Source organism: Durio zibethinus, chromosome 16 (assembly GCF_047325235.1).
Source record: "Durio zibethinus cultivar Kanyao isolate XHJ-2024 chromosome 16, ASM4732523v1, whole genome shotgun sequence".
Taxonomy (NCBI): Eukaryota; Viridiplantae; Streptophyta; class Magnoliopsida; order Malvales; family Malvaceae; genus Durio; species Durio zibethinus.
This window is the reverse complement of record NC_143177.1, coordinates 18,177,497-18,248,085: the sequence shown is the minus strand read 5'-3', so window position 1 is coordinate 18,248,085 and position 70,589 is coordinate 18,177,497. Positions and strand designations below refer to the sequence as shown.

The 70,589-nt window shown below is 22.4% G+C and overlaps 1 pseudogene across 1 annotated transcript; it reads left to right on the top strand.

Moving 5' to 3' along the window:
• Positions 1-28,375: 28,375 nt before the first annotated feature.
• LOC111295797 (N-terminal acetyltransferase A complex auxiliary subunit NAA15-like) lies at positions 28,376-47,710 on the top strand (annotated as a pseudogene). The gene is made up of 30 exons (XR_016328445.1): positions 28,376-28,614; positions 29,655-29,733; positions 30,396-30,478; positions 30,569-30,718; positions 31,616-31,676; positions 32,201-32,294; positions 33,025-33,130; positions 34,099-34,170; positions 34,272-34,387; positions 35,209-35,341; positions 35,991-36,068; positions 36,171-36,228; positions 36,361-36,430; positions 36,793-36,847; positions 36,961-37,056; positions 37,544-37,672; positions 37,776-37,858; positions 37,945-38,175; positions 41,249-41,373; positions 41,451-41,558; positions 41,680-41,809; positions 42,168-42,226; positions 42,347-42,444; positions 42,564-42,622; positions 42,711-42,822; positions 42,927-43,027; positions 46,055-46,086; positions 46,219-46,289; positions 46,821-46,916; positions 47,403-47,710. The product of XR_016328445.1 is annotated as an N-terminal acetyltransferase A complex auxiliary subunit NAA15-like (transcript).
• Positions 47,711-70,589: the final 22,879 nt, after the last annotated feature.

Here is a 70,589-nt window from a genome sequence, read left to right as displayed (position 1 = left end):
TGTGTAGGTATGTGTTTAGGGAGATTTTTATTTTGTTGGTTTCACTCTATTTGTTACAGGGCAGATTGATTTGCTAGGTTCAATTTTTGTAATTTAATTTTGACATGCATTGTGTTTGAATGCTTAAAAGGAAGATTATTTCCTTTTGCTGGATTCTTTGAAACTCTAAATATATGTTGTCATAGGCTCTCAGTTGGTGTCTTTCTCATTGAAATTGTCTTGATTCTTCTTGTTTCATTTTTAAATTTTTACATAAATTAAGGCTTTGTAACTTTATTTTGAAAAATTTCCTTGGGTTGTTCTTCCTTTAGTGTGGTTTGTGATTCGTTGGTCTCTATGAAACTTGTGCGTTATGTGCTTCAAGAACGACTTGCAGTGTAGGGAGAATTAAGGATTTTAAAGTTGTATGTGTGTAGGATTTAAGGATTAAAAATTTGTGTGGCTATGTATGGGAGTTTCCTTGTTTTTCTCTTTGTGTGCTCTAAGCTAATGGTTTGCATTATTAGCTGATTTCAATTTCTGTGCCTGATGTGTGTGTAGGTGTATTTTGGGAGTTTTTTGTTTTGTTGATTTCACTCTGTTTGTTATAAAACAGGTTGGCTTGTTGGGTTCAATTTTTGAAACTTAATTTTGACATGCATTGTGGTAAAATGTTTAAAAGGTAGATTATTTTCTTTTGCTGGATTCTTTGAAATTCTAAATATGTGTATGGGAGTTTCCTTGTTGTTTTGTAGTGTAAGGGGAATTAAGGATTCTAAATTTCTATGGTTGTGTAGCATTTAAGGATTAATAATTTGTGTCTGTGTGTATGCGAGTTTCCCGGTTGTTTTTCTCCTTGTGTGCTTTAAACAGCGAATTCAATTTCTGTGCCTCTTGTTTGTGTAAGTATGTGTTTAGGGAGGTATTTATTTTGTTGGTTTCACTCTATTTGTTACAGGGTAGATTGGTTTGCTAGGTTCAATTTCTGTAATTTAATTTTGGCATGCATTGTGGTTGAATGCTTAAAAGGAAGATTATTTCCTTTTGCTGGATTCTTTGAAACTCTAAATATATGTTGTCATAAGCTCTCAGTTGGTGTCTTTCTCATTGAAATTGTGTCTTGATTCTTCTTGTTTCATTTTTAAATTTTTACATAAATTAGGGCTTTGTAACTTTACTTTGAAAAATTCCCTTGGGTTGTTCTTCCTTTAGTGTGATTTGTGATTCGTTGGTCTCTATGAAACTTATGCGCTATGTGCTCCAAGAATGACTTGCAGTGTAGGGGAGTTAAGGATTCTAAAGTTGTATGTGTGTAGGATTTAAGGATTAAAAATTTGTGACTGTGTATGGGAGTTTCCTTGTTGTTTTTCTCTTTGTGTACTCTAAGCTAATGGCTTGCATGATTAGCTGAATTCAATTTATGTGCCTGATGTGTGTGTAGGTGTATTTTGGGAGTTTTTTGTTTTGTTGATTTAACTCTGTTTGTTACAGAACAGGTTTGCTTGTTGGGTTCAATTTTTGAAACTTAATTTTGACATGCATTGTGGTAAAATGTTTAAAAGAAGATTATTTTTTTTTGCTGGATTTTTTGAAACTCTAAATATGTGTATGAGAGTTTCCTGTTGTTTTGTAGTGTAGGGGGAATTAAGGATTCTAAATTTTTATGGTTGTGTAGCATTTAAGGATTAATAATTTGTGTCTGTGTGTATGCGAGTTTCCCGGTTGTTTTTCTCCTTGTGTGCTTCAAACAGCGAATTCAATTTTTGTGCCTCTTGTTTGTGTAAGTATGTGTTTAGGGAGGTATTTATTTTGTTGGTTTCACTCTATTTGTTACAGGGTAGATTGGTTTGCTAGGTTCAATTTCTGTAATTTAATTTTGACATGCATTGTGGTTGAATGCTTAAAAGGAAGATTATTTCCTTTTGCTGGATTTTTTGAAACTCCAAATATATGTTGTCATAAGCTCTCAGTTGGTGTCTTTCTCATTGAAATTGTGTCTTGATTCTTCTTGTTTCATTTTTAAATTTTTACATAAATTAGGGCTTTGTAACTTTACTTTGAAAAATTTCCTTGGGTTGTTCTTCTTTTAGTGTGATTTGTGATTCGTTGGTCTCTATGAAACTTATGCGCTATGTGCTCCAAGAACGACTTGCAGTGTAGGGGAGTTAAGGATTCTAAAGTTGTATGTGTGTAGGATTTAAGGATTAAAAATTTGTGCCTGTGTATGGGAGTTTCCTTGTTTTTCTCTTTGTGTGCTCTAAGCTAATGGCTTGCATGATTAGTTGAATTCAATTTATGTGCCTGATGTATGTGTAGGTGTATTTTGAGAGTTTTTTGTTTTGTTGATTTCACTCTGTTTGTTACAGAACAGGTTTGCTTGTTGGGTTCAATTTCTGAAACTTAATTTTGACATGCATTGTGGTAAAATGTTTAAAAGGAAGATTATTTTTTTTTGCTGGATTTTTTGAAACTCTAAATATGTGTATGGGAGTTTCCTGTTGTTTTGTAGTGTAGGGGAATTAAGGATTCTAAATTTTTATGGTTGTGTAGCATTTAAGGATTAATAATTTGTGTCTGTGTATGCGAGTTTTTCGGTTGTTTTTCTTCTTGTGTGCTTCAAACAGCGAATTCAATTTCTGTGCCTCTTGTTTGTGTAAGTATGTGTTTAGGGAGGTATTTATTTTGTTGGTTTCACTCTATTTGTTACAGGGTAGATTGGTTTGCTAGGTTCAATTTCTGTAATTTAATTTTGGCATGCATTGTGGTTGAATGCTTAAAAGGAAGATTATTTCCTTTTGTTGGATTCTTTGAAACTCTAAATATATGTTGTCATAGGCTCTCAGTTGGTGTCTTTCTCATTGAAATTGTGTCTTGATTCTTCTTGTTTCATTTTTAAATTTTTACATAAATCAGGGCTTTGTAACTTTACTTTGAAAAATTCCCTTGGGTTGTTCTTCCTTTAGTGTGATTTGTGATTCGTTGGTCTCTATGAAACTTATGCGTTATGTGCTCCAAGAACGACTTGCAGTGTAGGGGAGTTAAGGATTCTAAAGTTGTATGTGTGTAGGATTTAAGGATTAAAAATTTGTGCCTGTGTATGGGAGTTTCCTTGTTGTTTTTCTCTTTGTGTGCTCTAAGCTAATGGCTTGCATGATTAGCTGAATTCAATTTATGTGCCTGATGTGTGTGTAGGTGTATTTTGAGAGTTTTTTGTTTTGTTGATTTCACTCTGTTTGTTACAGAACAGGTTTGCTTGTTGGGTTCAATTTCTGAAACTTAATTTTGACATGCATTGTGGTAAAATGTTTAAAAAGAAGATTATTTTCTTTTGCTGGATTTTTTGAAACTCTAAATATGTGTATGGGAGTTTTCTGTTGTTTTGTAGTGTAGGGGGAATTAAGGATTCTAAATTTTTATAGTTGTGTAGCATTTAAGGATTAATAATTTGTGTCTGTGTGTATGCGAGTTTCCCGGTTATTTTTTTTCTTGTGTGCTTCAAACAGCGAATTCAATTTCTGTGCCTCTTGTTTGTGTAAGTATGTGTTTAGGGAGGTATTTATTTTGTTGGTTTCACTCTATTTGTTACATGGTAGATTGGTTTGCTAGGTTCAATTTCTGTAATTTAATTTTGACATGCATTGTGGTTGAATGCTTAAAAGGAAGATTATTTCCTTTTGCTGGATTCTTTGAAACTCTAAATATATGTTGTCATAGGCTCTCAGTTGGTGTCTTTCTCATTGAAATTGTATCTTGATTCTTCTTGTTTAATTTTTAAATTTTTACATAAATTAGGGCTTTGTAACTTTACTTTGAAAAATTCCCTTGGGTTCTTCTTTTAGTGTGGTTTGTGATTCGTTGGTCTCTATGAAACTTATGCGCTATGTGCTCCAAGAATGACTTGCAGTGTAGGGGAAATTAAGGATTCTAAAATTGTATGTGTGTAAGATTTAAGGATTAAAAATTTGTGTGGCTGTGTATGGGAGTTTCCTTGTTTTTCTCTTTGTGTGCTCTAAACTAATGGCTTGCATGATTAGCTGAATTCAATTTATGTGCCTGATGTGTGTGTAGGTGTATTTTGGGAGTTTTTTGTTTTGTTGATTTCACTCTGTTACAGAATAGGTTTGCTTGTTGGGTTCAATTTTTGAAACTTAATTTTGACATGCATTGTGGTAAAATGTTTGAAAGGAAGATTATTTCCTTTTGCTGGATTCTTTGAAACTCTAAATATATGTATGAGAGTTTCCTTGTTGTTTTGTAGTGTATGAGAAATTAAAGATTCTAAATTTTTATGTTTGTGTAGCATTTAAGGATTAATAATTTGTGGCCGTGTGTATGGGAGTTTCTTTGTTGTTTTTCTCCTTGTGTGCTTCAAGCAATGAATTCAATTTCTGTGCCTCTTGTGTGTGTAGGTATATGTTTAGGGAAGTTTTTATTTTGTTAGTTTCACTCTATTTGTTACAGGCAGATTGGTTTGCTAAGTTTAATTTTTGTAATTTAATTTTGACATGCATTGTGATTGAATGCTTAAAAGGAAGATTATTTCCTTTTGCTGGATTCTTTAAAACTCTAAATATATGTTGTCATAGGTCTCAGTTGGTGTCTTTCTAATTGAGATTGTCTCTGGATTTTTCTTGTGTCATTTTTAAATTTTTACATAAATTAGGGCTTTGTAACTTTACTTTGGAAAATTTCTTTGGGTTCTTCTTTTAGTGTGGTTGTGATTTGATGGTCTGTATGAAACTTAATGCGCTGTGGTCCAAGAATGACTTGCAGGGGAATTATGGATTCTAAATTTGTATGGGTGTGTGTAGGATTTAAGGATTAAAAATTTGTGTGGCTCTGTGTGTATGGGAGTTTTCTTGTTTTTCTCTCTGTGGCATGACAGATGAGGTTCTTAGGTTTCACTGGCTTAGCTTTTTTAGTTGTTGATGATGTTGTCAAACTTTTCATTTTGGTTGCATTTAATTTGATGAAGTTGTTTGAGAATGCATTAGGAGAATGTTACTGCAAAAGAACTTTCTGGGTTGTGGTTTCTTCATTCATGAGTGTGCCTAGTTGTCATCTGTTTGTCTCTTTGAAGCTTAATGGGCTATGTGCTCGAAGCATACCTTGCAGGATAGAAGGAATTAAAGTTTCAAAATTTTTATGTCTGTGTGTTTGTTGGTTTTATTCTGCAAGTTGGCTTCTAGATTTCATTCCCATAGCTTCTGGTTAATGTCTAATTTTTTGTTGTAGTGCTTTTGACTTGCTGGAGTTTGATCTAAACTTCAATTAATATTTGATCTCTTATGCTTTAACATTCCATTTAAATTTTAGTTTTATCTTTTGTGTACAGAGTGTAGTTTTGTAAACTTTTCTTAGTTGTGGTTGCATTTAGTAGTCTATACGAAAATTTGTATGGTTGAGTTTTCTATTTTTTATTTTGCTAGTTCAACTCTGTTGCATGACAAATTGTAATCTTAGGTTTAATTTTGAAAACTTAATTTAGCCTCGCACTGAGGATGAATGCTTACAATGAAAAGTACCTCTTTCTTCTTGTGTTGTGTTTGATTCTTCTTGTTTTGTTGATTTCACTTTACTTTGTTGCATGATGGATTACTTTCTTAAGATTAATTTCATAAACTTAAATCTAGTTAAGCATTGAGATGGAAGATTGCCTCTTTCTTATTGGATTCTTTGAAAATCTATGATGTTGCATAGAATTTTTGTTGTATTGTATGGTAACTTTCAATGATAACTGTACTTGTTTTAGTACATTTCAGATCATGAAGAGTTTGATTAAAGTTGCTAAAATTTTTATTTCTGATTATAATATAGATTTTGTTTTCTTAAGTAACACTATTATTATTGGAAGCACCCTGACTTAAGATGTGGTCGGTGGTTGTTGTTTTTTAACTTTGGTATATAATTGTTGTATATTTATGTTGAGATGCAAAACTACCTCTTATCTTTGGCCTTTCATTATAGTCTTTTTTTGTTAAGGTTTTGTTGCTTTAGTTTTAATTTCTCTTTAGGTTCTTAAAGGTCTTCTACTTTCGTATATTTGGGTTTTCGAGTTAAAACATTTATAATGTCTTATTTGTGAGCAATGGATGTGATTAGGTTTATTTTGCAAGCAGTCTTTGCCTTGAATCTTTTTGCTTTAGGATTAGTTCATTATGGTTTTAAATCATGAAGTTCAAGTTTGATTGTCTTTATTTCTAAAATAGCATTGTTCTTTATATATGTGGCATGTTGCTTGTGTTTAACTTAAATGCATATCACTCTATTATTAAACATTGTTGAATGAAACTTTGATTTCATTAAAAATTGAAGGTGTTATGTGCATGTATATTAATTAGATATCTAATTAAGATCATCTTGTATTTTATCTTCAAAATTTATTTTTATTTATTATGTAATTTATCTAATTAACAAAATTATATTGTATAATATTTATCTTTTATTTAATATAATTTGGATTATTTTATTTATTACTTATTATTTTATTTATTATTTTGGATTGTATAATATTTATCTTTTATTAAGAGATAATAATTATCTTTGTTATTTTCTTTTGAAATTTTATTTGCTTATATATAATAATACTAGTTTGAAATTGTTATATCAATCACTATTTACTTTATGTATCTATATTTTTACATTTTTAACAATTTAAAAATTTTAAATTTTAAATTTAAATCAATAAATTCAAATCAAAATATTTTGCATCTAAATTTTCAAATTCAAATTAAGTTTTAAAATATAAATTAAAGATTGAACTTTGTAGAATTTTTTTATTTCTTTATTTACTTTTTTTTCTTTTCTTTTTTTTTAGTTTTTAGTTTTTTTTTATACTTTTTATGCATTTTTTTAATTTTTGATTTATTATTTTTTTGTTATTTATTATATTTTTCTTTTTTTTTTTATTTTCATTCCTTTTTTTTAAACAAAATACTTATTTTTTTGTTTTCATTCCATTACTCTTTTACTACATATTTTCTTTGTTACTTTGATTTTTTTCCTTACTTTAATCTAATTGGTCATTTACATTATTTTCTATTAATTTTTTTTGTACTCCTTACTTTTTATCTTAATTTTGCTCAATTTTTTTTTTCTTAAGGTTTTTCTTCTTTATTATTCTTTTTTGGCATTTCTTTCTAATTTGTGTTTTTTTTTTCAATTTTTGCTCTTTTTTAGTATTTATTTTATCTTTTTCCTTTTGCTTTAATACTTTCTCTTATTTTATTTTTCTTTTTATTTTTATTGTTAATTATTGTTATTTTTTAGAAAAATTTTATAAAGTTATGGATATTTACTTTATATCTTAATCTTTTTTTCTATTGGTTTGTCTCATTTTTGTTGTCATTTTTTATTTTTTTGGTATTTTTTTTCTATTTTTATAATTCTTCAGTAATTTTTTTTTCTTTTTCTTTTAACTTATTTGTTCATTTGCTTTTATTTTTTTGTCTTAATTTTTTTTATATATTTTGTATTTTCATTTTTTTATTTTTTTCTTGCTTTTCTTATTTTTTTTTTGTTCACATTTTTTTATTTTTTTTTTACAATTTCAAAATCTCAAGACTTCTTTTTTTGTGTACTTTTTTTGTTTTTGTTTATATTTTGTATTAATTTTTTATTTTATCTTTTATCTTTGATTTTGTGTCTTTTTTTTATATTTGTTATATATTTTTTATTTTTCTTTGCATATTCTAAACTAAAAATTTTTTCTATTTTACATTTGAATTTTTTCTTCATTTTGTCTTTTATATTTTTTATTAGCTAATTTTTATTTTTTCCCTTTTTAATTTTTTGTTTTTCTTTTTTTTTCTTTTACTATTTTATTTTATTTTTTCATTATTTTTATTTTTATTTTATAAAGTTAAAAATTTTTTATTTTTTGAATCTTTTTTATTTTGTCTTTTTTATTTTGCTATTTTTTGTTCTATTTTATAATTTTTCAAAAAAATTTTTACTTCAAAATTTTCTTTCTTTTTGCTTTTTTCTTTTCACATGCTTTCATTTTTATTTGTTTTCATTATTTCATTGTTTTAATATTTTTTACTTTCTTGTTTTCTTTTTTATTTCAAATATTTTGTCTTTTCATTTTTATTCTATTCTTGCTTCTTCTTTTTTTGCATTTGTAAATTCTCATACTTTTTTTTTCAATTTCTCCCTTTGTTTTCATTTTTATTTTCCAATAACTTTTTTTTTTAATTTTTTATCTTTGACTTTTTATATTGTTTTCTTATTATTTCTTATATGTTTTTCAATTTTTTGTATTTTTAAAATTAATTTTTTTATTGTCATTCTTTTTCATTTTTTAAATCTTTATTCAATTTTTGTATTTTTGATTAATTATTTTTTATTTTTTTAATTTTTTAATTTTTATTGTATTTTGGTTTATTTTTATTTTTTCTTTCTTATTGGTATTGATTTTTTTTTCTTTTTTTTTTTACTTTGTTTATCTTTTTTGTTTTACTTTAATATTCTTTTCTTATTTTATTTTATTCTTTTTATTTTGGTTTATTTTTTATTTCTTTCTTTATTTAAATTTTCACAAATTTTAAGAATGTTTTGGATTTTTTATTTTTCATAAATCTTTTGTCTTTTCATTTTTATTCTTTTTTTAATTTTTTCACGAATTTTTTTTTATTTCTTATTTTCATTTTTAAATTCTTATAGGTTTTTTTGTCGCATTTTCTTTGGTTTTCATTTTTATTTTGCATTAACTCTTTTTTTTAATTTTTTGTCTTTGATTTTTTATATTGTTTTCTTATTATTTCTTATATGTTCTTTTGTTTTTTGTATTTTTTAAAATATTTTTTCTATTTTGTCATTTCCTTTCATTTTTGAAATTTTTATTCAATTTTTGTCTTTTTTTATTTTTTATTTTTTATTCATTATTTTTTATTTTCTTACTTTTTGTATTTTTGTTTATTTTATATTATATATTTTTTTGTATTTTATTTATCTTTTGTGTTTTGCTTTAATTTTTTTCTTATTTTATTTATATTTATATTTTTCATTTGGTTTATTTTTTATTTCTTTCTTTATTTATATTTTCATAAATTTTTATAATGTTTTAGATTTTTTTATTTTTTTATCTTTATTTCTTTTTTTTATTTATGGTTGTTGATTATTTTTTACTGTATTTTTATAATTTTTCATTAACTTTTTTTCCTTTTAAAATTTTTTTTTACATATATTTTTTTTGTTTTCACTTTTTTCTTTGTTTTAAAAATTTCTATAAAACTTTTTTTTTTAATTTTATTTCATATTTTTGCCTTTTTATTTTTTATTTTTTCTTGTTTTTCTAATTTTTTTTCACAAAATTCTTTTTATTTCTTGTTCTCATTTTTTTTTTTACACTTCCTTGTTTTGTTTTTATTTTTATTTTGTTTTAACTTTTCCTTTTGATAATTTTTGTATCTTTGATTTTTTTATTTTTTTCTTATTACATTATTTTTGTTTGTATTTTTTAAATTAAATTTTTTTTTACTTTGTTAACCCTTTTCATTTTTGAACTTTTTTAATTTTTTATCTTTCATTTTTTATATCTTTATATCTTATTATTTGTTATATATATATATATTTATAAAATACCTTCTTTCTTGTCTTCATTATATTATTCTTTCACTACGTATTTTCTTTTTACTTTGATTTTTTTGTTGCTCCAATCTAATTAGTCATTTACATTATTTTTTATTATTTTTTCTTTTTGTACTTTTTTTTACCTTTTATCTTTATTTTTTCATTTTTTATTTTTTCTTAAGGTTTTTCTTCTTTTTTTTTGGGTTTTTTGGCATTTCTTTTTAATTTATGTTTTTTATCCACACTTTTTTCTTTTTTTATTTGCGTTTTTAAATTCTCATACTTTTTTTTTGCATTTTCCTCTTTGCTTTTCATTTTTATTTTGCATTAACTTTTTTCTTTTTTAGCTTTTTGTCTTTGATTTTTTATATTGTTTTTTTATTATTTCTTATATGTTTTTCAATTTTTTTGTATTTTTTAAACTAATTTTTTTTCATTTTGTCATTCATTTTCATTTTTCAAATTTTTATTCAATTTACCTTTTTTTATTTTTTATTTTTGATTATTATTTTTTATTTTCTTACTTTTTATATTTTATATTTTCTTATTGGTATTGATTTTTTCTTTTTTTGTACTTTATTTATCTTTTTTCTTATTTTATTTTTATTTTTTATTTTGGTTTATTTTTTATTTCTGTTTTATTTATATTTTCATAAATTTTGATAATGTTTTGGATTTTTTTTCTTTTTTTTCTTTATCATTGTTGGATATTTTCTATTGCATTTTTTTTTCTTTTTCTTTACGTATTTTTTCACGTGCTTTAATATTTTTTGGGATTGCACTTTTTTCTTTGTTTTAAAATTTTGTATAAACTTTTTTTTTGTTTTATTTCATATTTATGCCTTTTCATTTTTTTTCTTGTTTTTCTAATTTTGTTCAGAAATTTCTTTCAATTTCTTGTTACCATTTTTTTTTGCACTTCCTTGTTTTGATTTTTTTTTATTTTGTATTAAAATTTTTTCTTTATTAATTCTTTTATTTTTTATTTTTTTCTTATTATTTTTTTTCTACTTTGTCATCCATTTTCATTTTTTATATTTTCTTCTTGGATTTTTTATATCTTTATTTCTTATTATTTGTTTTATTTTTTATTTTTCCTTGTATTTTATAAACTAATTTTTTTCTATTTTGTCATTTTTTCTTTATTTTTGAAAAAAAATTTTGTTTTTGTATTTTTTTTTTATTTTTTCTTTTGACTCGTTATATTTTCATTTCTTTACTTTCTTATTTTTTCTATTTTGTGCTTTTGTTTATTTTTATTTTTTTTCCTTTTTTAATACTTATTTTATCTTTTTCCTTTTGTTTTAATTTTTTTAAATTTATTTTCTTTTTATTTTTTATTTTTGTTATTTTTTTTATAAAAATTTTATAATGTTATAGATATTAAAACATTGTTGATGAGACTTTAACTTCATTAGAAATGGCAGGTGTTATGTGCATCTATACAAATTCTAATTAACATCATCTTGTATTTTATCTTGAAAATTATTTTTATTTATCATGTAATTTATCTAATTAACAAAATTATCTTGTATAATATTTAATACAATTTCAATTATTTTATTTACTATTTTGGATTGTATAATATTTATCTTTTATTTAATATAATTTGTTAAGAGATAATAATTATCTTTATTATTTTCTTTTGAAATTTTATTGGTTTATATATAATTTGAATTATTTTATTTATTACTTATTATTTTATTTATTATTTTGGATTGTATAATATTTATCTTTTTTTTATTACAATTTGTTAAGTGATAATAATTATTGTTGTTATTTTCTTTTGGATTGTTATTGGCTTATATATAATAACACTAGTTTGGAATTGTTATATCTATCACTATTTACTTCATGTACATATATTTTTACATTTTTAACGATTTAAATCAATAAATTCAAATTAAAATATTTTGCATCTAAACTTTCAAATTCAAGTTAAGTTTTAAAACATAAATTAAAGATTGAACTTTGTAGAATTTTTTTTATTTCATTATTTACTTTCTCTTTCTTTTTCTTTTCCTTTTTTTTAGCTTTTTGATTTTTTTTTTTTTACTTTTTATGCATTTTTATAATTTTTTATTTTTTTGTTATTTAGTAAATTTTTCTTTTTTTCATTTTCATTCCTTTTTTTTTCTATAAAATACTTTCTTTCTTGTTTTCATTCTATTACTCTTTCGTTATATATATATATTTTTTTTACTTTGATTTTTTTTCTTACTTCAATATAATTGGTCATTTACATTATCTTCTATTAGTTTTTTTCATTTTTTATTTTTTCTTAAGGTTTTTTTTTTCTTTTTTTTTTTTTGCATTTCTTTCTACTTTGTGTTTTTTTTTCACACTTCCTTCTTTAGTTTTTATTTTTATTTTGTTTTAACCTTTTCTTCTTTTAATTTCTTATCTTTTATTTTTTATATCTTATTATTTGTTATATATATATATATTTTTTTTGTATTTTGTAATCTAAATTTTTTTCTAGTTTCTCATTTTTCTCATTTTTTTCATTTTTATTAGTTTTTGTATTTTTTTTAAAAAAATTTGACTCATTTTTTCTTTTTCTTATTTCTTTATTTTTTTATTTTGTGTTTTTTTATTTTTTATTACTTATTTTATCTTTTATCTTTTGCTTTAATACTTTCTCTTATTTTTTTTCTTTTAATTTTTGTTATTTTTTACAAAATTTTTATAATGTTATGGATATTTACTTTATATTTTAATCTTTTTTTCTTCTGATTTGTCTCATTTTTGTTGTCATTTTTTATTTTTTGGGTATTTTCTATTCAATTTTTGTAATTCATTAGTAATTCTTTTTTTCTTTTTCTTTTAACTTATTTGTTTATTTGCTTTCTTTTTTTTTGTATATTTCGTATTTTTATTTTTTTATTTTTTCTTGCTTTTACTTATACCTTTTTGTTCACATTTTTTTTATTTCTTCTTTACAATTTCAAAATCTCTAGACTTTTCTTTTTGGGTACTTCTTTTTGCTTTTATTTATATTTTGTATTGACTTTTTATTTTATTTTTTTATCTTTGATTATTTTTCCTTTTTTTATATTCGCTATCCTTTTTTATTCTAAACTAAAATTCTTTTCTATTTTATATTTCAATTTTTTCTTCATTTTCTCTTTTTATTTTCTTTATTAGCTAACTTTTTATTTTTTTTCTTTTTTTATTTTTTTTGTTTATTTTTTTCATTTTTTTACTATTCTATTTTATTTTTTCTTACTTTATTTTTTCATTTATATCTTTGTTATTTTTTTTTTGCAATTTTATTAGCTTATATATAATAACACGAGTTTGGAATTGTTATATCTATCACTATTTACTTCATGTATCTATATTTTTACATTTTTAACGATTTAAAAATTAAAAATTTTAAATTTAAATCAATAAATTCAAATCAAAATATTTTGCATCTAAACTTTCAAATTCAAACTAAGATTTAAAACAGAAATTAAAGACTGAATTTTGCAGAATTTTTTTTATTTCATTATTTACTTTTTTTTTACTTTTTATTTTATTTTATTTTTTTAATTTTTATGCATTTTCTTAATTTTTCATTTATTGTTTTTTCTTTTTTACTATATTTTTTTTATTTTCATTCCTTTTTTTTTACAAAATACTTTTTCTTGTTTTCATTCTATTAATCTTTCGGTACATATTTTCTTTTTTACTTTGATTTTTTTCGTTACTTCAATGTAATTGGTCACTTACATTATTTTCTATTAATTTTTTTTGTACTCTTTACTTTTTATCTTAATTCTTTTCATTTTTTATTTTTTCTTAAGGTTTTTCTTCTTTTTTTTTTGGCATTTCTTTTTAATTTGTGTTTTTTTTCTACATTTCCTTCTTTTGTTTTTATTTTTTATTTTGTATTAACTTTTTTTTCTTTTAATTTTTTATCTTTATTTTTTATTATTTGTTATTTATTTTATAAACTAAAATTTTTTCTATTGTCGATTTTTTATTTTTTATTTTTCAGTAATTTGTTTTTTCTTTTTCTTTTAACTTATTTGTTCATTTGCTTTCATTTTTTTAGTTTTTATTTTTTATATATTTTGTATTTTCATTTTGTATTTTTTTCTTGCTTTTTCCTATATCTTTTTGTTCACACTTTTTTTTGTTTCTTCTTTACAATTTTTAAATCTCATAATTCTTTTTTTGTGCATGTTCTTTTGTTTTTATTTATATTTTGTATTGACTTTTATTTTATTTTTTATCTTTCATTTTTTATATCTTTTTTTCTACATTTGTTATACTTTTTTATCTTTCTTTATATATTCTAAACTAAAAGTTTTTTCTATTTTATGTTTGAAAATTTTATTCATTTTGCCTTTTTATAGTTTTTTTATTCTCTAATTTTTTTATTTTCTTACCTTTTTATTTTTTTAGTATTTTATTTTATTTTTCTTTTATATTAATATTTTCTCTTAATTTTTTTCGTTTATTTTATATTTTTATTTTTAAAAAATTTTATAAAGTTCAAAATTTTCTTATTTTTCTTTTTGAATCTTTTTTATTTTCTCATTTTTTATTTTGTCTTTTTTTGCTATTTTTTTGTCTATTTTATAATTTTTCAATAATTTATTTCCTTTACAATTTTCTTTCTTTTTGTTTTTTTTTCATATGCTTTCATTTTTTATTTCTTTTTAACTTTTTCATGGTTTTAAAATTTTTTATATTCTTTTTTTTATTTCAAATCTTTTGCCTTTTCATTTTTATTCTTTTCTTAATTTTTCCACAAATTTCTTCTTATTTGTTATTTTCATTTTTAAATTCTTACACTCTTTTTGTTGCATTTTCTTCTTTGGTTTTCATTTTTATTTTGCATTAACTTTTCTCTTTTTTAATTTATTATCTTCCATTTTTTATATTGTTTTCTTATTATTTCTTCTATGCTTTTCAATTTTTTGTATTTTTTAAAATATTTTTTCTATTTTATCATTCCTTTTCATTTTTGAAATTTTTATTCAATTTTTATCTTTTTTTTATTTTTGATTCATTTTTTTATTTTCTTATTTTTTTATATTTTTTTTATATTTTTGTTTATTTTTTATTTTTCTTTTCTTATTGGCGTTGATTTTTTTTTGTACTTTATTTATCTTTTTCGTCTTGCTTTTTTCTTTTTTTCTTTTTGTTTTATTTCATATTTTTGCCTTTTCATTTTATTTCTTGTTTTTCTAATTTTTTTCACAAAATTCTTTTTATTTCTTGTTTCCATTTTTTTTTTACACTTAATTGTTTTGTTTTTATTTTTATTTTGTATTAACTTTTTTCCCCTATTAATTTTTGTATCTTTGACTTTTTTATTTTTTTAATTTTCTAAATTAAAATTTTTTCTACCCTGTCATCCCTTTTCATTTTTTATCTTCTTTTAATTTTTTATCTGTGATTTTTTATATCTTTATATCTTATTATTTGTTATATTTTTTATTTTTTTTGTTTTTTATAAACTAATTTTTTTTTCTATTTTGCCATATTTTCTTCATTTTTTAATTTTTTCTTTTGACTCGTTATTTTTTCGTTTGCTTACTTTTTTATTTTTTTGTGCTTTTTTTACTTTTTTTTTCTCTTTTTTAGTGCTTATTTTATCTTTTTCCTTTTGCTTTAATATTTTCTCTTTTTTTCCTTTTTTTTTGTTTTTTTTTGTTTTTTATAAAAATTTTATAATGTTATGGACATTAAAACATTGTTGAATGAGACTTTGACTTCATTAGAAATGGAAGGTGTAATGTGCATGTATATTAATTGGATATCTAATTAAGATCACTTTGTATTTTTTCTTAAAATTTATTTTTATTTATCGTGTAATTTATCTAATTAAAAAAATTATATTGTATAATATTTATCTTTTATTTAATCCAATTTGGATTATTTTATTTATTACTGATTATTTTATTTATTATTTTGGCTTATATAATATTTATCTTTTATTTAATACAATTTGTTAAGAGATAATAATTATCTTTGTTATTTTCTTTTGAAATTTTATTGGCTTCTATATAATAACACTAGTTTGAAACTGTTATATCTATCACTATTTACTTCATGAATCTATATTTTTATATTTTTAACAATTTAAAAATTAAAAATTCTAAATTTATATCAATAAATTCAAATCAAAACATTTTGCATCTAAACTTTTCAATTCAAATTAAGTTTTAAAACATAAATTAAAGATTGAACTCTGTAGAATTTTTTTATTTCTTTATTTACTTCCTTTTTCTTTTCCTTTTTTTTATCTTTTTTTTTAATTTTTATGCATTTTCTTAAATTTTCACTTATTATTTTTTTGTTATTTACTATATTTTTCTTTTTTTTATTTCTATCCTTTTTTTTTACAAAATACTTTCTTTCTTGTTTTCATTCTATTACTCTTTCACTACATATTTTCTTTTTTACTTTGATTTATTTCGTTACTTCAATCTAATTGGTCATTTACATTATTTTCTATTAACTCTTTTTTGTACTATTTACTTTCTATCTTCATTTTTTATTTTTTCTTAAGGTTTTTCTTCTTTTTCTTTTTAGTTTTTTCTGGCATTTCTTTCTAATTTGTGTTTTTTTTTCCACACTTCCTTCTTTTGTTTTTTTTTTTGTTTTAACTTTTTCTTCTTCTAATTTTTTATCTTTGATTTTTTATATCTTTATTTCTTATTATTTTTTATATTTTTATATTTTTTGTTTGTATTTTATAAACTAAATTTTTTTCTATTTTGTCATTTTTCTCATTTTTTTCATTTTTTTTATTTTTATTAGTTTTTGTAGTTTTTTTAAATTTTCTGACTCATTTTTTCATTTCCTTCTTTTTTTTTTTTAATTTGTGTTTTCGTTTATTTTTAATTTTTTTCTCTTTTTTATGACTTATTTTATATTTTTCCTTTTATTTTGATACTTAATTTTTGTTTTTTTTTTAAAAAAAAATTATAATGTTATGGATATTTACTTTATTTTTTAATCTTTTTTTCTTTTGGTTTGTCTCATTTTTGTTGTCATTTTTTATTTTTTTTGGTATTTTCTATTTTATTTTTATAATTCTTCAGTAATTCTTTTTTTTCTTTCTTTTTTTCTTTTTCTTTTAACTTATTCGTTCATTTGCTTTCATTTTTTTTGTTTTTATTTTTATATATATTTTGTATTTTCATTTTTTATTTTTTTTCTTGCTTTTTCTTATCTCTTTTCGTTCACACTTTTTTTATTTCTTCTTTACAATTTTAAAATCTATTTATATTTTGTATTGCCTTTTATTTTATTTTTTATATCTTTTTTTCTACATTTGTCATATTTTTTTTGTTTTTCTTTGCATATTCTAAACTAAAAGTTTTTTTTATTTTATATTTAAAATTTTTATTTGTCTTTTTATATTTTTTATTATCTAATTTTTTATTTTCTTAGTTTTTTATTTTTTTAGTATTTTATTTTATTTTAATTTTCTTTTATATTAATATTTTCTTCTAATTTATTTTTCTTTTATTTTTTATTTATATTTTAAAAAAAATTTCTAAAGTTTAAAATTTTTTTTTTTTATTTTTTGAACTTATTCGATAAACAAATTTTTTTTTAATTCTCTTACTCATTAATTTTCAGAATGTTAATAAATTAGTATTATTTTACTTCAGATAAATTTGTATGAACTGAAATAATTCTTTTATTACAAAAGAAAATGTCATAATAATTTAAAATAGATAATTATTTAAATGGTCATCACTATTTGAACTTATTTCGTAAACATATTTATTTTTAAATCTTTTACTTATCAAAATATTAATAAATTAATATTATTTTAATCCGAATAAACTTGTATGAATAGAAACAATTGTTTTATGACAAAACAAAAAGTCATAGCAAGTTGAAATAAAAAATTACTCAAATAGTCATAACGATTTTAAACTTGTTCAGTAAACAAATTTATTTTTTAAATCTTTTACTTATTAACTGTCTTAATATTAATAAATTTGCATTATTTTATTCGAATAAGCTTGTATGAATAGAAAATTTTATTTTTTGACAAAACAAAAGGTTATAGTGATTTCAAATAAATAATTGTTCAAATAGTCATAATTATTTAAAATTATTCAATAAACAAATTAATTTTTAGATTATTAGTAAATTAGTATTAATTTATTTCGAATAAGCTTTTACGAACTGAAACAATTCTTTTATGATAAAACAAAAGGTCATAATGATTTAAAATAGATAATTAATCAAATAGTTATGATTATTTGATCTAGTTCGGTAAACATATTTATTTTTAAAATTTTTTACTTATTAATTGTCGATATATTAATAAATTAGTATTCGTTTAATCCAAATAAGGATTAATAACTATTTGAACTAGTTTGATAAATATATTTATTTTTTATGTTCATGTTCTCAAATTCTATGGCTAATTCATCATAGACATCTTGTAGTTCATCAAATGTATATGAATATAAATCATATGGATTAGAAGTTACCTTGGGCTCATCAAGAGCTATAAGACATAGATTGGTTACTTTCTCGTCATTTGATTCATTTTTGGAGAAGTTACTATCGTTTCATGTTGCAACCAATGCTTTTTTCTTTGGCTTTGTCATGTTTTGCTTCTTCTACAAAGGACAATCAAAATTAATATGGCTCGATTTGTTGCATTCATAACAAATGATTTGATCCCTTTCTTTTCTACTTGATTCTCTTTTAGTCATTTCCCTTTGTGGTCTTTTTCTACTTGAAAATTTGTTCATCTTAATGAACTTCTTGAATCTCTTTGTAAACATGGTCATCTTTTCATCTTCATCATCATCTTCTTGTCCAAGATTTTCTTTATCTTCTTGAAAGGTAGATTTGAGAGCAATGCCACCTTTCTTGATTGGTTTTTGTCACCTTTTGAGCTTCATGTTATAGGTAAGGAGAGCACCCATTAGTTTATCCAAAGAGAGTGTGTGAGAATCTTTAGACTTTTCAATGACGATCACTTTAGCTTTTTATCTCTTTGGTAGACTATTGAGAATTTTTTTCACCATCTCTATATTTGAGTAAGTCTTCCCAAGAGTCTTAAACCATTAATGATGTCGGTGAAGCGGTTTGACATCTCACTAATGGTTTCATCTTGAATAACTCATAATCATAAGTGAGCATGCCAATTTTTATCTCTTTCACTTGATTTGTACCTTCATAAGTGACAGCTAACTTATCCCAAAAATTTTTTACATTTTCACACAAAGAAATTTTATTGTACTCATTAGGCCTCAATGCACAAAAGAGTGTATACATTGCTTTGGCATTGAGTTTGGCTATCTTCATATCATTGACATCCCATTCACTCTCTTGCTTAATCACCTCCCTACCATCCACCATCTTCATTGGAATTTGAAGACCATTTACAATGACCCTCTAAACCTTATCGTCATTAGCTTCAATGAACAATCTCATCTTAGTCTTCTATTATAAGTAGTTATCACCAATAAAGAGATGAGGTCTTACAATTGAATGTCTTTCACTTTCAAAAAATGTTACAATTATTTTATTTGCCATAAGACACACCTCTTGTTGGTCACTATATTTGTTGTGGCTTGAGGATGGTTGTTTCACATTGATCATCACATTTTTTTGAGCCATTTTCAGGATCATTCTTGGGTTATTAAACCTACAAAAAAAATAGTACTAGTTTTGATACCAATTGTTAGCTCAAAGACTTGAAATAAACAAAGAGGGGGTGAATTGGTTATAATAAACTTTTCAAAATCAATACTTAATAATTACAAATTCAGCAAAACAATTTATCTAAGCAAAAAAACATAATGAATAAGAGTAAACAAGAGATAGAGTTAAAGAATTGGACACCAAAATTTATAGAGGTTCGATCCTTTCTTTAGGTACTTACGTCCTCTCCCTTAGCCTCTCTTATCAAGGAGTTTGATCCATTATATGTTGAACACAATACAATTTAGCTTCTCAAAGCTTTACACAATCAACTCTACAAACTCTTAAGGGTTATCCTCCCTCTTAAGCTCATAATCTCACAATACAATATTTTCTGAGGTGTTTTGCAAACTTAAAGAATCTTTTTAAGGTTGGGTGTTTATTAATTTGAAGTACACAACAACATTGACAAGAAATTTAGAGAAAAACTGATATGAGTAGGATTTTTTGTACTTTTCTCTCTTTGAAATGCTTTGAATGCTTCAACAAGGTGGTTGGTGAATAGCAATAAGTTCTCTTAACTCTTCTTTCTCTTGTTCTACAGTGGAATGCTTTATTTATAGGTAAGAAGAAGTTGAGAGCCATTGCCTTGCATTTAATGCTTCAAACCTGCAAAATATCAAACAAAATATAGCCGTTAGGGCTTTTGAAACTCAAAGATCAGTCCCTTCCTTTAGGGGATCAATTGGGTTAGCTTTAAAACACTCTGAAATTATGTATAAAAGGCATTACCTGATTGATCCCCTTATATAGAGGAATCGATCCCTTTTGCTCATTTTCAAACGAGAAAAGCATTCTTTTTCAAAATATATCGATCCCTTTAATGGAGGGATCGATCCCATGCCTAGGTGATCGATCCATTTTTTGGAAATTTGAACGAGGAAAACATTTTGTATGAAAAAATGATCGATCCCTTTAAGGGAAGGATCGATCGAGTAAGCTTGAAACCCTAGCCAATTGATCCTTACAGGGAGATGATCGATTGATTTTTACCAAAACTTCACAAATTTTGCTTCTGAAAGAAAACTGGATCGATTTGGTAATGAGGAGATCGATCCCTTCCCTTAGGGGGTCGGTCCCTTCGATCAAAACATGCGTTAATCCCTTTTTGTTTCTAGAATTTAACTTGATTTGGTTCCTAAATGAATTTTGCCAAATAGAAGGGTGAAAAGTGTTTAATTTAATATTAGAAGAGATTGATTCAAGTTAGACAAATTTTTGTTTTGTCAAATCAAAATTTTTAATCAATTCAAGGCCAACATTCTTCTTAATTAAAAAATAATAATTTTTAATTAGTATTATTTTAGCTATAATTTAGTATCAAATAATTATTATATTTTTATTAAATATATATCAAATATGTAATTATGAAATACAATAGTAATTATATAATAATTATAATATTTTATAATTTAGTAATTATAATTCAAACTTATTTAGTAGATAAATAGATTTATTTTTTAAAATGTCTTTCTTATTAATTTTTTGAATATTAATAAATTAGTATTAATTTATTCTGAATAAACTTGTATTAACTAAAATAATTATTTTATGACTAAACAAAAGGTCAAAAAAATTTCAAATAGATAATTGTTCTAGTAGTCTTAGCTATTTGAACTAATTAGGTAAATAAATTTAATTTTTAAATCTATTATTTATTAATTTTTAAAATATTATTAAATTAGTATTATTTTAATTAGAATAAGTTTGTATGAACAAAACAATTCTTTTATGACAAAAAAAAGGCCATAACGATTTGAAATAGAGAATCATAAATATAATAAATATTTATAAAACTATATATTAAATTATATTATTATTAATAATTAGTTAATATATATAATATTTCAAAAAACATTTATTATTATAATTAAATAAAACAAACCAATAGTCATATGCTTATCTCAAATTATACTATTTATTAATATTAATATAATTAATAATTTTAATTATTTATATAAATTACAGTAACAATATTTTATGACTACTGATTATTTATTATAAATAACTAAAATTTTAAATTAATAAATTATTGATTTTAATATAATTCAATATTAAGTTAATTAATAACAAAGAGTTATAATTAATTATTAGTTTAATATTCTATTAGTTTCATTCTAATAAAATAAAATAAATAAAATAAATAATATAATTTTTTATTATATTATAATTATTAATATTAATTAAGCTAATATAAGAATATAATAACTATTATTATAAATAGTCATAATTATTAATTTTTTTAATCACTATATAATATTATAATTAAATATATTATATTTAATATATAATTATTAAATATAAATTAATATATAATTATAAATTAATAATTATTATAATTAATTAATTATAATAAATCAGTATTAAAATTTTTTATTAATAAATATAATTATATAATATTAATTTTATCAAATAATATATTAAATATATTAATAATAATTATAATAATTATTTATAAATTAATTATCATAATAGTTATCATTAGTACCATAATTATTTGAACTAATTTCTCTATCATATATATAAATTATTATGTTATAACTAATAATAATTGGATAAAATTATTATTATTATTTTTAAAGATTATAATTATTATTAATTAATATTATAATATTTATTATACTTTTTAATAATATAAATTAATTAATTAACTTAAATTAATTAAATATAATTAATTATTATTCAGATAATATTAATTATATGATAAATTATAATATAATTTATTAATATATTTAATATTATATTATAATTATAATATATTAATAATATAATTATTAATTTGAATAATTAATTAATAAAAGGTTATAATGACTTGAAATATATAATTGTTTAAATAGTCATAATTATTTGAATTAGTTCAGTAAACAGATAATCTCTTACTTATTAGTTTTTAAAATATTAATAAACGAGTATTATTAATAATTTAAAAATTAATAATATATTAATGATTATAATAATTAATTATGACTATTTTAATAATGAATTGTTTAATTATTTATATAAATTTTGTATTAAATGAACTAAGATAATTGTAATAATTATTATTATAATAATTTATAATATATTATTTATAACACGTTCAAATAGTTATGACTATTTTATTAAATAGTAAATTTAATTTACTATTTTAATATTAAATTAATATAATATAACTATATATTAAATTATAATATAATTAATTAATATAATTGAATATTAAGCTATTAATTAATAATATTGTTTTAATATTATAACAAACTTATTTCAAATCTATTTACAGAATAAGTTCAAATAGTTATGATTATTTGAACAATTATTTATTTTAAATAATTAAAATAATAATAAATAATTAAAATAAATATAATAATTATAAATAACTTAAATATATATTAGTTATTAATATTATATAATTAATAAATAAATAATATATTACGTAATTATATAGTATAATATATTAGTATAATTTATAAATATGATATAATTAGATTATTTTATCAAATAATTAAATAATTATTGTAATCATGAATTAAGATTTGTATTTTAACTATATTAATATTAATTATAGTATTATATTTAAATTATATAATTAATAATATTATTTAATATATTACAAATATAGAAATAATGTAACATAATTATTAATTTCAAATAAGCATGTATGAGTTGAAGCAATTATATTAAATTTAAATTATAATAAATACTAATAATTTATTAAATAAATATTATTTTCGTAATATTTTTTAAAAAATTTAAACTAATACTTATATTAAATTGTAATACATTATAATAATCAAATAATTGAAATAAATTTTGATTTTAATATTATAACTATTGAAAATTTGGATTATAAACTTTAATCAAAAGGAATTTATTAATTATTTATTGTTATATTAAATTAATAATAATAATTATCTGTTATTTGATAATAGATTAAATATTTATACTTGTTTATTTTTATATAGAAATATACTCATTCATTATAATATAAAACAATAAATATTTAATATAGATTAAATAATTTATTTTACTAATTTAACAATTAGGATTTGAAAGGTCTTAACTAGGCTTCAAATATAACGATAATTATAATTAATAAATATTAATAAATTAGTTAATTAAACTATTAATTGTTAAATTATAAAGTGATTTAAAAAATAAATTTATTTATCAAACTTGTTTAAATAGTTATGACTATTTGAGCAATTATTTACTTCAAATCTTATCATATTAATATTATATAATTTATCCAATATTAGTAATAATTAATTGTATATTAATAAATATAATATATTGGTTTATATATTATAATTAAATAATATAATTTCAATTAGTTACACTATTAATAATAATAATTATTAAATAATTATAAATATTATATATTATACTTATATTTAGAATATAAATTAATAAATTATATAATTAGTTATAATTATATAATATTAATAATTGATTTATTGTTCATAAATAAAGTAAATAGTTATGATAATTTAATTATATTACATTATAATTATTTTTAAAAATAACCGTTATATTTTTATAAAATTATATTAGAATAAATAATTTATTATTTTTTTATATTTTATAATTATAATTTAATATAAAATAATATTAATTTATTATATTTATAAATTATATATAATTATTAATTTATAATCTTATAATTATAATATATTAATAATAATGTGATGTTATTTAAGTAATTATATAAATATAAATTAATAATAATACAATATTATAAAGTGACTTAATTATCAATATGTTTATGATATAAATAGAAATAAATGTTATATATTAAATAAATTATAATAGTTTTAATATTTAATTTCAAATCATTATTAATAAATTCAACATATTCCTAACTTATAGATAATTTATTTTTATTAATTATTAATATAATTAATATTAAGTTAATATTAAATTTAAATTCTTATAAATTATTATATATTAAGTATGTTAATACTTATAATTAATATTATTATATTAATTTAGATGATATTTAATATACTTTTTAATAATTAATTATAGTTATTTATAATTATTAAATTATCAAATAGTTAGTTTAAATAATAATTATTAATATATATATATATATTATATATTATAAATCTAATTTAGATTATATATAATTAAGTAATATTAAAATATATTATCTAATAATATTTATATAATATTATATTATTTAATTAATGAATATTTAAATATTACTATTAATTATATTTATATTAAATATATTATAATGAATTACAATATAATTATATTTATTATAATGTAATAATATAAATTATAATATTAATAATTTGATATATAACTAAAATATTTTAATATATAAAAATATATTCTTTACTTTTAAAATCAGAATTATTTAAAAAATGATTATTTATATATATTAATAAATAAAATAACTATATAATTTTTATAATTAATTAATTCTCAAAGTGATGTTATATTTTTTAAATATAAATATACTATAGTTATAATAATAAATATTATTAGTATTATTAGAATAATTATCAAATAACTAAAAATAATTATTAAATTATTAATAATAACAAATAACTTATAACAATTATTACATAATTAAATTATATAATTATTAATATTAGTTAATCCAGTTATATGTTATAAACTATTATTAATATAATAATTATATTGAAATTATAAATTGTTTTATATATGTAAATTCTTCATATATAATATAATAACTTAATTAATTTATATTAACTTATAAATTTGATAACTATTATTTTACAAATGTCTTATTATGTTATTATATAATTTATTAATTATTAATTTGTAAATAATTTCTTAAATATTATAAATAAAATAGTAATAATATATATTAAATATTGTTAATAATGTGTTTACTAAACAATTATATATTAATAAATAAAATAACTATATAATTATAAATTAATAATATTATAATAATTATAATCATTTAGCATCAATATTTTTTATTAATATTAAAAAATATAATAATAAATTATATTTATAAAATAATTAATAATTATTTATAAATTAATTATAATAATAGTTATAATCAGTACCATAATTATTTGAACTAATTTCTCTATCACATATATAAATTATTATGTTATAACTAATAATAATTGGATAAAACCATTACTATTATTATTATTATATTATTATTATTTTTCAAGATTATAATTATTATTAATTAATATTACAATGTTTATTATACTTTATAATAAGAAAAGCAATTAGAAATAAACAAGAAAAAGAAAATAAAAAATTAACAAATCAACAAAATAATAAAAAAAGAGAAAATGAATAAAAATTTAAAAAATAAACAGGAATGTCAAAATAGAAAAAAAACTTTTAGTTTAGAAGGTACAAAGAAAAACAAAAAAAAAAAACAAATATAGAAAAAAATATAAAAAATCAAAGAAAAGTTAATACAAAAATAATAAAAACAAAATGAAGTGTGAAAAAAGATATAAGAAAAAGCAAAAAAAAAAAATACTAAATATATAAAATAAAATCAAAATAAAAAACAAATAAAGATTTCAAAAATTAAATGGGATGACAAAATAGAAAAAAATTTAGTTTAGAAAATACAAGTAAATATATATATATATATATATATATATATATATAAGAAGTAATAACAAAACTTAACCAAGGAAAAAAGTTAATACAAAATAAAAATAAAAACAAAATAAGGAAGTGCAAAAAAAAAAAAAAAGGAAACAAGAAATAAAAAGAAATTTGTGAAAAAAAGAGAAGAAAATGAAAAGACAAATATGAAATAAAACAAAAAGAAAAAAAGTATATAGAAAATTTTAAAACAAAGTAAAAGGTGAAAACAAAAAAATATGAAAGTACATGAAAAAATAAGTAAAAAAAAGAAGAAAAATTTAAAAGGAAAAAAAGTTAATAAAACATTATAAAAATGCAATAAAAAATAGCCAACAAATGATAAAATAAAAAACTAAAGAAAAGTTAATACAAAATATAATAAAAACAAAATGAAATGAGAAAAAATATATAAGAGAAAGTAAAAAAATGAAAATACTAAATATATAAAATAAAATCAAAATAAAAAATTTTAAAAAATAAAAAGGGATGATAAAATAGAAAAAAATTTAATTTAGAAAATAGAAGCAATATATATATATATAAGAAGTAACAAGAAAACTTAACAAAGGAAAAAAGTTAATACAAAATAAAAATAAAAACAAAACAAGGAAGTGCAAAAAAAAATGGAAATAAGAAATAAAAAGAAATTTGTGAAAAAATGAGAAAAACAAGAAAAAAAATAAAAATTAGAAAACCTACCCATTTCTTCTTAACTTCTTTTTTCCTTCTGGTTATTTTATTGCCAAAATCTCATCTACTTTCATGTACATGTTATACTCATTTCTCTACTTGTGAAGTATGAACTTCTTTTTTCCTTCTGGTTATTTTTTTGCCAAAATCTCATCTACTTTCATGTACATGTTATACTCATTTCTCTACTTGTGAAGTATGGCTTTTCATGATTCTATGTGTATGACTATTAAGAGATTGTTTATTCAGGCTACCTCTCGTTTTTTTTTCCCTTCACTGTTTTATATTTTGCTCTTTCTTTGCCATGAAATTGTTTTGATCGGTACTGTTCTTAAATACTCCATCTACTCTTCACCATGTTGTAAATTAAAATTTTTCAAACTAAAGTTGGAATATTTGGTGGCTTTGCCGTACTTGACGGTGAAAATTTCTTTTTTCATCATATATGATAGTAGAAAAAATAATCTTTATAATGAACATACTCATCCCATCTCTTACTTTGATCTTGTTATCAAATTATTAGGGATAAAAACAGGTTGGATTAGGGCATCCTCTAAGTCGGTTTAGGTAGTATGGATTTGGATAGTAAGATTAGGGCATCCTAAAAGTCGATTTGGGTAGTATGGTTTGGATGATATTCCGATAATAAAATATTATAATTCATTGTAGGTTGTCATAAAGTTCAGATAGTGTTTTAAGGGTACTAATTATTCGAACTTGATTATAAATAATAATATTTTAATATTATAGATTTATTTAAAAATTATTTATTATGAATGTAATACTTAAATTAATTTATTCATTGTTTTAATTTATAATTTTAGCTTTTATTTATTTTATATGGATTACTTTCATTTATTAATTTAATTTCTTTTAATAATATTTTTTAAAATCAATTTTAAATTTAAATTTAAAATTTAACTTAATAAACGAATATTTAATGAGTTTGAACAATAATGAGTTTTTTTTTTTTTTATATATTATGTGAGTTAGATTTAGATAATAAAATTAAAAGTTATTTGAGTATTTATTGAATTCAAATATTTTAATAAATAAAAAATTGGGATACTTAAAATTAACATATATCCTATCTGTTGTCATTCATAAAATTCGTAACACAATTTATAAAAGCAGGCTTCCCTGCTAGTTTCAAACCGAAGAAAAACAGGTTCTATTCCTTTATCTGAAATCATCATAAAAATTAAATATTTTTGTGATCTTTGATTTAACATATAATGCAAAGATAATACGATTATTTAAAAGACAAATTTTGGTATTCACTTTATTTTTGTTTAGCTATTATTTGAAGTGAAAGTTTTCTCCAATTGTTTTCGATTAATTTGTACTTTGAAACAACTTACTTATCAAAATATCGAACATATTTTATTAGTGATTGAGATTATCTTTTAGTATGTCGGATTCAAAGACAAGCCAAAGTGACTTTTTTAATTGATATATGTTAGTAGCATAGATGATTAAAAAATGATTGGGCCTACAAAAAAAGACAAGGAGAGAATTATAAAATTAAGTACTTCATAAAAATATTTATTATTTGATTTTATAATAAAATAATTAATAAAAATATTTATAAGTAAAATTAATAAAAAGTTAAAATTATATCTCTATATTTAAATGTACATATATTTTGATTAAATGTATATGTAACATATAATAATCATTTAAATTTTAAATTAACACCTATTAAACATTAAAATAATAAAAATAATTTATATTTTTATTAATTTTATATGTTAAGTATCTTATTATGATATCAATTAATAAAAATTTGTGAGATCACCTTTCAGTAAATTTTCCGTCGGACAAATGAACCAACTGCTCATATATATTAATCAATAATTATTTATTTATTCCTTTTTTAATTTTACTTTTGTTCAAGCTTCTTGTTGACCGTAGGGTTGAAGCAGCAGATAACGCCACCGCTCTATTCTCTCTCTTGCAAGCCCCTAACTCTCACTTCATCAAGTCTCAATCTTCTCATTTTTTTTTTTCTCTTACGATTCTTGTTTTTCTTCTAAAATTTTCTAATTTTCTTCAACAATGGGAGCTTCGTTGCCTCCGAAGGAAGCTAACCTCTTCAAACTCATTGTCGTAAGGCTTCGATTCTCTTTTCTCCCTCATTTTTGAGTTCGTATCTACGTATTTCTAGTTGGTATTTATACTTGTATTTTGCTTTCTTATTTTTTGTTTATTGGATCGCACTTCTTTTTTCTTTTTGTTCTTTGCTTGCAAAACCCTAGCTGGATACTGGTCTGTTTGCTTGCTGAGAAAATCGGTGGATATCAATTATGAATAGAAATTTGGACTAGATAAGCTTGTTTGTCAATTAGGTTTTTTCTTTTGGGCAATTTTTCATATAAATGAAGTTCATTTTCTTTGTTCTGTTTGGCGATTGAAGCTTAATTAAGTTTATTGCTTTGCTTAATTTAGGTCAATGAATTCGATTTGTTGAAAAGCAACTTTAAAAAATTGAATTTTGCTTTGACCTTTTTTTTTTTTTTTTTAAGTAAGGATGCTCGTTGTGCTTTCCTTTTGGTGATAATTCATTTGTATCATCATGGAGAAAATTAGAGAAATGAAAATAAAAGGGTTTGGTGACTCTTCCTACTTTAGTAATTTCTCTTGTATGTTGCCAACTTTTTAAAATAGGAATTTTGTTGGTTCCTAATGGGAAACAATTGTGGCATTTTGGCTTTGATGCACATAAGCATTCAAGACAATAACAAACTTTGTGAAACAATCTATTTAAGAATTTGATAAATTGACTGGGACAATTTTTAATGTAGTTGTAGGCTTTGCTGGTTAAACTTGAATATTTATATATTTTAAGAACTTGTTCGTATTAGATATAGAATAGCAACATTTGGATGTTTTCCACACGCTATTGAGAGTTTTCCCCCCTTCCCTCTTATTTCTTCTAATTTATAGTGAAAACTAGAGTTTTGACGGGTGAATTCTTACTCTATTTTAACTTCTATAGTAATGGACTCTTGACACAGTTTTTTTGCCTGATTTTTGTGTAATTAATATTTATCTGTTATTATACTCTAGCTAATTTTCATAACTGAGTTTTTATTGCTTTGGAGGTCCATGTGCTATTGCTAAAGCTTTTGTATATTTTATCATTGCAGAAATCATATGAAACTAAACAGTACAAGAAAGGACTGAAGGCTGCAGATGCAATACTGAAAAAGTTTCCTGACCATGGAGGTAGTTTAATTTTAAGCACTTATTTATTTATTTGTTTTTGGCTGAGAGGCACTTATTGTTTAGTGTTTATGTTTGCATGGGTCTTGTAAATGTACCTGTATAAAGATGCAAGAACTCTGAAACAAAAAGAACTTTACACTTTAGAGGAAAAAGGGGCTGTCGCTAGATAGTTTATGTTGTTATCAAGGTTATTGGTTTCCATAATCCTTACAAGAATGCCTCTAAGTTTGACATGATTGTTTCTGTAGACTGTATGTTCCTTTCTCATGTCTTATGATTGCTGTCAATTGCATTTTTGAAAGCACTAGCTGTATGGTGACTAGTCCATGATTTATGATGGTTCTAGAGATAAGTGGAACATTCTAGCAGTATCAATGTGGAGATATTCTCTATCAACTGAATATATTGCATTAATTTCGGGTATATAACTACATTTTTAACCTATACAGTCTGAAATCTGCAATATTTGAATACCTTCTTCATCTTGGTTGGGTTTTGTGAATATTCATTAGTGTGCGGTATTGGTAGAGTGTAGTAGCGTTTTGTTTAATATATCCATCCTTTTAAATATGCAGTTTCCAAGTAATATTTTATACTATCTGGTAACTGTTTGTTTGTTGTGTTTGTATGTTGTCATATGGGCTTTTATTCATTATTGTCAGAAACATTATCAATGAAGGGGTTAACCTTAAATTGCATGGATCGGAAAACTGAAGCTTATGAGCTTGTTCGGCTAGGTGTAAAGGTTATCTTATTTATTTTCTTTTGGTTGCTATAATGTCAAAGCAGTGTCACTTTTTCCTAGCATTGTTTTCATGTTTGTGTCTTAATGTAGAATGATGTAAAAAGTCATGTTTGCTGGCACGTTTATGGTCTCCTCTATCGGTCAGATAGAGAATACAGGGAGGCTATCAAATGCTATTGCAACGCTTTGAGAATAGATCCAGACAACATTGAAATACTACGGGACTTGTTACTCTTGCAGGTATACCTTATTTACCTTCCTTCTCTATGATTTGTACATCTAGACTCAGTGTTAAATCTAAGACGTTTATCTGTTGTATGCTTAATGTTAAGTAAGAACATTTGCTTGTCATGGTATTTTTCGAACATTTAAAGGAGTTTCTCTGTATAAGATTTCTTGTAAGCTTTGTGGTTTGCCTAAAAGATTTTTCAGATTCCATTGTAGAATTTGAGAATCTTAAGTATTAGGGTACTTATAGGCAAGTCAATATTGCAACTAAAATAGTTTGGTGCCAACTTTTGTGCAACTGTAAGTTATGTGGTAGTTGGTAAGGGCAGGTTCATTGGGGTAACTTAATATAACTGGATAAAAACACTAAGATCAGCTACATAGTTAGTAATGAAGTGAAAATAAATTTTATGAAATTTGAAGCTGTTTAGTTGCTTGACGGAATCTACTAGTAGATGGATGGAAAAGGCATAATTATATTAAGATAGTAACAAAAGAGACGAAGATATATGGCTTAAAACAGAGGAATGGAATTTATGGAGATAACTCAACTAAAAGGGAGAGGTGTATGAGACCATGAAAAAAATATCTTCTTAAACACTTAGAAAGTAGATGAGTCAGGTGGTTTTATAACTTTGAAAATTTAGATCATAGTTTTGGTAGAAACAATTTATGGCTTTAGGGGAAGGAAAAGGATATAACAGACATCATCTGATATTCTGGCAGCAGATTAATATGAGAGATGGTTCGGATTTAGTATCTTAATTGAAGGTTTTGTTTTGAGGCACACGCAAAAATAAAACATAAGTAATATAATCAGAAGCAACCAGTCTGATTTGATCCTTTCATTCTCATTATACTGTAACAAGCAACCACCTTGAATTGATAGTTTCTGGTCTATCACCGCAGATCCTTTTTATCTCTCATTCTACTAGTTCCTTAATGGTTGAAAGTGTTTATAGAATGACAAGTAATATAATCAGAAGAAACCAGTCTGATTTGATCCTTTCATTCTCGTTATCCTGTAAGAATCAACCACCTTGAATTGATACTTTCTGGTCTACCGCCACAGAACATTTTTCTCTCTCATTCTACTAGTTCCTTAATGGTTGAAGGTTTTAACATTAATGACCTTTGCAATTAGAAAGTGTTTATACTTTCTGGATCAGATCTGGTTCGGTTCTTCTCTTAATTTCATCTGCCCATGTGCCTTACTGCTCCAGAATAGTAACAAAAGTCGGCGTCTTTGATACTGAAATTGATGATTTTCATTTCTGTTATTCTCCCTCGATGCTTTAGCCCTTGCCATATTATGGATTCTTAACTCATGATTTCAGATGATTAAGTCATTTGTTGGCATTAACTTATTTGTGCCCCCCCCCCCCCCCCTTATTTATGGTTTATATGCCTTGAAAAGTTAAAGGAAAAAGTATGAAGATGATGAGCATTTGTCTTTCTACTAAGATTTGAAAAGTTAAATGCGAGATTTGACAGGATTTGTTGATACAAGACAACAACTTTTGCATTTGAAACCAAATCATCGCGTGAACTGGATTGGCTTTGCTGTAGCCCACCATTTAAACTCAAAGTACTTGTCCTTTATTTTTTTCTTAAAAAAATTTGTTCCAATTCTTATGCTAACTTTCACCAATTTCTGTTGACTTTTATTTTGTGAAACATGTTTTAGAGTGTTGTTATTGTTATGTATACTTGAAGGTCCAAATTGAAGGGCCTTTTGGTATTGAAAGTTGAAATATTTGTTGATATAATGAAAGCCTTTCTTTAAATTAAATGCTTAATCAGGACTTAATGTTTCTAATTATATGATCAAATGGGTGCTAACATGGATGAAATTACTGTTGATTTTTAACACGTGGTTCATATTGTTTGCATGACTTCAACTAAACATCCAATAAGATATCAAACTTCTTTTATGACAATATATTGTGGGTGTAGAATGTGTTAAAGATGTTACTAATATGTATAGATAGGTGGGTAGATAGATAGGTACCCTACTATTCTAAGCTGGTTGCACTTGCATTTATGAAATTTGGTTGCAAATTAGCCTTTTACAAACAATGCCTAGTTAACTGCAGAGTTCTGTTGTTTTTGCTATAGTTTTATATGGAGACAATGATGATGCCATATTTTCATTTGGCTTTATATATGAATGAATTGAAGTTGTTGGCACAACAGTTACGAGGGTTTTTCCTTTTCTGTCCCTGTCTTAGCCGAGTAGTTCTAAGTGAATGAAGTCTTATTAATTTCATTCATCCTTTAGGTATTTATGCTGTATTCCTTTTTTTGGTTGATATTAGTGGTGCAAAAGCAGTTGAAATTTTGGAAGCATTTGAAGGGACATTAGAAGATGATTATCCACCAGATAATGAACGTTGTGAGCATGGTGAAATGCTTTTATATAAGGTATTGGTCGTGTACTTCAACTCTTTTTTTTTGCATGCATTTGTATGTGGGATGTGGCTGTAATTTCACATGAGTTGACTTCATTATACAGACATTCAAAATTTTAGAATTTATACTAACGTAGAATGGGAGTGACTGATTTGGTGCCACTTGTTAACCAGATGCCAACACAGTTAGTGAAATTATCCATAAACCAAATAAAGTAATTAAATATACAAAAATTAAAGATTTTTAATGCCTTTACCTTCTTTATAAATGGGGTCCCTTTTTTGAATTAATTCTAATTTTTTTCACATGCAATTAGAAAACCTACCCATTTCTTCTTAACTTCTTTTTTCCTTCTGCTTATTTTATTGCCAAAATCTCATCTACTTTCATGTGCATGTTACACCCATTTTTTCTACTTGTGAAGTATGGCTTTTCATGATTCTGTGTGTATGGCTGATAAGTTAAATTAAATCATCTCCAAGTTTACTTTAATCTGAGATGGAGGACTAACTAGTGGCCTATAGTGGTATTTGGCATCTATAAGATATTTAAGTCTTGATGTATTCATGTTAGAGAGAAATATGGCTTGTTCACTAATTGTTGGGCCTTCTACCAGTAATCATATCTGTGGTGTTTGTACTTAGCAGCTCTGAATCTTAATAATTGCTAATCTCCAATTATATGTTCTGTGGAACCATTTCGGAATTTTTGCTTCTAACATCTTAATAAATTACTCTATCTTCCTTTTTGACTACTCTTTTTTGGTTTAACACCATTAACACGATTCGAAAACAGCTTAACCAATTGGACAAGTACCTACAAGCCTTAGCCCTTGCAGTAGCATTTGTTTCTTTAATAATATATTGGCATAGAAATATGCATAACTACATTCATTATGCATAATGGATGCTGTACATCTAGACTAGTGGTGCCCCCTGCTGCTTTTCTGATGTTTATGAGGGTATGGTACTTTTCTCCAGATCTCTTTGCTAGAGGAATCTGGGTTTCTTGAGAGAGCACTTGAGGAATTGTATAAGAAAGAGCCAAAAATAGTACGTGTCAAATGTATAATGCCTGAATACTTTTAACATTAAAAATTTTGTAAGTTTTGAATTTTTGGACATTAAAATTCTAACCAATTCTATTATTCTAGGTTGATAAATTGACTTATAAAGAACAAGAGGTTTCTCTCCTGGTGAAACTTGGATGCCTAGAAGAAGGTGCCAATATTTACAAGGCTTTACTTGCCATGAACCCTGACAATTACAGGTGAGTCTTATGCATTGGGTACTCTTTTGAAACACGTAGTTAAGGTCATTAATAAATCTTTCATAGCAAAGAATATTAGTCAACTCTTTCCTTTTATATAGCACTTCTTGAAGTTATAATTGACTTCTTTTTCTCAATGCCGTGGTGTATTATTATTGTAGGAAATGAAGAATAATTAATATTCTGAATAGTTTGTGTGTTTAAATATATTTTTGTTGGGATAATAGGTTTTTCAATTCTTCTTGTAGTAACACCCAAATTCCTTTACCTATGTTAGAACTTTATAGAAATAGTCATTATTTTTTATGCTCTATTTTCGTTGGTCCTTTAAGCTTGAAACTAATCAGTGTGTATCCCTTATGTCACAAATTCAATCGTTTTTTAGTTTTAAATTTTGTTTCTTTAAGCTTTTGCTTATACTTGTGCGTGTTACATTTACATCATGGTATCTTTACATAAAATGAGGTTATTTTTATTTTTTTCATTCTTGGGATTGTTTTATATCTCTCTGTCCTGTCAAGCCCTTTGCTTAGCTCTTTTAGTAAAAAGAAGCATTATGCACCACCTCATATATAAATATAATTAAAAAGTAGCAAAGCAACTATGAGCAGAACTGTAATTCTATACTACTATATGTGTCAACAGTCTCTTGGGTGCTTTCTCAGATTGGGAAATGAGGAAAATTCTTTCGCAGAACTGTTAACTTATGTCTCTTCACTCAGTATATGCCTATATATCGGCGCAATTTATTGCTATTAGGTCTGATAAACCAGGAGCCAACCAACTTACAATTTTTGTATTTGTATATGTATATTTTTCAGATATTATGAAGGCTTGCAGAAATGCTTTGGCCTGTATTCTGAAAATGCCAAGTATCCCTCTGATGAATTTGATCGATTGGATGCATTACACAAATCACTTTCACAATAGTACACTTGGTCTTGTGCAGTTAAGGTGATGGATTTATGTTGTGCTTCTGTTTTCATTAGGAATTTATGATGGATGTTATCGATACATTCTGTTTATTGCAAAAACTCCCTAGTGGTGGAATGTGCTAGTCTAAACTGTTTTATTATGTCTTAACTGTTAGTCATATTAATTTCATTTTCTGTTTTGTATCTCTTTTTTTTTATTATTTTTTTTATGAGCTCCAAATGGTACCTTGGGATGTTCTGTTCATTATATTTACTCTGGATTTCTTCTCTCTCTCTCTCCTATTTATGGAATCACATGATGCAAATCCAACGAAAACCTTACTTTTCTGCAGAGCTGTCAAGCTTTCTCCCCTTTTCTAGAGAGAGGAAGGGTGGCTATTTTTACAAATACTCTTATAGGGATCTTATTTTTCTTGATGGCTTGATAAGAAATTATGTGACAAAAATCTAGTGATGTGCTTCTACAACAGACACAATCCATTCAATAGCTTGTGATGTTCTTAAATAATCTAGAAATAGATAGTTGTGGTATTATGCTGAAATACTTAATTGATGTCTTGATGTGACAATTGTAAGAACTCTAGGTGGTTAAAATTATGCTTTCATATGCTTCACCCTTAGAGAATTGACGTGGACTTATATTAGAACTTTGTTTTCTCAATTTTTAGAGGATACCTCTTGATTTTCTGCAAGGAGACAAATTTTGTGAAGCAGCATTTAATTACATTAAGCCTCTTCTAACAAAGGTATATACATCCAATGAGATTTTTTTTTCTTTTTTGTGTTAGTTTGACTGGTGTTTTTAGTTTGTTGGGTGAAATAATGATATATTTTCTTGGTGGTCTCAGGGGGTTCCATCTTTATTCTCAGACCTTTCTTCCTTGTATGATCACCCTGGAAAGGTAAGTTTTCTTACTTACATATTCTAAAAATAGAATTAAGTTTCTAAATATTGATTATTCTAAACTGCTTAGCAACTGGTTGGAGCTTGATTTCATTAGGATTGATTGCCTGCTTTGTTGACACTTACATTGGCAGACATATTGGAACAACTTATTCTTGAGTTGGAGCATTCAATTAGGACCATCGGCAGATACCCTGATAGCTAGTATATGCTTTAAAACCTTGTGTAATATTTTATTAAGTCTTAAAAGCAAATAAATGTTTAGATTTACTACTCTTTGAGTTAATATAGACTTCCAGCCCTTATGTGATATTCTAGTAAGTCTTAACAGTGTCTAAATGTTTAGATATTGGGTGCGGTCTGAGTGCATTTTTTTCTTTTACTGCTTATTGTTTGGTGAAGTCCTCAGTCATTTATGTGTTGTTATCTATTAAACAAGTACATAATGGTTGTCCCATATGGTTGCATGTGAAGTTTCTATATATTTTTGTTTGTATGCTAATACACAAGCACGCATTTGGTATTAAGCTGAGTCCTTTCTTGCTTGTGTTTCATATTGAGTGCAGGACAGAGAAAGAGCCCCCTTCAACACTTTTATGGATTTTATTCTTTTTGGCTCAGGCAGGTAATCATCAGGTTTCCTCACCCCGTGGGCCATGGCCTTTTCTTCTTTTCTTGCTATAAATGTTTGGTGCTTTCTTTGCATTTGAGTAACTTTGAATTTATTGATGCAGCATTATGATAGAAAAGGCCAATATGATGTTGCTCTTTCAAAAATTAATGAGGCCATAGAGCACACACCAACTGTAATTGATTTATACTCTGTCAAGGTTTGTTCTCGTCTTCAATCTTCAAATTTTTGCATTGGCTTCATCTACTGGTTTTAGATTTTTGTTAGCTGGATTCTTTTATTTTATTTTTTGATCTTATATTTTGAAATCTTTTTGCCTGGTTTGTCTCGCATCTCACAAGGCATAGCAATACCTGAAAATCTTTCTCGATATTTCCTTGTAGTTATCGTTCACTTGTAAGAGGCTTATCACTTTCTATGATACTGACCTTGATTGAATATATTGTTTTGCACTAAATTGTGCAAAGTTGATATACATTCATTTAAAATGCATACTAGTTTTTCTTTGTGGACCTTAAGTCTTGATGGGCATTGGGCAGGCATATGACCTCCTTTCTTAGGTTTTAGGGTTTTTGGTAGATGGCTATTGTTTCTTGATGAACCTTTTTACTATCTTTTGGAGAAGTACTTGGAATTTTCTTGAAGCTGGTTCTATGTGTATATTATTTACTTCTCTTTGGTGACAGAGTCGGATACTGAAACATGCTGGTGATTTGGTAGCTGCAGCTTCATTGGCAGATGAAGCTAGGTGTATGGATCTCGCAGACCGTTATATAAACAGTGAATCTGTGAAGCGAATGTTGCAGGCTGATCAGGTTCTAAAGCTCCCCCCTTCATCTTTTATCATAGTTAATATTTGTCACCGTAAATTTCTTTCAGTATTACTGTACTGTTCACAAACTTTTTCCACTCTTGAAGGTGGCTTTGGCAGAAAAAACTGCTATTTTGTTCACAAAAGATGGGGACCAGCACAACAACCTTCATGACATGCAGTGCATGTGGTCTGTTTTTGTTTATTACCTTCGACATGTTGTTGTCTCTAATTATAATTTGCGTGCACCCACTGAGTGTTATCCATCTTTTGAAGGTATGAACTTGCTTCTGGTGAAAGTTACTTTCGACAAGGTGATCTTGGACGGGCCCTGAAGAAATTTTTAGCTGTGGAGAAGCACTATGCTGATATTGCTGAAGATCAATTTGATTTCCATTCTTATTGTTTGCGGAAAATGACACTCTGTGCATATGTTGAAATGCTAAAATTTCAAGATCGGTTGCATTCACATGCTTATTTTCACAAAGCAGCAGCTGGTGCCATCAGGTGAACATTTTTGTTAGGATCTGCAAGCTTTTCGATGATTTGCAATAGACTTATTCCGTTTGGTTGTGGCCTGTACGTGAAAAATGCTATGTAATCTCTGTTGTCTACTTGTCTGGGTGCTTTTAGCTTCTGTCACCTATTGTTGATCAACACATGCATGTGATGCTTCACTTTGGATTAGATTTTCTTTGCCTCCCTCTTTTTCCTTTTGTCTTTTGGGGAATGGGGGATTATTGCATACATATATATTGCATTAATCATATGTTGCAATGATGTGTTGTCTGAACCTTGCTTTCAAAGCATGAAAAACTTCCTAAAGGTAACTGTTGTTCATTACTTACCCTTGTACAACCATTCATTTGTTAATTAGACACTCCCATTATGATATCCAGTCTAATTCAAGACTCTTCTAGCAGCCCCCCCATTAATAGGGGAGGGGCTATCTGATTCCCTTCCACTACTCTAGTTTTTCCTTGAATCTTGGATGTACGGATTTACAACATTTTTTAAGACAAAACCTCGCTAAGTTTATAATCAAGAAAGTATCAAGATTCCTTTTCTTACATTTGGTTTTGCTAGAGAAAATTTTTCGAGTTATATGAGCAAAACAGAATATAGGGTTCCAAGTTTTTTGTTGATCAAGCAACAACCTGATTTGAACCAGGGAATAAGGGATTTGCAGTCCCTCGCCTTACTGGTTGGCCATGTCACCAAAGGTTAGAAACAAAAAAAATGAGAGTATCCCCTTTTTAGTTATAGATTGGAACCATACCTTCAATTAGTTATAGTATCTCAAGTAAAAAATTAGTATTGTTCTTTTTTTCAATAAAAAAAAATTTCTTAATTTGATTTATATTATATTATAATAATATAACAACAATTATGATTCTATGTAAACCCCAGAACAAAAGTTATTACACAGCTATAGTTATCTAATAATGTATTTCATCTATCTAGATATGATGTCCATAGGGAATTAGCAAAAAATTATCATGTTTCAATTTTTCATTGAATAGATTAAAATTAAAGAAAAATAGAATTTTTCATCGAGCACGTTGTGTGTTTTCTCCACTAGAGTTCTATAATGGAATAAAAAAAAGGAAAGAATATAAATAGAAATGCTATATCTGCGCATGTTTAATAAATACAAGCCTCTTTTCGTGCACACTTCAATCATATTCTAAATATTCTACTAAAAAATAAAAAACTAAAAAGTTGGTGAAACGTCTCTCTGCAAATCATTTTTTGAACAATGGAATCTATGGAAAAGTTAAGTTCTAGAAAAATCAACTCTTTCCCTATATATGTTTTATGATTATTTTCTCTTTATCTAAATGAATAGATAAAATTAGGAATTCATTTTATTTTTCTAGTATTCAATTGGATTGGAATATGTAATATCATAATAATGGTAGCAATGGAATTATTATTATTGATATTCTATACAAAACTCCATTCGGCTAAATGGCTATCATATTGACTATAATACTAAGGCCTTTTTTTGTAACTGATAGATTCATAAGTTTTTCCTTAATTCACTCTTACATGGATTGTTGAAAATTAAAAGTATATCAAAATGAAATAACTAATAAATTGACTAATTCAAAATTTTCAAATTAGCGATTTTTTTATTCCTGAATATCCAACTCACTAATTAATTCTTTATAGTGTATTTTATTTTTCTTTGATAAATAAGATAGTAGCCAATGATGTTTTCCTATAATTTTACATAGACCTTTTTGAGGTAAATATCTTTTTTGTGCAATTCCTAATTTGAGGTAAATCTTTGTATCTTATTTGTGAAACTAATTAGTTGAAATTCAATGGACTCCTTGTTTTCTTTTTTCTCCCCTTGAAAATTAACTGAGATCCATGAATGAATTTTTTTATAATAAAACAAAATTTTCTCTCTTCTTTTTGAATGTGAATTTTAATAATGAGTAATAATAATACTAGTCATTTTGATATGCACATTGATTTTAAGTTCGTTATGAACTTTATGATTTTTTCAAATAATGTTAATCAATCTGTTTTTCAATTTCATTTGTATAGGAATACAAAAGAGAGTTTTAGAGTTCAAATAAGAGGTTGTTGTTGATTCATTTGTTGATCTAATTGATATGTATGTGATTAAATTAGTATTATGTATCAGAATGCTATGTAAGACAATCCTTGTGCCCCGTCTCTTTGTTTTATATACCTGATGGACCAAATACATAATATATAGGAAAATGTACCATTAACGGATTTTCAACTGTGGATGCATGTCTATCCTTACCATACAGAAACAAATGCTATTAATAAGCCAATTATGTTATATTATAAAGCAGTTTTTTTTGTTTGTGGCTTTACAGATACCTTAGTTGCAATAACTCCTCTTGCCCTGGTAGGAGGTCGGAAGTTCAAATGCTCTCCCACAAATTATTAACTATTAAAAGAAGATGCAAATATTTGGATCTGCTTAAAAAATTTGTGTTCAATTGATGCTCAAGTCAAATTTAATTTAACAAGTATTCTAGATTATAGTTTCTGATTTTTATAAGGTTATATACTTGTTTCATACTTAGGATGGTGTTTTACGTTGTACTTAGGGGATTCTTATTATGTCGAGACCTTGTGGTATATGCCAAACAGGATAAAAATTTTGCTTGGTAGTCTCAATTTGCTTTCGTTATATCTTTTGTAAGTTCATATTCTCGTGATGTTATTACTGAAAGGATTAAATGTTCCTTGCAGGCATATTGAAATTTGAGATTGTGGCTTTTTAAATGATAGGAAGGCGGCGCCTGGGATTTCTGTTGGGTTAAGGATGGAGAATTGCATGTTACTGTACCAGAATTTATTTGTTGATTATAGCTTTTTATATTGATCTTATTGATTTGATGGTGAAATGGAATGGGATGATATAGTGACAGGCCATGGAACAATTAAGTAATAGTTTTTGTGATTGATCCATTGTCCCATTTCTATGTTGGTGTTTCTTTCTCTGAAACTCTTGGCTTGAAACTGGTGATTACTTCAATTTTGAACCTTTCTTTCTGCATTGTGATAATTATTGGATTTTGAAGTGCAAATGCTATCTAAAGTTGTTTGATTCTCCTTTGAACTCACTGGCTGAAGAAGAGGATGACACATCAAAGACTCCTTCTCAGAAAAAGAAAATGAAGAAGCAGAGGAAGGTGGAACGAGCTTAAGAAAGTATATCAGCTTGTTTTGGTGATTCTTGGCTAACACTCTCTTTGATGATTTCATTCTGATGCCGTGTATTATTTTAGGAGGCAGAGGAGAAAAATGAAGAATCAAGTTCTAGTGGCATCTCGAAGTCTGGGAAACGACATGTTAAACCTGTAGATCCTTATCCTTTTGGAGAAAAATTATTGAAGGTTACCTATTATTATCTTTTCCCTGTGCTTTAGATTCCTGATTAAAGTCCTCGTGCTGTAAAAATGTGTTACGCTAATGCCTATTAAGCTAAGACTGTTTAATCTGTATTTTTTTTTTCAGACAGAGTATCCCTTGTCAGAAGCAACGAAGTACTTGAAGTTGCTTCAGAAGAACTCACCTGATTCTTTGGAGACGCACTTACTTTCTTTTGAAGTAAATATGAGAAAGCAGAAGATTTTGCTTGCCTTTCAGTTATTATATTTTCCAAGAATTGAGCATGAGATGTGTTTCTTGTTCTTTTTGTGTTTGGTCAACTAGAACTGATATTTAATTGTCAGCTAGTGGTTTGTGAGGAAGCCCCTTCTCTTGTTTTCTCCTCTCTTTTTTCACTTGCTGCCTGTGGATATGTTCTTGAAATAAAGAAACTGTACCGTTTAACCAAACATCCTTTTCTTATTACTCTACTCACTCAATGAATTTATGTGTGAATTAGATAGTTTGCACAACATATCTTTGAGTTGTAGAACAATGGTTTTGTGCAGTAGTACTTTTACTATTTCATGAGCTCATATTAGTACGTTTGTCTTGGTTTTATTTTGTTTTCCTGAAGGCTGTAAAGCAACTGCTAAGGCTGGATGCTGAGAATCCAGATTCACATTGCTGCTTGGTATGTAACATCTGCCCTACCATATTTGTGCACTCCCATGCACAACTGCATTCTTTTCTGTTCTTAGATACAAAGATCATGTAATCTTTACAATGCTTATTTGAATTTAATCTAATGCAGATTAAATTTTTCCATAAATTGGGCTCAATGCCTGCTCCATTAACTGATGCTGAAAAACTTGTTTGGAGTGTCTTAGAAGCTGAGCGTCCATCCATCAGGTTCTCTTTGAAATGGTTTTATGATAGCTATTCCCCGTACTAGAATTTTGTTGTGTTACTGTTACTATTATTATTTTGATCCCTGATGCATTAAATCCCTTTATTTTCTCTTTCCGCAGTCAATTGCAGGAGAAAACTCTTAGTGAGGCGAACAAAGTTTTCCTTGGTAAACATGAAGGTATTACGACCTTTACATAACATGATGCATTTTAGGTTCCTTGAGGTAGGTTGTATAATCATGCAAATTTCACTTTTTGGTTCTGCAGAATCTTTGATGCATATAGTGGCGGTTGCAGAAATGTTATATACCTTGGAGCAGACCAAGAAACTTGAGGCTGTTAAGTTAATTGAAGATTCATGCAATAAAGTCATGCCAATGTAATGCTCTTAGCGTACATTAAAATTTTTGCTGTTTGATGTCGATTCCATGCCTTGCAACTTACTCTTGAGATTAATTGTTTCTTTCTCTTTTGCTTGTCCAGGAATGGGGCACTTGGACCAGTACTGTAGTGGAAACTCAAGGACTGTATTGCAGTCCATAAACTCTTAGAAAAGGTTCTTATTGACCAAGATGCTGCTTTGAGTAAGTATAATTCTCCACATAAATTGATGCTGACTAGAAATTTGACTTTGACTCCATTAACAACTAATGAAATTAATTACTGTTGTTTGTTTAGAAAGTATTTTAGTAAGAATATTAATGGTATTGAAATTTTGATATACTGTTAATTGAATATTATAGATTAGATGCCTAAAAGTAAAACATTAAATTAGGAATTTTAAATTTATGGTTTCAACATCATTCAGTGATTTTTTTGAGATGTATCTCACGAGTTCTGATTGTTTGGTTTTTGTTATTATGATGCTTAATCTTTGAAAGTTGGATGCTGTGATTATTATTGGCATTTTAAAGAAAGGTGGACTTTCATGATAATATTCTCACTTTCTTATTGATGTTTATTTAATTGAAGTTGCAAGCTATGTGACAAAATTATTCAAGAAATGATTGTTTATCCTTTGATTAGGCCCTCTTTATTGATAGCTTACTAGACAATTGAAGTAAAATTATGTAGACAATTTGAAAGAGTGCTTTGCAGCAGGCGGAAAAAAGGCGCATCTTGAAGTTGTGCAAGCCATGACAATGCTTTCTTCTGTTGCTTTGAGATCAAACTTGTCGCTGCCTTTCTAATCGTGAAATGCATTCCTTTGCAAATGTGTATAATTTATCCGCATTTATGATTTTAGGGTTGAAATATATATATATATATATATTCTTTTAATTTGCTCACCATTTGGTTGAGATCTTTAGAGATATCTGGCTCCATGGTTTTGCCCCAAAATTTGAGGTGCTATAGAAAATTTTTGGGTGCTGCTGAAGAAATCTTCTGGTCAGCATGGAAGAACACTGTTTTAGGGCTAATCTTTGCCTTTAACTTGGTTTTCTTCTCAATTGATTCATTATTTCAATTTTTTGTTCAAGATTTTGCTAATTTTCTCCTTGATAATATAGTTATCAACAATGTTTTAGAAGCTGATCATGGGGTGCAGTGATGGTTGACCCCATGGAATCATAAACACCACCATGTGTCTTTGGGAATGGGACTAATGAGAAGGGGACCTCCCCTTATTTTGAGAAAAGTCTAAATTTCTAAACCACCAAATAAAATGATCAGCTCTTTTTTTTTTTGGTGAATTGGTGAGGGGTCTTTTTGTAATTTTAGATATTTATCAGTCTTTCACCATCCTTCTGGCCAATTTGGAGAAACGATGCTATTCCTTCTCAGGACTCATCCTTGCAACTTTTAAGCTTTGGCTTGGCTGGGCTTTTGGTTAACGTTTGGTGTGGGGGTAATTTAGATTTTAATTTAGAATTGCTTTTGGTAACATTCGCATCCTCCATTCTTCCTCAACTTTGTTTTCGTTAGAAAAATGAAATTTCTTTTAAAATTGATGGGGCTCCTCCACTTTTTCTGTTTGCATTTTTTTTTCATTTATATAAAAGAAGCAAAGCTGATTTTCATCAAATATGTTTTTCATTTAGTCACTACATTTATTTTAAATACAAAAAAGTCAATTTTTAATTTAAAATTTAATTGGTTAAGTTTCAACGGTTAGATTTTTTTGCATTTTAAATTTAAAACCCACTGTCTTCAGCCATTCTTATCATCATTTCAATTTTCTTTCTCTCAAATTTAGGTTTTTCGTTTTTGGATTCCCTTTCGGCTTGGAATATAGATTATTGTCGATAATATCGACATCAAGCAAGTAATGAGTCGATTCAAATTTCCTTGAGATTGGGCATCAAGATTAGGTTGGGAAATTAGGGTTCTTGATCTGATAAGAGGGAAATTAATTACTTTGAGGTGAAGGAATTTTTCTCGGCCATTGGTCAATCCAAACAAAGTAGAGAATTAGTTGGTGGAGGACAAATTGGAATGTGTGAGGAATTTGGAGACCTTCTGAAGGTTTGATTTCTACCATTTTAATTTTATTTAAAATTTTTTATTTCAAATAATGCCGTATTGATTTTTTTTAATTTTTTTCTGATGATAAAATGTGTTCTCGTTATAGACTGTAGATAATGATATTGCTAGTGTAAGCTATTTTATTATGTCTTAGCTGTAGTCATATTAATTTGATTTTCTGTTTGGTATTTTTTTTTAATGAGCTCCAAATGGTACCTTGGGATGTTCTGTTCATTATATTTACTATGGATTTCTTCTCTCTCTTATTTATAGAATCACATGATGCAAATCCAACGAAAACCTTACTTTTTTGTAGAGCTATCAAGCTTTCTCCCTTTTTCTATAGAGAGGAGGGGCGGCTATTTTTACAAATACTCTTGTAGGGATCTTGTTTTTCTTGATGGCTTGATAAGAAATTGTGTGACAAAAATCTAGTGATGTGCTTCTACAATAGACACAATCCATTCGATGGCTTGTGATATTCTTAAATAATCTAGAAATAGATAGTTGTGGTATTATGTTGAAATACTTCATTGATGTCTTGATGTGACAATAGTAAGCACTCTAGGTGGTTAAAATTATGCTTTCATATGCTTCACCCCTAGAGAGTTGACATGGTGGCTAATTCTTTTATTAGTGGCTATCTTTATCTCATTCTTTTAGTTAAACTGACTTTCCTATATAAAAACCTTTTGACGGTGGGCCAGGTTATGGCATGATTGAAATAAAGTGTCAAACTCTAGAGCTTTTGGGATTTGACTGATGCAGTGAGGATGTATTTAAATTGTTTTCTTCCTGTAACCCACATTTGTTATGTATTCATTCATGAGAATTGTAATTATTGCTGTTACAATGTGCATCATTATTGCCAATAAATGCTACTTCCTTTATGAAATGTGATGAATGTTCTAGGACTTATATTAGAACTTTGTTTTCTCAATTTTTAGAGGGTACCACTTGATTTTCTGCACGGAAACAAATTTCGTAAAGCGGCAATTGATTGCATTAAGCCTCTTCTAACCTTTATATCCAAGTGAGATTTTTTTTTTTTTTTTTGTATTAGTTTGACTGGTGTTTTTTAGTTTGTTGGGTGAAATAATGATATATTTTTTCTGTGGCCTCATGGGGTTCCATCTTTATTTCAGACCTTTCTCCCTTGTACGGTCACCCTAGAAAGGTAAGTTTTCTTACTTACATATTCTAAAAATAGAATTAAGTTTCTAAATATTGATTCTCCTAAACTGCTTAGCAACTGATTGGAGCTTGATTTCATTAGGATTGATTACCTGCTTTGTTGACACTTATACAGGCAAACATGTTGGAACAACTTATTTTTGAGTTGGAGCATTCAATTAGGACCGCCGGCAGATACCTTGATAGGTAGTATATGCTTTAAACCCTTGTGTAATATTTTAGTAAGTCTTAAAAGCAAATAAATGTTTAGATTTACTACTTTTTGAGGTAATATAGACTTTCAGCCCTTATGTGATATTCTAGTAAGTCTTAACAGTGTCCAAATGTTTAGATATTGGGTATGGTCTGATTGCATGTTTATCTTTTACTGCTTATTGTTTGGTGAAGTCCTCAGTCATTTATGTGTTGTTATCTATTAAACAAGTACATAATGGTTGTCCCATATGGTTGCATGTGAAGTTTCTATGTTTTTGTTTGTATGCTAATACACAAGCACGCATTTGGTATTATGCTGAGTTATTTCTTGCTTGTGTTTCATATTGAGTGCAGGACAGTGAAAGAGCCCCCTTCAACACTTTTATGGATTTTATTCTTTTTGGCTTAGGTGGGTAACCATCAGGTTTCCTCACCCCATGGGCCATGGCCTTTTCTTCTTTTCTTGCTATAAATGTTTGGTGCTTTCTTTGCATTTGAGTAACTTTGAATTTATTGATGCAGCATTATGACAGAAGAGGACAATATGACGTTGCTCTTTCAAAAATTAATGAGGCCATAGAGCACACACCAACTGTAATTGATTTATACTCTTTCAAGGTTTGTTCTCGTCTTCAATCTTCAAATTTTTGCAATGGCTTCATCTGCTGGGTTTTATATTTTTGTCAGCTGGATTCTTTTCTTTTATTTTTTTCTTATATTTTGAATTATTTTTGCCTGGTTTGTCTCGCATCTCACAAGGCATAGCATTACCTGAAAATCTTTCTAGATATTGCCCTGGAGTTGTCGTTCACTTGTAGGAGACTTATCACTTTCTATGATACTGACCTTGATTGAATATATTATTTTGCACTAAATTGTGCAAAGTTGATATGCATTCATTTAAAATGCATACTAGTTTTTCTTTGTGGACCTTAAGTCTTGATGGGCATTGGGCAGGCATATGACCTCCTTTCTTAGGTTTTGGGGTTTTTGGTAGATGGCTATTGTTTCTTGATGAACCTTTTTACTATCTTTTGGAGAAGTTCTTGGAATTTTCTTGAAGCTGTGTCTATGTGTATATTATTTACTTTTCTTTGGTGACAGAGTCGGATACTGAAACATGCTGGTGATTTGGTAGCTGTGGCTTCATTGACAGATGAAGCTAGGTGTATGGATCTTGCAGATCGCTATATAAACAGTGAATCTGTGAAGCGAATGTTGCAGGCTGATAGGTTCTAAAGCTCCCCTCTTCATCTTTTGTCATAGTTAATAAAAAAGGACATTTTTTTATTTTTTTTTTACAATTTCAAAATCTCAAGACTTCTTTTTTTGTGTACTTTTTTTGTTTTTGTTTATATTTTGTATTAACTTTTTATTTTATCTTTTATCTTTGATTTTGTGTCTTTTTTTTATATTTGTTATATATTTTTTATTTTTCTTTGCATATTCTAAACTAAAATTTTTTTCTATTTTACATTTGAATTTTTTCTTCATTTTGTCTTTTATATTTTTTATTAGCTAATTTTTATTTTTTTCCCTTTTTAATTTTTTGTTTTTGTTTTTATTTCTTTTACTATTTTATTTTATTTTTTCATTATTTTTATTTTTATTTTATAAAGTTAAAAATTTTTTATTTTTTGAATCTTTTTTATTTTGTCTTTTTATTTTGCTATTTTTTGTTCTATTTTATAATTTTTCAAAAAAATTTTTACTTCAAAATTTTCTTTCTTTTTGCTTTTTTCTTTTCACATGCTTTCATTTTTATTTGTTTTCATTATTTCATTGTTTTAATATTTTTTACTTTCTTGTTTTCTTTTTTATTTCAAATATTTTGTCTTTTCATTTTTATTCTATTCTTGCTTACTTTTTTTTTGCATTTGTAAATTCTCATACTTTTTTTTTTCAATTTCTCCCTTTGTTTTCATTTTTATTTTGCAATAACTCTTTTTTTTTTAATTTTTTATCTTTGACTTTTTATATTGTTTTCTTGTTATTTCTTATATGTTTTTCAATTTTTTGTATTTTTAAAATTAATTTTTTTATTGTCATTCTTTTTCATTTTTTAAATTTTTATTCAATTTTTGTATTTTTGATTAATTATTTTTTATTTTTTTAATTTTTTAATTTTTATTGTATTTTGGTTTATTTTTATTTTTTTCTTTCTTATTGGTATTGATTTTTTTTTCTTTTTTTTACTTTGTTTATCTTTTTTGTTTTACTTTAATATTCTTTTCTTATTTTATTTTATTTTTTTTATTTTGGTTTATTTTTTATTTCTTTCTTTATTTAAATTTTCATAAATTTTAAGAATGTTTTGGATTTTTTATTTTTCATAAATCTTTTGTCTTTTCATTTTTATTCTTTTTTTAATTTTTTCACGGATTTTTTTTTATTTCTTATTTTCATTTTTAAATTCTTATAGGTTTTTTTGTCGCATTTTCTTTGGTTTTCATTTTTATTTTGCATTAACTTTTTTTTTAAATTTTGTCTTTGATTTTTTATATTGTTTTCTTATTATTTCTTATATGTTCTTTTATTTTTTGTATTTTTTAAAATATTTTTTCTATTTTGTCATTTCATTTCATTTTTGAAATTTTTATTCAATTTTTGTCTTTTTTTATTTTTTATTTTCTTACTTTTTATATTTTTTTGTATTTTATTTATCTTTTTTGTTTTGCTTTAATTTTTTTCTTATTTTATTTATATTTATATTTTTCATTTGGTTTATTTTTTATTTCTTTCTTTATTTATATTTTCATAAATTTTTATAATGTTTTGGATTGTTTTATTTTTTTATCTTTATTTCTTTTTTTATTAATGGTTGTTGATTATTTTTTACTGTATTTTTATAATTTTTCATTAACTCTTTTTCCTTTTAAAATTTTTTTTTACATATATTTTTTTTGTTTTCACTTTTTTCTTTGTTTTAAAAATTTCTATAAAACTTTTTTTCTTTTTATTTTATTTCATATTTTTGCCTTTTTATTTTTTATTTTTTCTTGTTTTTCTAATTTTTTTTCACAAAATTCTTTTTATTTCTTGTTCTCATTTTTTTTTTTACACTTCCTTGTTTTGTTTTTATTTTTATTTTGTTTTAACTTTTCCTTTTGTTAATTTTTGTATCTTTGATTTTTTTTATTTTTTTCTTATTACATTATTTTTGTTTGTATTTTTTAAATTAAATTTTTTTTTACTTTGTCATCCCTTTTCATTTTTGAACTTTTTTAATTTTTTATCTTTCATTTTTTATATCTTTATATCTTATTATTTGTTATATATATATATATTTATAAAATACCTTCTTTCTTGTCTTCATTATATTATTCTTTCACTACGTATTTTCTTTTTTACTTTGATTTTTTTGCTGCTCCAATCTAATTAGTCATTTACATTATTTTTTATTATTTTTTCTTTTTGTACTTTTTTTTACCTTTTATCTTTATTTTTTCATTTTTTATTTTTTCTTAAGGTTTTTCTTCTTTTTATTTTTGGGTTTTTTGGCATTTCTTTTTAATTTGTGTTTTTTATCCACATTTTTTTCTTTTCTTATTTGCGTTTTTAAATTCTCATACTTTTTTTTTGCATTTTCCTCTTTGCTTTTCATTTTTATTTTGCATTAACTTTTTTCTTTTTTAGCTTTTTGTCTTTGCTTTTTTATATTGTTTTTTTATTATTTCTTATATGTTTTTCAATTTTTTTGTATTTTTTAAACTAATTTTTTTTCATTTTGTCATTCATTTTCATTTTTCAAATTTTTATTCAATTTGCCTTTTTTTTATTTTTTATTTTTGATTATTATTTTTTATTTTCTTACTTTTTATATTTTATATTTTCTTATTGGTATTGATTTTTTCTTTTTTTGTACTTTATTTATCTTTTTTCTTATTTTATTTTTATTTTTTATTTCTGTTTTATTTATATTTTCATAAATTTTGATAATGTTTTGGATTTTTTTTCTGTTTTTTCTTTATCATTGTTGGATATTTTCTATTGCATTTTTTTTCTTTTTCTTTACGTATTTTTTCACGTGCTTTAATATTTTTTGGGATTGCACTTTTTTCTTTGTTTTAAAATTTTGTATAAACTTTTTTTTTGTTTTATTTCATATTTATGCCTTTTCATTTTTTTTCTTGTTTTTCTAATTTTGTTCAGAAATTTCTTTCAATTTCTTGTTACCATTTTTTTTTGCACTTCCTTGTTTTGATTTTTTTTTATTTTGTATTAAAATTTTTTCTTTGTTAATTCTTTTATTTTTTATTTTTTTCTTATTATTTTTTTTCCACTTTGTCATCCATTTTCATTTTTTATATTTTCTTCTTGGATTTTTTATATCTTTATTTCTTATTATTTGTTTTATTTTTTATTTTTCCTTGTATTTTATAAACTAATTTTTTTCTATTTTGTCATTTTTTCCTTATTTTTGAAAATTTTTTTTGTTTTTGTATTTTTTTTAATTTTTTCTTTTGACTCGTTATATTTTCATTTCTTTACTTTCTTATTTTTTCTATTTTGTGCTTTTGTTTATTTTTATTTTTTTTCCTTTTTTAATACTTATTTTATCTTTTTCATTTTGTTTTAATTTTTTTTTAAATTTATTTTCTTTTTATTTTTTATTTTTGTAATTTTTTTTATAAAAATTTTATAATGTTATAGATATTAAAACATTGTTGATGAGACTTTTAACTTCATTAGAAATGGAAGGTGTTATGTGCATCTATACAAATTCTAATTAACATCATCTTGTATTTTATCTTGAAAATTATTTTTATTTATCATGTAATTTATCTAATTAACAAAATTATCTTGTATAATATTTAATACAATTTCAATTATTTTATTTACTATTTTGGATTGTATAATATTTATCTTTTATTTAATATAATTTGTTAAGAGATAATAATTATCTTTATTATTTTCTTTTGAAATTTTATTGGTTTATATATAATTTGAATTATTTTATTTATTATTTTGGATTGTATAATATTTATCTTTTTTTTATTACAATTTGTTAAGTGATAATAATTATTGTTGTTATTTTCTTTTGGATTGTTATAGGCTTATATATAATAACACTAGTTTGGAATTGTTATATCTATCACTATTTACTTCATGTACATATATTTTTACATTTTTAACGATTTAAATCAATAAATTCAAATTAAAATATTTTGCATCTAAACTTTCAAATTCAAGTTAAGTTTTAAAACATAAATTAAACATTGAACTTTGTAGAATTTTTTTTATTTCATTATTTACTTTCTCTTTCTTTTTCTTTTCCTTTTTTTTAGCTTTTTGATTTTTTTTTTTACTTTTTATGCATTTTTATAATTTTTTATTTTTTTGTTATTTAGTAAATTTTTCATTTTTTCATTTTTTCATTTTCATTCCTTTTTTTTCTATAAAATACTTTCTTTCTTGTTTTCATTCTACTACTTTTTCGTTATATATATATATTTTTTTACTTTGATTTTTTTTCTTACTTCAATATAATTGGTCATTTACATTATCTTCTATTAGTTTTTTTCATTTTTTATTTTTTCTTAAGGTTTTTTTTTCTTTTTTTTTTTTGCATTTCTTTCTACTTTGTGTTTTTTTTTCACACTTCCTTCTTTAGTTTTTATTTTTATTTTGTTTTAACCTTTTCTTCTTTTAATTTCTTATCTTTTATTTTTTATATCTTATTATTTGTTATATATATATATATATTTTTTTTTTGTATTTTGTAATCTAAATTTTTTTCTAGTTTGTCATTTTTCTCATTTTTTTCATTTTTATTAGTTTTTGTATTTTTTTAAAAAAATTTTGACTCATTTTTTCTTTTTCTTACTTCTTTATTTTTTTATTTTGTGTTTTTTTATTTTTTATTACTATTTTATCTTTTATCTTTTGCTTTAATACTCTCTTATTTTTTTCTTTTAATTTTTGTTATTTTTTACAAAATTTTTATAATGTTATGGATATTTACTTTATATTTTAATCTTTTTTTCTTCTGATTTGTCTCATTTTTGTTGTCATTTTTTATTTTTTGGGTATTTTCTATTCAATTTTTGTAATTCATTTGTAATTCTTTTTTTCTTTTTCTTTTAACTTATTTGTTCATTTGCTTTCTTTTTTTTTTGTATATTTTGTATTTTTATTTTTTTATTTTTTCTTGCTTTTACTTATACCTTTTTGTTCACATTTTTTTTATTTTTTCTTTACAATTTCAAAATCTCTAGACTTTTCTTTTTGGGTACTTCTTTTTGCTTTTATTTATATTTTGTATTGACTTTTTATTTTATTTTTTTATCTTTGATTATTTTTCCTTTTTTTATATTTGCTATCCTTTTTTTTTTCTTTGTATATTCTAAACTAAAAGTCTTTTCTATTTTATATTTCAATTTTTTCTTCATTTTCTCTTTTTATTTTCTTTATTAGCTAACTTTTTATTTTTTTTGTTTATTTTTTTCATTATTTTACTATTCTATTTTATTTTTTCATTTATTTTTTATTTATATTTTAAAAATTTTTATAAAATTAAAATTTTTTTTATTTTCTTATTTTGTCTTTTTTTTTGCTATTTTTTGTTCTATTTTATAATTTTTCAATAACTTTTTTCCATCAAAATTTTCTTTCTTTTTGCTTTTTTTTTTTCACATGCTTTCAATTTTATTTGTTTTCATTATTTCATTGTTTTAATATTTTTTTACTTTTTTTTTATTTCAAATCTTTTATCTTTTCATTTTTATTTTATTCTTGCTTTTCTTATTTTTTTCACAAATTTTTTTCTTCTTTGCTTTTTTACATTCTCATACTTTTTTTTTCATTTCTCCTTTGGTTTTCATTTTTTTTTGTGCAATAACTTCTCTTTTTTAATTTTTTGTCTGACTTTTTATATTGTTTTCTTGCTATTTCTTATGTGTTTTTTAATTTTTTGTATTTTTTAAACTATTTTTTTCATTTTATCATTCGTTTGCATTTTTGAAATTTTTATTAAATTTTTGTATTTTTTTAATTTTTGATTCATTATTTTTTATTTTCTTACTTTTTATATTTTTATTTTATTTTTTTCTTTCTTATTGGTATTGATTTTTTTTCATTTTTTTGCATTTTGTTTATCTTTTTTGTTTTACTTTAATATTGTTTTCTTATTTTATTTTTATTTTTTATTTTGTTTTTTTTTATTTCATACTCTATTTAAATTTTCATAAAATTTTAGAATGTTTTGGATTTTTTATTTTTCAATCTTTTTTATTTTTTTTATTTTATCATTGTTGGTTATTTTCTATTGACTTTTTATAAATTTTCATTAACTTTTTTTCATTTGTTTTTTTTTTGCTTTTTCTTATATCTTTTTGTTTACACTTTTTTTTATTTCTTCACAATTTTAAAATCTCAGACTTTTTTTTTATGCACTTTCTTTCGTTTTTATTTATATTTCCTATTGACTTTTATTTTATTTTTTATCTTTGAACTTTTATATCTTTTTTTTTATATTTATTATATTTTTTTTTCTTTACATATTCTAAACTAAAAGTTTTGTCTATTTTATATTTGAAATTATTATTCATTTTGTCTTTCTATATTTTTTTTATTCTCTAATTTTTTATTTTCTTACTTTTTTATTTTTTGTTTTTGCTTATTTTTAATTGTTATTTTTTTATATTTTATTTTATCTTTTATATTAATATTTTCTCTTAATTTATTTTTTCTTTTATTTTTTTTGTATAAATTTCAAAATTTTTTTATTTTTATTTTGTAAATCTTTTTTATTTTATTTTCTTATTTTTTGTCTTATTTTTTTTCTATTTTTTGTTTTATTTTATAATTTTTCAATAATTTTTTTCCTTTAAAATTTTCTTTCCTTTTGCTTATTGTTTTTCATATGCTTTCATTTTTTATATTTTTTTTTATTTCAAATCTTTTGTCTTTTATTTTTTATTCTTTTTCTTGCTTTTTTTTTTGTAAATATCTTTTTATTTCTTATTTGCGTTTTTAAATTCTCATACTTTTTTAATTTTTTAATTTTTTCTACTTTATTTATCTTTTTTCTTTTGCTTTAATATTTTTTATTTTATTTTTATTTTTATTTTTATTTTTATAAAGTTTTAGATTTTTTATTTTTTTTAGTTTCCATTAACTTTATTTCATTTTAGTTTTTTTTCTTTTTCTTTACTTATTTTTTCATGTGCTTCCATATTTTTTTGTTTGTGCTTTTTTCTTTGTTTTAAAATTTTTTATAAAGTTTTCTTTTCTTTTTGTTTTATTTCATATTTTTGCCTCTTCATTTTTTGTTTTTTCCTTGTTTTTCTAATTTTTTTCATAAGTTTCTTTTTATTCCTTGTTTCCATTTTTTTTTTGCACTTCCTTGTTTTCTTTTTATTTTTATTTGTATTAACTTTTTTCGTTTGTTAATTCCTTTATCTTTGATTTTTTTTATTTTTTTCTTATTACTTTTTTTTGCTTGTATTTTCTAAACTATTTTTTTCTACTTTGCCATCACTTTTCATTTTTTATATTTTTTATCTTTGATTTTTTATATCTTTATTCCTTATTATTTGTTATTATTTGTTTGTATTTTATAAACTAATTTTTTTATTTTGTCATTTTTTCTTCATTTTTGAATTTTTTTTGTTTTTGCATTTTTTTTAATTTTTTCTTTGGACTCGTTATTTTTTCATTTTCGTATTTTCTTATTTTTTCTACTTTGTGCTTTTGTTTATTTTTAATTTTTTTCCTTTTTTAGTACTTATTTTATCTTTTTTCTTCTGTTTTAATATTTTTAAAAATTTTATTTTCCTTTTATTTTTTATTTTTGTTATTTTTGCATTTTTATAAAAATTTTATAATGTTATGGATATTAAAACATTGTTGATGAGACTTTAACTTCATTAGAAATGAAAGGTGTTATGTGCAAGTATACAAAGTAGATATCAAATTAATATCATCTTGTATTTTATCTTGAAAATTTTTTTTATTTATCGTGTAATTTATCTAATTAACAAAATTATCTTGTAAATATTTAATACAATTTGAATTATTTTATTTATTACTTATTATTTTATTTACTATTTTGGATTGTATAATATTTATCCTTTATTTCATACATTTTGTTAAGTATTTCATACATTTTGTTAAGAGATAATAATTATCTTTTGGAATTTTATTGGCTTATATATAATTTGAATTATTTTATTTTTTATTTTGGATTGTATAATGTTTATCTTTTATTTAATATAATTTGTTAAGAGATAATAATTATCTTTGTTATTTTTTTTTTGCGATTTTATTAGCTTATATATAATAACACGAGTTTGAAATTGTTATATCTATCACTATTTACTTCATGTATCTATATTTTTACATTTTTAACGATTTAAAAATTAAAAATTTTAAATTTAAATCAATAAATTCAAATCAAAATATTTTGCATCTAAACTTTCAAATTCAAACTAAGTTTTAAAACAGAAATTAAAGACTGAATTTTGCAGAATTTTTTTTATTTCATTATTTACTTCTTTTTTTTACTTTTTTTTCTTTTTATTTTATTTTTTTAATTTTTATGCATTTTCTTAATTTTTCATTTATTGTTTTTTCTTTTTTACTATATTTTTTTTTATTTTCATTCCTTTTTTTTATAAAATACTTTCTTTCTTGTTTTCATTCTATTAATCTTTCGGTACATATTTTCTTTTTTACTTTGATTTTTTTCGTTACTTCAATGTAATTGGTCACTTACATTATTTTCTATTAATTTTTTTTGTACTCTTTACTTTTTATCTTAATTCTTTTCATTTTTTATTTTTTCTTAAGGTTTTTCTTCTTTTTTTTTTTTGGCATTTCTTTTTAATTTGTGTTTTTTTTCTACATTTCCTTCTTTTGTTTTTATTTTTTATTTTGTATTAACTTTTTTTTCTTTTAATTTTTTATCTTTGATTTTTTATATCTTTATTTTTTATTATTTGTTATTTATTTTATAAACTAAAATTTTTTCTATTGTCGATTTTTTATTTTTTATTTTTCAGTAATTTGTTTTTTCTTTTTCTTTTAACTTATTTGTTCATTTGCTTTCATTTTTTTAGTTTTTATTTTTTATATATTTTGTATTTTCATTTTGTATTTTTTTCTTGCTTTTTCCTATATCTTTTTGTTCACACTTTTTTTTGTTTCTTCTTTACAATTTTAAAATCTCATAATTCTTTTTTTGTGCATGTTCTTTTGTTTTTATTTATATTTTGTATTGACTTTTATTTTATTTTTTATCTTTCATTTTTTATATCTTTTTTTCTACATTTGTTATACTTTTTTGTCTTTCTTTATATATTCTAAACTAAAAGTTTTTTCTATTTTATGTTTGAAAATTTTATTCATTTTGCCTTTTTATAGTTTTTTTATTCTCTAATTTTTTTATTTTCTTATTTTTTTATTTTTTTAGTATTTTATTTTATTTTTCTTTTATATTAATATTTTCTCTTAATTTTTTTCGTTTATTTTATATTTTTATTTTTAAAAAATTTTATAAAGTTCAAAATTTTTTTATTTTTCTTTTTGAATCTTTTTTATTTTCTCATTTTTTATTTTGTCTTTTTTTTGCTATTTTTTTTTATTTTATAATTTTTCAATAATTTATTTCCTTTACAATTTTCTTTCTTTTTGTTTTTTTTTCATATGCTTTCATTTTTTATTTCTTTTTAACTTTTTCATGGTTTTAAAATTTTTTATATTCTTTTTTTTATTTCAAATCTTTTGCCTTTTCATTTTTATTCTTTTCTTAATTTTTCCACAAATTTCTTCTTATTTGTTATTTTCATTTTTAAATTCTTACACTCTTTTTGTTGCATTTTCTTCTTTGGTTTTCATTTTTATTTTGCATTAACTTTTCTCTTTTTTAATTTATTATCTTTCATTTTTTATATTGTTTTCTTATTATTTCTTCTATGCTTTTCAATTTTTTGTATTTTTTAAAATATTTTTTCTATTTTATCATTCCTTTTCATTTTTGAAATTTTTATTCAATTTTTATCTTTTTTTTATTTTTGATTCATTTTTTTATTTTCTTATTTTTTATATTTTTTTATATTTTTGTTTATTTTTTATTTTTCTTTTCTTATTGGCGTTGATTTTTTTTTTGTACTTTATTTATCTTTTTCGTCTTGTTTTAATTTTTTTTCTTATTTTATTTTTCTATTTTTTATCTTGGTTTATTTGTATTTTCTTCTTAATTTATATTTTCATAAATTTTTATAATGTTTTAGATTTTTATTTTTTTTTTCATTTTTCTATCATTTTTCTTTTCTTTTTTTATTTATTGTTGTTGGTTATTTTCTATTGTATTTTTATAATTTTTCATTAACTTTTTTTCCTTTTAAATTTTTACTTTTTTTTCCTTATTTTTTCATGTGCTTTCATATTTTTTTCACTTTTTTTTGTTTTAAAATTTTCTATAAAACTTTTTTTGTTTTATTTCATATTTTGGCCTTTTCATTTTATTTCTTGTTTTTCTAATTTTTTTCACAAAATTCTTTTTATTTCTTGTTTCCATTTTTTTTTACACTTAATTGTTTTGTTTTTATTTTTATTTTGTATTAACTTTTTTCCCCTATTAATTTTTGTATCTTTGACTTTTTTATTTTTTTAATTTTCTAAATTAAAATTTTTTCTACCCTGTCATCCCTTTTCATTTTTTATCTTCTTTTAATTTTTTATCTGTGATTTTTTATATCTTTATATCTTATTATTTGTTATATTTTTTATTTTTTTTTCTATTTTGCCATATTTTCTTCATTTTTTAATTTTTTCTTTTGACTCGTTATTTTTTCGTTTGCTTACTTTTTTATTTTTTTGTGCTTTTTTTACTTTTTTTTTCTCTTTTTCCTTTTGCTTTAATATTTTCTCTTTTTTTCCTTTTATTTTTTTTTGTTTTTTTTTTTTTATAAAAATTTTATAATGTTATGGACATTAAAACATTGTTGAATGAGACTTTGACTTCATTAGAAACGGAAGGTGTAATGTGCATGTATATTAATTAGATATCTAATTAAGATCACTTTGTATTTTTTCTTAAAATTTATTTTTATTTATCGTGTAATTTATCTAATTAAAAAAATTATATTGTATAATATTTATCTTTTATTTAATCCAATTTGGATTATTTTATTTATTACTGATTATTTTATTTATTATTTTGGCTTATATAATATTTATCTTTTATTTAATACAATTTGTTAAGAGATAATAATTATCTTTGTTATTTTCTTTTGAAATTTTATTGGCTTTTATATAATAACACTAGTTTGAAATTGTTATATCTATCACTATTTACTTCATGAATCTATATTTTTACATTTTTAACAATTTAAAAATTAAAAATTCTAAATTTATATCAATAAATTCAAATCAAAACATTTTGCATCTAAACTTTTCAATTCAAATTAAGTTTTAAAACATAAATTAAAGATTGAACTCTGTAGAATTTTTTTTATTTCTTTATTTACTTCCTTTTTCTTTTCCTTTTTTTTTATCTTTTTATCTAATTTTTATGCATTTTCTTAAATTTTCACTTATTATTTTTTTGTTATTTACTATATTTTTCTTTTTTTTATTTCTATCCTTTTTTTTTACAAAATACTTTCTTTCTTGTTTTCATTCTATTACTCTTTCACTACATATTTTCTTTTTTACTTTGATTTATTTCGTTACTTCAATCTAATTGGTCATTTACATTATTTTCTATTAACTCTTTTTTGTACTATTTACTTTCTATCTTCATTTTTTATTTTTTCTTAAGGTTTTTCTTCTTTTTCTTTTTGGTTTTTTCTGGCATTTCTTTCTAATTTGTGTTTTTTTCCACACTTCCTTCTTTTGTTTTTTTTTTTTTGTTTTAACTTTTTCTTCTTCTAATTTTTTATCTTTGATTTTTTATATCTTTATTTCTTATTATTTTTTATATTTTTATATTTTTTGTTTGTATTTTATAAACTAAATTTTTTTCTATTTTGTCATTTTTCTCATTTTTTTCATTTTTTTCATTTTTATTAGTTTTTGTAGTTTTTTTAAATTTTCTGACTCATTTTTTCATTTCCTTCTTTTTTTTTTAATTTCTGTTTTCTTTTATTTTTAATTTTTTTCTCTTTTTTATGACTTATTTTATATTTTTCCTTTTATTTTTATACTTAATTTTTGTTATTTTTTTTAAAAAAAATTATAATGTTATGGATATTTACTTTATTTTTTAATCTTTTTTTCTTTTGGTTTTTCTCATTTTTGTTGTCATTTTTTATTTTTTTTGGTATTTTTTATTTTATTTTTATAATTCTTCAGTAATTCTTTTTTTTCTTTCTTTTTTTCTTTTTCTTTTAACTTATTCGTTCATTTGCTTTCATTTTTTTTTGTTTTTATTTTTATATATATTTTGTATTTTCATTTTTTATTTTTTTTCTTGCTTTTTCTTATCTCTTTTCGTTCACACTTTTTTTATTTCTTCTTTACAATTTTAAAATCTATTTATATTTTGTATTGACTTTTATTTTATTTTTTATATCTTTTTTTCTACATTTGTCATATTTTTTTTGTTTTTCTTTGCATATTCTAAACTAAAAGTTTTTTTTATTTTATATTTGAAATTTTTATTTGTCTTTTTATATTTTTTATTATCTAATTTTTTATTTTCTTACTTTTTTATTTTTTTAGTATTTTATTTTATTTTATTTTTCTTTTATATTAATATTTTCTTTTAATTTATTTTTCTTTTATTTTTTATTTATATTTTAAAAATTTTTTCTAAAGTTTAAAATTTTTTTTTTATTTTTTGAACTTATTCGATAAACAAATTTTTTTTTAATTCTCTTACTCATTAATTTTCAGAATGTTAATAAATTAGTATTATTTTACTTTAGATAAATTTGTATGAACTGAAATAATTCTTTTATTACAAAAGAAAATGTCATAATAATTTAAAATAGATAATTATTTAAATGATCATCACTATTTGAACTTATTTCGTAAACATATTTATTTTTAAATCTTTTACTTATCAAAATATTAATAAATTAATATTATTTTAATCCGAATAAACTTGTATGAATAGAAACAATTGTTTTATGACAAAACAAAAAGTCATAGCAAGTTGAAATAAAAAATTACTCAAATAGTCATAACGATTTTAAACTTGTTCAGTAAATAAATTTATTTTTTAAATCTTTTACTTATTAACTGTCTTAATATTAATAAATTTGCATTATTTTATTCGAATAAGCTTGTATGAATAGAAAATTTTATTTTTTGACAAAACAAAAGGTTATAGTGATTTCAAATAAATAATTGTTCAAATAGCCATAATTATTTAAAATTATTCAATAAACAAATTAATTTTTAGATTATTAGTAAATTAGTATTAATTTATTTCGAATAAGCTTTTACGAACTGAAACAATTCTTTTATGATAAAACAAAAGGTCATAATGATTTAAAATAGATAATTAATCAAATAGTTATAATTATTTGATCTAGTTCGGTAAACATATTTATTTTTAAAATTTTTTACTTATTAATTGTCGATATATTAATAAATTAGTATTCGTTTAATCCAAATAAGGATTAATAACTATTTGAACTAGTTTGATAAATATATTTATTTTTTATGTTCATGTTCTCAAATTCTATGGCTAATTCATCATAGGCATCTTGTAGTTCATCAAATGTATATGAATATAAATCATATGGATTAGAAGTTACCTTGGGCTCATCAAGAGCTATAAGACATAGATTGGTTACTTTCTCGTCATTTGATTCATTTTTGGAGAAGTTACTATCGTTTCATGTTGCAACCAATGTTTTTTTCTTTGGCTGTCATGTTTTGCTTCTTCTACAAAGGACAATCAAAATTAATATGGCTCGATTTGTTGCATTCATAACAAATGATTTGATCCCTTTCTTTTCTACTTGATTCTCTTTTAGTCATTTCCCTTTGTGGTCTTTTTCTACTTGAAAATTTGTTCATCTTAATGAACTTCTTGAATCTCTTTGTAAACATGGTCATCTTTTCATCTTCTTCTTGTCCAAGATTTTCTTTATCTTCTTGAAAGGTAGATTTGAGAGCAATGCCACCTTTCTTGATTGGTTCTTGTCACCTTTTGAGCTTCATGTTATAGGTAAGGAGAGCACCCATTAGTTTATCCAAAGAGAGTGTGTGAGAATCTTTAGACTTTTCAATGACGGTCACTTTAGCTTTTTATCTCTTTGGTAGACTATTGAGAATTTTCTTCACCATCTCTATATTTGAGTAAGTCTTCCCAAGAGTCTTAAACCATTAATGATGTCGGTGAAGCGGTTTGACATCTCACTAATGGTTTCATCTTGAATAACTCATAATCATAAGTGAGCATGCCAATTTTTATCTCTTTCACTTGATTTGTACCTTCATAAGCTAACTTATCCCAAAAATTTTTTACATTTTCACACAAAGAAATTTTATTGTACTCATTAGCCCTCAATGCACAAAAGAGTGTATGCATTGCTTTGGCATTGAGTTTGGCTATCTTCATATCATTGACATCCCATTCACTCTCTTGCTTAATCACCTCCCTACCATCCACCATCTTCATTGGAATTTGAAGACCATTTACAATGACCCTCTAAACCTTATCGTCATTAGCTTCAATGAACAATCTCATCTTAGTCTTCTATTATAAGTAGTTATCACCAATAAAGAGATGAGGTCTTACAATTGAATGTCCTTCACTTTCAAAAAATGTTACAATTATTTTATTTGTCATAAGACACACCTCTTGTTGGTCACTATATTTGTTGTGGCTTGAGGATGGTTGTTTCACATTGATCATCACATTTTTTTGAGCCATTTTCAGGATCATTCTTGGGTTATTAAACCTACAAAAAAATAGTACTAGTTTTGATACAATTGTTAGCTCAAAGACTTGAAATAAACAAAGAGGGGGTGAATTGGTTATAATAAACTTTTCAAAATCAATACTTAATAATTACAAATTCAGCAAAACAATTTATCTAAGCAAAAAAACATAATGAATAAGAGTAAACAAGAGATAGAGTTAGAGAATTGGACACCAAAATTTATAGAGGTTCGATCCTTTCTTTAGGTACTTACGTCCTCTCCCTTAGCCTCTCTTGTCAAGGAGTTCGATCCATTATATGTTGAACACAATACAATTTAGCTTCTCAAAGCTTTACACAATCAACTCTACAAACTCTTAAGGGTTATCCTCCCCCTTAAGCTCATAATCTCACAATACAATATTTTCTGAGGTGTTTTGCAAACTTAAAGAATCTTTTTAAGGTTGGGTGTTTATTAATTTGAAGTACACAACAACATTGACAAGGAATTTAGAGAAAAACTGATATGAGTAGGATTTTTTATACTTTTCTCTCTTTGAAATGCTTTGAATGCTTCAACAAGGTGGTTGGTGAATAGCAATAAGTTCTCTTACCTCTTCTTTCTCTTGTTCTACAGTGGAATGCTTTATTTATAGGTAAGAAGAAGAAGTTGAGAGCCGTTGCCTTGCATTTAATGCTTCAAACCTGCAAAATATCAGACAAAATATAGCCGTTAGGGCTTTTGGGACTCAAAGGATCAGTCCCTTCCTTTAGGGGATCAATTGGGTTAGCTTTAAAACACTCTGAAATTATGTACAAAAGGCATTACCTGATTGATCCCCTTATATAGAGGAATCGATCCCTTTTGCTCATTTTCAAACGAGAAAAGCATTCTTTTTCAAAATAAATCGATCCCTTTAATGGAGGGATCGATCCCATGCCTAGGTGATCGATCCATTTTTTGGAAATTTGAACGAGGAAAATATTTTGTATGAAAAAATGATCGATCCCTTTAAGGGAAGGATCGATCGAGTAAGCTTGAAACCCTAGCCAATTGATCCTTACAGGGAGATGATCGATTGATTTTTACCAAAACTTCACAAATTTTGCTTCTGAAAGAAAACTGGATCGATTTGGTAATGAGGAGATCGATCCCTTCCCTTAGGGGGTCGGTCCCTTCGATCAAAACATGCGTTAATCCCTTTTTGTTTCTAGAATTTAACTTGATTTGGTTCCTAAATGAATTTTGCCAAATAGAAGAGTGAAAAGTGTTTAATTTAATATTAGAAGAGATTGATTCAAGTTAGACAAATTTTTGTTTTGTCAAATCAAAATTTTTAATCAATTCAAGGCCAACATTCTTCTTAATTAAAAAATAATAATTTTTAATTAGTATTATTTTAGCTATAATTTAGTATCAAATAATTATTATATTTTTATTAAATATATATCAAATATGTAATTATGAAATACAATAGTAATTATATAATAATTATAATATTTTATAATTTAGTAATTATAATTCAAACTTATTTAGTAGATAAATAGATTTATTTTTTAAAATGTCTTTCTTATTAATTTTTTGAATATTAATAAATTAGTATTAATTTATTCTGAATAAACTTGTATTAACTAAAATAATTATTTTATGACTAAACAAAAGGTCAAAAAAATTTCAAATAGATAATTGTTCTAGTAGTCTTAGCTATTTGAACTAATTAGGTAAATAAATTTAATTTTTAAATCTATTATTTATTAATTTTTAAAATATTATTAAATTAGTATTATTTTAATTAGAATAAGTTTGTATGAACAAAACAATTCTTTTATGACAAAAAAAAGGCCATAACGATTTGAAATAGAGAATCATAAATATAATAAATATTTATAAAACTATATATTAAATTATATTATTATTAATAATTAGTTAATATATATAATATTTCAAAAAACATTTATTATTATAATTAAATTATGCTTATCTCAAATTATACTATTTATTAATATTAATATAATTAATAATTTTAATTATTTATATAAATTACAGTAACAATATTTTATGACTACTGATTATTTATTATAAATAACTAAAATTTTAAATTAATAAATTATTGATTTTAATATAATTCAATATTAAGTTAATTAATAACAAAGAGTTATAATTAATTATTAGTTTAATATTCTATTAGTTTCATTCTAATAAAATAAAATAAATAAAATAAATAATATAATTATTTATTATATTATAATTATTAATATTAATTAAGCTAATATAAGAATATAATAACTATTATTATAAATAGTCATAATTATTAATTTTTTTAATAACTATATAATATTATAATTAAATATATTATATTTAATATATAATTATTAAATATAAATTAATATATAATTATAAATTAATAATTATTATAATTAATTAATTATAATAAATCAGTATTAAAATTTTTTATTAATAAATATAATTATATAATATTAATTTTATCAAATAATATATTAAATATATTAATAATAATTATAATAATTATTTATAAATTAATTATCATAATAGTTATCATTAGTACCATAATTATTTGAACTAATCTCTATCATATATATAAATTATTATGTTATAACTAATAATAATTGGATAAAATTATTATTATTATTTTTAAAGATTATAATTATTATTAATTAATATTATAATATTTATTATACTTTTTAATAATATAAATTAATTAATTAACTTAAATTAATTAAATATAATTAATTATTATTCAGATAATATTAATTATATGATAAATTATAATATAATTTATTAATATATTTAATATTATATTATAATTATAATATATTAATAATATAATTATTAATTTGAATAATTAATTAATAAAAGGTTATAATCACTTGAAATATATAATTGTTTAAATAGTCATAATTATTTGAATTAGTTCAATAAACAGATAATTTCTTACTTATTAGTTTTTAAAATATTAATAAACGAGTATTATTAATAATTTAAAAATTAATAATATATTAATGATTATAATAATTAATTATGACTATTTTAATAATGAATTGTTTAATTATTTATATAAATTTTGTATTAAATGAACTAAGATAATTGTAATAATTATTATTATAATAATTTATAATATATTATTTATCACACGTTCAAATAGTTATGACTATTTTATTAAATAGTAAATCTAATTTATTATTTTAATATTAAATGAATATAATATAACTATATATTAAATTATAATATAATTAATTAATATAATTGAATATTAAGCTATTAATTAATAATATTGTTTTAATATTATAACAAACTTATTTCAAATCTATTTACAGAATAAGTTTAAATAGTTATGATTATTTGAACAATTATTTATTTTAAATAATTAAAATAATAATAAATAATTAAAATAAATATAATAATTATAAATAACTTAAATATATATTAGTTATTAATATTATATAATTAATAAATAAATAATATATTACGTAATTATATAGTATAATATATTAGTATAATTTATAAATATGATATAATTAGATTATTTTATCAAATAATTAAATAATTATTGTAATCATGAATTAAGATTTGTATTTTAACTATATTAATATTAATTATAGTATTATATTTAAATTATATAATTAATAATATTATTTAATATATTACTCATATAGAAATAATGTAACAATTATTAATTTCAAATAAGCATGTATGAGTTGAAGCAACTATATTAAATTTAAATTATAATAAATACTAATAATTTATTAAATAAATATTATTTTCGTAATATTTTTTAAAAAATTTAAACTAATACTTATATTAAATTGTAATACATTATAATAATCAAATAATTGAAATAAATTTTGATTTTAATATTATAACTATTGAAAATTTGGATTATAAACTTTAATCAAAAGGAATTTATTAATTATTTATTGTTATATTAAATTAATAATAATAATTATCTGTTATTTGATAATAGATTAAATATTTATACTTGTTTATTTTTATATAGAAATATACTCATTCATTATAATATAAAACAATAAATATTTAATATAGATTAAATAATTTATTTTACTAATTTAACAATTAGGATTTGAAAGGTCTTAATTAGGCTTCAAATATAACGATAATTATAATTAATAAATATTAATAAATTAGTTAATTAAACTATTAATTGTTAAATTATAAAGTGATTTAAAAAATAAATCTATTTATCAAACTTGTTTAAATAGTTATGACTATTTGAGCAATTATTTACTTCAAATCTTATCATATTAATATTATATAATTTATCCAATATTAGTAATAATTAATTGTATATTAATAAATATAATATATTAGTTTATATATTATAATTAAATAATATAATTTCAATTAGTTACACTATTAATAATAATAATTATTAAATAATTATAAATATTATATATTATACTTATATTTAGAATATAAATTAATAAATTATATAATTAGTTATAATTATATAATATTAATAATTGATTTATTGTTCATAAATAAAGTAAATAGTTATGATAATTTAATTATAGTACATTATAATTATTTATTAAAAATAACCGTTATATTTTTATAAAATTATATTAGAATAAATAATTTATTATTTTTTTATATTTTATAATTATAATTTAATATAAAATAATATTAATTTATTATATTTATAAATTATATATAATTATTAATTTATAATCTTATAATTATAATATATTAATAATAATGTGATGTTATTTAAGTAATTATATAAATATAAATTAATAATAATACAATATTATAAAGTGACTTAATTATCAATATGTTTATGATATAAATAGAAATAAATGTTATATATTAAATAAATTATAATAGTTTTAATATTTAATTTCAAATCATTATTAATAAATTCAACATATTCCTAACTTATAGATAATTTATTTTTATTAATTATTAATATAATTAATATTAAGTTAATATTAAATTTTAAATTCTTATAAATTATTATAAATTAAGTATGTTAATACTTATAATTAATATTATTATATTAATTTAGATGATATTTAATATACTTTTTAATAATTAATTATAGTTATTTATAATTATTAAATTATCAAATAGTTAGTTTAAATAATAATTATTAATATATATATAAATATATTATATATTATAAATCTAATTTAGATTATATATAATTAAGTAATATTAAAATATATTATCTAATAATATTTATATAATATTATATTATTTAATTAATGAATATTTAAATATTACTATTAATTATATTTATATTAAATATATTATAATGAATTACAATATAATTATATTTATTATAATGTAATAATATAAATTATAATATTAATAATTTGATATATAACTAAAATATTTTAATATATAAAAATATATTCTTTACTTTTAAAATCAGAATTATTTAAAAAATGATTATTTATATATATTAATAAATAAAATAACTATATAATTTTTATAATTAATTAATTCTCAAAGTGATGTTATATTTTTTAAATATAAATATACTATAGTTATAATAATAAATATTATTAGTATTATTAGAATAATTATCAAATAACTAAAAATAATTATTAAATTATTAATAATAACAAATAACTTATAACAATTATTACATAATTAAATTATATAATTATTAATATTAGTTAATCCAGTTATATGTTATAAACTATTATTAATATAATAATTATATTGAAATTATAAATTGTTTTATATATGTAAATTCTTCATATATAATATAATAACTTAATTAATTTATATTAACTTATAAATTTGATAACTATTATTTTACAAATGTCTTATTATGTTATTATATAATTTATTAATTATTAATTTGTAAATAATTTCTTAAATATTATAAATAAAATAGTAATAATATATATTAAATATTGTTAATAATGTGTTTACTAAACAATTATATATTAATAAATAAAATAACTATATAATTATAAATTAATAATATTATAATTAATTATAATCATTTAGCATCAATATTTTTTATTAATATTAAAAAATATAATAATAAATTATATTTATAAAATAATTAATAATTATTTATAAATTAATTATAATAATAGTTATAATCAGTACCATAATTATTTGAACTAATTTCTCTATCACATATATAAATTATTATGTTATAACTAATAATAATTGGATAAAACCATTACTATTATTATTATATTATTATTATTTTTCAAGATTATAATTATTATTAATTAATATTACAATGTTTATTATACTTTATAATAAGAAAAGCAATTAGAAATAAACAAGAAAAAGAAAATAAAAAATTAACAAATCAACAAAATAATAAAAAAAGAGAAAATGAATAAAAATTTAAAAAATAAACAGGAATGTCAAAATAGAAAAAAACTTTTAGTTTAGAAGGTACAAAGAAAAACAAAAAAAAAACAAATATAGAAAAAAATATAAAAAATCAAAGAAAAGTTAATACAAAAATAATAAAAACAAAATGAAGTGTGAAAAAAGATATAAGAAAAAGCAAAAAAAAAAAAAGAAAATACTAAATATATAAAATAAAATCAAAATAAAAAACAAATAAAGATTTCAAAAATTAAATGGGATGACAAAATAGAAAAAAATTTAGTTTAGAAAATACAAGCAAAATATATATATATATATATAAGAAGTAATAACAAAACTTAACAAAGGAAAAAAGTTAATACAAAATAAAAATAAAAACAAAACAAGGAAGTGCAAAAAAAAATGGAAATAAGAAATAAAAAGAAATTTGTGAAAAAAAAAGAAAAACAAGAAAAAAAATAAAAATTAGAAAACCTACCCATTTCTTCTTAACTTCTTTTTTCCTTATGGTTATTTTATTGCCAAAATCTCATCTACTTTCATGTACATGTTATACTCATTTCTCTACTTGTGAAGTATGAACTTCTTTTTTCCTTCTGGTTATTTTTTTGCCAAATTCTCATCTACTTTCATGTACATGTTATACTCATTTCTCTACTTGTGAAGTATGGCTTTTCATGATTCTATGTGTATGGCTATTAAGAGATTGTTTCTTCAGGCTACCTCTCGTTCTTTTTTCCCTTCACTGTTTTATATTTTGCTCTTTCTTTGCCATGAAATTGTTTTGATCGGTACTGTTCTTAAATACTCCATTTGCTCTTCACCATGTTGTAAATTAAAATTTTTCAAACTAAAGTTGGAATATTTGGTGGCTTTGCCGTACTTGACGGTGAAAATTTCTTTTTTCATCATATATGATAGTAGAAAAAATAATCTTTATAATGAACATACTCATCCCATCTCTTACTTTGATCTTGTTATCAAATTATTAGGGATAAAAACAGGTTGGATTAGGGCATCCTCTAAGTCGGTTTAGGTAGTATGGATTTGGATGGTAAGATTAGGGCATCCTAAAAGTCGATTTAGGTAGTATGGTTTGGATGATATTCCGATAATAAAATATTATAATTCATTGTAGGTTGTCATAAAGTTCGGATAGTGTTTTAAGGGTACTAATTATTCGAACTTGATTATAAATAATAATATTTTAATATTATAGATTTATTTAAAAATTATTTATTATGAATGTAATACTTAAATTAATTTATTCATTGTTTTAATTTATAATTTTAGCTTTTATTTATTTTATATGGATTACTTTCATTTATTAATTTAATTTCTTTTAATAATATTTTTTAAAATCAATTTTAAATTTAAATTTAAAATTTAACTTAATAAACGAATATTTAATGAGTTTGAACAATAATGAGTTTTTTTTTTTATATATTATGTGAGTTAGATTTAGATAATAAAATTAAAAGTTATTTGAGTATTTATCGAATTCAAATATTTTAATAAATAAAAAATTGGGATACTTAAAATTAACATATATCCTATCTGTTGTCATTCATAAAATTCGTAACACAATTTATAAAAGCAGGCTTCCCTGCTAGTTTCAAACCGAAGAAAAACAGGTTCTATTCCTTTATCTGAAATCATCATAAAAATTAAATATTTTTGTGATCTTTGATTTAACATATAATGCAAAGATAATACGATTATTTAAAAGACAAATTTTGGTATTCACTTTATTTTTGTTTAGCTATTATTTGAAGTGAAAGTTTTCTCCAATTGTTTTCGATTAATTTGTACTTTGAAACAACTTACTTATCAAAATATCGAACATATTTTATTAGTGATTGGGATTGTCTTTTAGTATGTCGAATTCAAAGACAAGCCAAAGTGATTTTTTTAATTGATATCTGTTAGTAGCATAGATGATTAGAAAATGATTGGGCCTACAAAAAAAGACAAGGAGAGAATTATAAAATTAAGTACTTCATAAAAATATTTATTATTTGATTTTATAATAAAATAATTAATAAAAATATTTATAAGTAAAATTAATAAAAAGTTAAAATTATATCTCTATATTTAAATGTACATATATTTTGATTAAATGTA